Source organism: Chanodichthys erythropterus, chromosome 15 (assembly GCF_024489055.1).
Source record: "Chanodichthys erythropterus isolate Z2021 chromosome 15, ASM2448905v1, whole genome shotgun sequence".
Lineage (NCBI taxonomy): Eukaryota > Metazoa > Chordata > Actinopteri > Cypriniformes > Xenocyprididae > Chanodichthys > Chanodichthys erythropterus.
Window position 1 is genome coordinate 41,931,045 of NC_090235.1, and position 72,089 is coordinate 42,003,133.

At 41.8% G+C, this 72,089-nt stretch overlaps 2 protein-coding genes across 2 annotated transcripts in view; one reads left to right on the forward strand and one right to left on the reverse strand.

Moving 5' to 3' along the window:
- Nucleotides 1-7,424, reverse strand: part of si:dkey-185m8.2 (trichohyalin) — a 12,595-nt gene extending 5,171 nt beyond the window's left edge. The window contains exons 1-3 of the mRNA XM_067412106.1: nt 7,039-7,424; nt 5,932-6,696; nt 1-3,047 (exon numbers count right to left, since the gene is read on the reverse strand). The exon at nt 1-3,047 is cut by the window's left edge and continues 5,171 nt beyond it. Coding sequence (XP_067268207.1) covers nt 1-3,047; nt 5,932-6,696; nt 7,039-7,069 — 3,843 coding nt within the window. The 5' untranslated portion in view covers nt 7,070-7,424. The remainder of the gene's footprint in view (nt 3,048-5,931; nt 6,697-7,038) is intronic.
- A 3,925-nt stretch (nt 7,425-11,349) lies between these two features.
- Nucleotides 11,350-46,355, forward strand: f13a1b (coagulation factor XIII, A1 polypeptide b). The gene is made up of 15 exons (XM_067411382.1): nt 11,350-11,682; nt 13,951-14,177; nt 16,681-16,869; nt 18,297-18,545; nt 18,682-18,800; nt 19,449-19,556; nt 26,462-26,639; nt 29,542-29,680; nt 30,421-30,524; nt 30,598-30,686; nt 30,768-30,921; nt 30,997-31,272; nt 37,021-37,181; nt 43,789-43,925; nt 44,044-46,355. The coding sequence occupies exons 2-15, from the start codon at nt 13,997-13,999 to the stop codon at nt 44,183-44,185; spliced, it is 2,226 nt and encodes a 741-aa protein (XP_067267483.1). The 5' UTR covers nt 11,350-11,682; nt 13,951-13,996; the 3' UTR covers nt 44,186-46,355.
- Nucleotides 46,356-72,089: the final 25,734 nt, after the last annotated feature.

The window sequence follows — 72,089 nt, forward strand, 5'->3', positions numbered from 1 at the left end:
CTCAACTGAAGTCTTTAACTGAGTCTGAAGTCCCTCACATTTGCATTTCAGGTCTTTGAATTCTTTCTCCAGTTCTGTGTTCAAGTTTTGTAGGATTTCGTTTTGTTCTTGCTGTTCCCTGTGCTCTTCTGAGCGTCTTTCATTGTCTGCGTGTTGCTGTTGTAATTGACTGATGATATTATCTTTCATCTCCATTATTAGTCTTGTTTCCTCATACTGTTTCTTTATATTTTCCATCTCCTTTTCCATAACTGTATTCTTTCTTTTGTAGACCTCCATCTTTACGTCAAACTCCTCCTCTAGAAGTTTTAGTTGAGCAGCACCTTGTTCAGTATTTGCTTGAATGCAGTTTTTCAACTTTTCTATGTCTCTTATATGCTTTTCATGGACTGTTTGCAGCAGTGTCTCCATTTCTTTGTCTTTCTCCATGTCTCTCTCATTTAATTTGGTTATTTCATTTTCTTTTGTTTGTAGCTCCTCCTCTAAATGTTTTAGTTGAGCTGCACTTACCTCAATATGTGCTTGAATATTCTTTCTTAACTTTTCAATGTCTTTTTGTTTTTCAAAAATGTTTTCGTGCAGTGTGTTCATTTCTCTGTCTTTCTTCAGGTCTCTTGTTCTTAATTGGATTATTTCCTCATCTTTTTTTTTTAATTCTTCCTCTAAACGCTTCAATTGAGCAGCACTTTCTTCAATATTTGACTGAAGACTGACTTTAAATTTTTCAGCGTCTTGCTGTTGGCCAATAATATTTTTCTTAAGTGTGTGAATTTCATTGTCTTTCTCCAGGTCTCTTTGTCTTAATTTGGTTATTTCCTCTTCTTTTATTTTCAGCTCTTCCTCTAAATGCTTCAGTTGAGCCACACTTTCTTCAATATAGTCTCTTAACTTTTCATTGTCTTTCTGTTTTTTGCTAATGTTTTGCCCAAGTATGTCAATTTCTCGTTCTTTCTCCTGGTCTTTCCGTCTTAATTTTTCATTTTCCTTTTCTTTTACTTTAAATTCCTCCTGTAGATGTTTAAGTTGTGCAGCATTTTCTTCAATATGTGCCTGAACACTGTCTTTTAACTTTTCAATATCATTTTGTTTTTCGGAAATGTTTTGCTTTAGTTTGTCAATGTCTTTGTCTTTCTCTAGGGTTCTTTGTTTTAATTTGTCTATTTCATCTTTTTTTGCTTTCAACTCTTCCACCAAAACTTTAAGTTCAGCTGTGTGTTTTTCAGTATTTGTCTGAACAGTGTCTTTTAACTTTTCTATATCCCTCTGTTTTTCGGTAATGTTTTGCTTCACTGTCTTCAGTTCTCTGTCCTTTTCTTGATCTCTTTGTCTTAATTTGACTATTTCGTCTTCTTTTTGCTGAAGCTGCTCTTGTGTTTTAGCATTTCGATTCAGCTCTTTTTCCTTGTCTTTTATCGTTTGCTGTATTTCTTTGTCTTTCCCTACAAGTTTATCTATGAGTGTGTTGTATTTCTCCACAATGTCTCCACGCATTTCTCTCTCGACTTCTGTTGTTTTCACTTGCTCTTGATAAGACATTCGTAGCTGCTCCATCTCTTTTGTCATCATCTCCATCATCTCTCTCAGCTTGTCCATCCCTTTCTCTCTCTTCTCCACCTTTTCCCTGAATTTCTCGCTTTGTTCTCTTTCTCTGCTCTCAGCCTTAAGTTTCACCTCCTCAATTTCTCTTAAAATGTTTTCAGTGTCATTGTCCTTCTCTTTCAATTTGCTCTCCATGTCTTGCTTTTGCTGCCTGGCCTCTTCTTCATACCTGCGTTGTGAGGAATCCATCTCTTTTTGAGTTTCATCAGCCTTTCCTCTCATACTGTCAATCTCTTTTTCAGCGTCCAGCAATTTGTTTTTAAGTTCATTCATCTCGTCCAAGTGAGCTCGCTGAATTTTGGTCTCTCTCTCTTTTCGTTCTTGCTCTTTCATGGTACCCAAACGCTCCAGTTCCAGCAATTTTATTTGAAGCTCGTCCACTTTCTCTTTAAGTTCTTCCCCCTCGCGTTCTCTTTCCTCTAATCTCATTAGCAGTTGCTCTTTCTCTTTCACTCCCTGATGGTGAGTCACCATGACTTTGCTTATTTCAGCGCTCAGCTCTTGTATCTCTCGCTCCTTGTCTTCTGTTAACCACGCCATCCTTTCCTCCAGCTCGCCCATCACACTTCTCCTGTCATCTTCGCCCTTGTACGGTGACTCTTCCCTTTCGGCCTTCTCAGGAGATTGTACTTTGTCTTTTTTGCGTCTATCGAAAAACCACCGAATGCTCTTGACCTCTCGTTCCTTCATCTTCTTCAGTTCTTCCTCCTGCCGTTGAAACTTTTCGCTAAACTCCTTGATCTTCAGTTGAAATTTTTCATTTTTTTGTCTCCCTAACTCTTGAATCTCATGCACTAGTGGCGAGAAGGCCTCACACCGATTTCCCGCCACCATCTTCTCAATCTTCTCCAGAAGTTCTGTTATTTGTGTTTTGGAATTCTGTGATTCCAAATAAGAATTGCTGCTGATGACGTGGAACCTATTTGAACATCGTTCCATCAACCAGCGAAGTTCCTTTCCTCCTCCTTGGATGTGCTGCTCAATTGTGACTCCCTCTCGTAGCTGGTCGCCCCTTGTGAACAGAAGAAGTGTATGTCTCCAAATCGTCTCTCCCAGAAGCTCCAAGTGCTCCCGCACCGACTGTGCTTGGACGAGTGCGTCCACTCTCAATGTCAAAAGAAACGCATGAGGTCCAGGAGGACATAGCGTTACGCTCATTCCAATCTCTCGCTTCACTCTCTCTGGAGTTGTTCCCTCTGGTCCGTCCTCCCATCCAGGCACATCCACCACCGTCACCAGTCTATTAGATACCTCTGTCTGCTGTCTCGAACACTCCTCTGTCGCCGCTCCACTTTGAAAGTATCCTGGTCCTCCAAGGATAGCGTTTCCAGCCGAGCTTTTCCCCGTTTCTCTCTCTCCCAGCAGAACCAGTCTCAGCTCCGGGAGCCGCCGTGAACCTCTGGAGAAGAGATTCCTCTCATCCTGGTCTTCAATTTGAGGATTGTCATCTAGAGGGGACAGGAGACACAATACACAAAAACAAATAAATTAAGCTGTTACTTGTTTCTTTTGTTGACATATCATTTAGATGGATTTTTATGTTATTCAAATCTTTTTGCCAAACAAAGGTTATATACATCACTGTGCTAATGTATTATGTAGGCCTGCATTAAAATCTTACAAAATTGTAGTGTCTGCATACATTCAGATCACACATAGAATTTATGAAATTCCATCATTCAGATTTACATAATGATTGACCTTAAAGGGTTAGTTCACCCAAAAATTAATTACACACCCGTAAGACCTTCGTTCATCTTCAGAACACAAATTAAGATATTTTTGATAAAATCCAATGGCTCAGTGAGGCCTCCATTGACAACAAGATAATTAACACTTTCAAATGCCCAGAAAGGTACTAAAGATGTATTTAAAACAGTTCATGTGACTACAGTGGTTCAACCTTAATGTTATGAAGCGACAAGAATACTTTTGTGCACCAAACCCCCAACCCCCCCCAAAATAACGACTTTATTCAACAAACAAAATTACGAATCTTTTGTTTCGAATAAGTGGTTCAGAGCGTGTTTCAAACTGCCAAAGTCACATGATTTCAGTAAACAAGGCTTCGTTATGTCATAAGTGTTTCAAAATGTTTTGAAATTTCAATGGTTCACATGACTGACAGTTTGATACACGCTCTGAAACTCTGATTCGAAACAAAAGATTTGCAAAGCTTTGAAGCTTCATGAAGCAATGTTTTAAAATCACCCATCACTAGATATTTTAGAATAAGTTCGCTATTTTTGTTTTTTTGGTGCATAAAAAGTATTCAGTTGCTTCATAACATTAAGGTTGAACCATGTCTTTAGTACTTTTCTGGGCATTTTTAAAGTGTCAGTTAACTAACCCTTTAAATGTTCAGTATTTTTATTATTTTTTAAGGAGCAAAAAATAAATTGTTTGATGTAACAGCAGTAATATACAGCACTAATATACAGAGCATCTGGTCTTTAGCAGGTCTTAAAATTAGGTAAATACAACCCTGCTGGTGTTTGATTAGCAGTGCCTGACTGCTACTTTACACTTTTAATTCCTATGGAAGCAGAAAGGGTGTACTTAGTTTGTCACACATTTTTGTTAAACACACACACGCTTTTGTTAAATAAACTATGATACGGTGTAATATGTCATGTGCTGTTGTCATCTGAGGTTGTATTTACTTAATTTTAAAAATGATTTTTATTATTTTAAACCATAGAATTCAAAATTGCATACTTTCCTTTTCACATGACTGTACATGTGGCTGTTTTTTCTACATATGGTAACACTTTAGAATACTGATCCTTCATTAATAAATAACTGAACAGGGACAAATGAGTAATGCATAATTAACACTCTAACTACTATTAAAGGATGTTTTGTTTTATACATTTTTGCAATATTACTTGAAACTGTCTTTACTAACTGATAAAAGACTATTTATTAGGTGCACTGAAAGGAATAATATTAATATACATCCTCTGTGCACGAGGTAGGGCCTTAAAAACATCAGCCAATCATCGCGTAAACAATTGGCCCTCTGGCTTTTCAATCACTGCCATTACGTTCCTTGTGAAAGACGTGTGCGTATTGGCCCTCTGGCTTGTCAGTCACTGCCATGACGTTCCTTGTGCGAGATGTGCGTGGATGTGCGCTCCGGTAACTTTCCACACTCTACAGGCGCCGCATGCAATGTTTTTGTCAGGAGAAAGGAGTAACAACTGCAGATTACCTGCGGTGAGTCCGACATTATGAATCCACTAACACGACACAGCGAATGCCGGTGGTAAACACTCGTGTTCCAATACTCGTGCATGAGTTTTGGGAGGCGTTCCCTCGAAATGAGCTGTGAAGCTGTGAAACTCAGTAACAGTCTTTGGTTTCTCAGTCGACGAAAAGATCATCTTTAGCACCTTTAACTAAAGTAACTACTGTTTTTTTCATACCTCCCAGAGAGCTACTAAGAACTACTATATACAGGTTCATAATTAACATGAATGATGCATAATGTATAATTAATTCTAAAGTGAAGATCGTGGTAACCCACTAGTAATGACTGAAGTATCACCAAATCTTTCAATAGGAATTATTATTTGGATCAGTATTCTAAAGTGAGAAACATAACTCTCTAGTAACTACTGAAGTCACTGTAAACCTTTGAGGATTTTGTACATTGTACATTAAGAAAAAAAAAACTAAAAAAAAAAACTAAAGTCAGTCTGTTGAATTTGATGCACTGCAAAAAGCACTTTTATCTTGTTTTCCAGTATGATTGTCTAAACATTCTTTAATTAAGATACATGACATAATGTTTTCTAAGGAAAAAAAGATCAAAATAAGTTTAGGATTAAAACAAGAAAAAAAAAAAATGATTAAATAATTCAAAGGCAAAATGTTTTCTATAAGTATATACTCTTTTCATGTAGATACACTTTAGGTTTAAAATATTGTCATTTTGCTTCTTGATTTAACCCTTAATCGTCTGTTAGTGTCATTTTGACCCAAAAGTATGTAATTTAAATAATAATAATAATAATAATAATAATAATAAAAATAATAAATGTGTTCATCTTAGTGGTACCAGACTTTGCTTAAAGGGTTAGTTCACCTAAAAATATAAATATGCGCAAAAATAAATAATTTAGAACAGATTTCATTAAATATATCTTAATTTGTGTTTCAAAGATGAACAAATGTCTTATAGGATTGGAAAAACATAAGGGTGAGTAAGTAATGACAGACTTTTTATTTTTGATTGAACTGACCCTTCAAGCATGTTTATATATTTGTACTGGAACTCAAGACAAAAAAAAATTGAGGAAGAACACATTTCGCAGGCTGTTCACTCACTCATCAGCACAGCTCTGATGGTTCCTCTGAGTGTCTGCGCCTCCATCAGCCTCTGTTTCTTCCTCCTTTCTCGTGCCCTCCGTTTACTCTCCACCTCCAGTTCTAGAAGCAGCACATCTGTCTCATAATATCTCCCTCCTCTCTCTCCGATCAGCTCATCCAACTTCTTCATCAGTTCCTTCATCTGCGATCCATCATCGACACGCCGTTTGTTCTCCAGAACGTGAAACCTGTTCCCACACCGTTCCAGGAGCCTCTGGAAAGCCTTGCCGCCATTTTGAATCCTCTGTTCGATGGGAACAGAGCCCAGTTCATCCCCTCGTGTGAACAGCACCAGTGTGTGATCCCACACTGCTTTGCCCAGCAGCTCCAGGTGCTCCTCGATCTGCCGATGATACTCGGCTGTCACTGATGTACAAGATCGCACCACTAGAAGAACGGCATGAGGGCCTGGTGGACACAAGGACATGCTTCGCTTAGTTTCTCTCCTCACCCAACCGGGAGTCCCATTCACTGGATAGTACCATTCCCAGCCCGGGGTGTCCACAACCGTGACGCGCCTTCCTGCCACATCTGCGCGCCTCTTCACACACTCCTCAGTCGGTTTATTCACCTCAAACCCTCCTGCCAGGCCTAGAATAGTATTTCCAGCTGAGCTCTTCCCAGCACCTTTGCGGCCTAGTAAAACCACACGAAGTTCAGGAAGAGGAGATGGCTGGTGACTGAGACTTCCTCCATTGGCCTCAACTGTCTGCGGTGTCCTGTCTGTGAGAGATAAGTAGTTTAATTTTAATGCATGGTCACAGTACAATTCAAAAGTAATTCATACTTGTATTCAGCAAGGATGTAATAAATTGGTCAAAAGTGATATTAAAGACATAAGATTAGACATAAAGCCATGTGGGTGTAGAAAATGAGGACAGTCTGTACACTCTCAGAAAAAAAGCTGTGACATTTTGTGTTGGTTAGTGAAGGTGGTCGTTAGTGAAGGAAAAAAGGTTCTGAAGAAACACTTGCTTTGATGTATTGTTTGTCTAATGCAAAGAAATTCAGACATGTTTTCACATGTGTGCATGTCGTCTTCAATCATGATCATATTTATCTCACCCAAGAATGAGGGATCCTGCTTTTTTTCCATCTTTGTCTGTCTGCATTCGTCCTCCTTTGCTCTTCGTTTTGAGCGATATTTTTTTACATTGGCATTGTTTTACACTCCAGTATCTTTCAAGCGTAATTGATTCACTTCCTATCAATGCATGGAACAACAGTAGAGCGGAACAGAGCGCTGAACGTGAAAGCTTGGTCATGTGACAAACCTGTGGTTTTCTGTAACTTGCACAGGAAACACAATGTACTGCTTGCATGGGTATGGCGGAAATCAAAAAAGAGCCTTGTGGTCAGTGCTGCTCATTTCATATGTGCATTAACTTGCTCTATATCATGACGCTTTGTTTTGAATCATTATTCAGTCATCGGGAAGATTTATTTGTAACTTTTTCTTCAGGGGAAGTGTCTTGATAGGTATATATATATATATATATATATATATATATATATATATATATATATATATATATATATATATATATATATATATATATATATATATATATATATATATATATATATATATATATATATATATATACATATATATATATATATATATATGACCTGCTAGTTCTGGCCCACCGAAAAGTTTCATAAAAAGCCCATTTATAAGCCGTAGACCACGTCCACCCTCTGTTATGCAACTACATGTAATTTGCTAAGGTCAGACTGTTTTGACAAGCACTCGTATTGTACCAATGCATTACATCTTCTGCATTAAAGTTCATGGTGAAAGAAATTTGCCTGTTCTCCAATCTAAAGGTGAGCTCATGCCTATGACTCACAGTCTCCGAAAGCATCCCAAGGGGTCTGAACAGCATGATTTCTCTCAGAAAATACGATTTTTCCATACTGAATGCCTGAAGCAATGACTCAAACTGGCCATAAGATCCATAATGCAGTGCAAAAATGGACATTAGAAAATGGAACAAGATAAACTTCAACATATATTCTCTGAAAACAAGTCTTAATATACCATCTTTTGCTTCTCAAGTGAATATATCTTAATTTAAGGATGTTTTTCCTTTTTACTGGAAAGCTGATCTGATTAAGAGTAATGTTTTACTGTAGAAATACAGGGGACTTTTTAGTATAATAGCCCATAGCTGCACTTATACAGCCTTACAAAGGCAATATGCAGTAACTCTGAAGCACTCGAATTTAGAATGGCTATGATGTTATTTGAGTGAATTATGATTACATTTTTTATATATATTTTCCAACTTTTTTTGTTAATTATTACACAAAAACTAAATACAAAACCCAGCAAAGTATGTGATTATTTTGAGTTAAAGGCAGTAGGTTTATTTAGTGACATTATTACATTTGCTAGTCGTCTTCCCTCACCTTCTCAACCAAGGTGGAAATGTATTAGCCTACCGTCCTTTTTTTCTACGAACGATATGGTGAGTTCCTATTACAATTCCCGATTCAGCATAAATTACCTACAATTAAAATCAAAATACTGCTCTAACTTCACTAGTAGAAAGGCAGTGCGATATAAACAAACACAGACTAGAACTGAACACGGCGTGAGGGCAGCTTTACATTCTTTATCTGTCTCCTCGATGGCAGGAAAGTCGGTAACACTTTAGATTACAGCCCGGAAAGTACTGCGTAATTACAACAAATTTACAGCGTAACTTTCAATAATTATAGTGTAACTATAGGAGTAAGTATGTGTAAAACACTCTTGTTTCATGTAGTTACAGGGTAAGTATGACATTACGGGCCGTAAATTAAAGTGGAGCTTGTTACACTCTTGTTTCATGTAGTTACAGGGTAAGTAATTAATAAAAATAAATAAATAAATAAATAAAAACGCAAACAGTCATATCACTTGGAAAACTTTATTTGAAAAACAACTTATTTCAAAACCTATTTAAAGTTACAACACTTCTTATTTGTTTCTCTTGCTTGGCTTCCTCCTCCTCTTGTTCCTCTTTTTCTTTCTTTCCACTGATGAAACTTAAGAGGGAATCCCATTTGCTATTCTGTATTTAAAAAATATAGAACACCCAGAAATTTGCTCACTGTTTACTCATCTTTTACCCTCATGCCATCTGAGATGTATACGACTTTCCTTCTTAAGATGAACACAAAAAGGATTTTAGGAAAAAAAATAAATCATCTGGGAATGCTTTATAATGCAAACTCACGTGTTCCTAAAAGGCGAAGCATCAAACAGCACAAACAGCAATAACTACAGTAATCCATACGACCCTAAAGGATAAATCGATGTCTTCTGAAGTGAAACGATACATATTTGTAAGAAAAATACCAAATATTTGAATATTTTTAAAACTTTCGACCAGCTGTCTTCTGCGCGTGCATGCGAAGGTTGAGAGTTCATGCTTGCCGTAACTTGAAGCGTGACGTAGGCGTGCCGAGAAACTCACGCAGATGTTGGATGCCATCAGTTTTTTTTTTATAGGTGCCTATACGTCGCCACAACGTAACTTTGTGACGTTGCCAGTTAGTAACTGCGACGTCGTGGCAACGTTGTGTATCAATAGTTGTGTGTTGGTCATCAGTTGGTAATTCTTATATTTATTTATTTTTCTATGGGCGGACATTCAGTAGTTTAACCTAATTTTTGTCCTCATTTGCCCAAACTAATGTAAAGACTATTCCAACAGCTGTGAACGATGAATGCAGACTTGAAATGAATTCAATTCATTTATTTTGAAAAACACACAGAACATGAACAAAACTCCAAATAAAAAATAATAAAATACACTCAAACTATAAATAAAAACATATAGCCTACAGCGAAACATAAAATAAAAGCATTCAAGACGTTTTGCTCTCAGTATCATTAAAAACATATGCTATGCTAACGTAACATTTTGCTAACATATATTCCAGACGATCAAGGAAATCAGAGGTAAAAATATTAACAAAAGTACTTAAAGTAGACTGTGGGTAATGTTACTTAACCAATCTGACGCAGTTGTTGAACTTTATTGCTATAAAACTGACGAGAAACACGTTACGTTACGTTACTAGTAAGTCATGGAATTACCAATATATTACGAATTGAGGACGTATCTGGAACGTTCTTGGTAATCTTATAACGTTAGGAGAACGTACTGACGACGTTGTGAGATGGTAATCTTAAGGTAATGAAATTACTGGCATGCTGTAATGAAGGGTCAGAGGAGTGCGGATCCATTTGCAGCTTTTATTAACGATACAACAATACAGTAGGGCAAAGACAGTACCGTGGTCAGGGACAGGCAAAGGATCAGGGCTGGCAGCAATAATCAGAGTCAGGTCACAGGCAATGGTCGTGGCAGGCGGCAAGCAAACAAAGTACAAAGTCCAGGCAGAAATCAGGGCAGGCGGCAACGGATCAAACAGTGTACAACAGTCCAGGTAACAACAAAGAATCAGTCCACAGGAAAAACGCTCGGAATTGATCACCTTAGCAAATCAAGACTTCGCGAGGTATGTGTGCAAGTGAGCTTCTTAAATAGTGTGTGTGATATGGCGCAGGTGCAGGGTTCATCAGTCCCAGGAATGAGGGCCTATGGGTATTGCAGTCCGAATGGTAACCAGTCAATACTCGGGTGATGGTTCCCTCCGGTGGTCCGGAGGATGAGCCGAGGGAGCCACATTCATGACACATGCGACGTCGTAGTTACGTTGTCAGTTAGTAAGTCATGACATTACCAAAAAGTACGAATACATTACGTAACTGTTACGTCGTGTGTTAGCTGGGTGGTGACAGTTGGTCTGAAGCGAAAAGATGAATAGCCTAAACCATGAGAAAATTTCGTGGTGTACTGTATTTTCTTATAATACCGAAAAGCAACGGGATTCCTTCTTAAGATTCATCAGCTGAGAAACAAGAGCAGGTGGAAGCCAAGCGAGAAACAACAACAACCAAAAAAACGGACAAAACTTGTTACTTTCTGTCAGGACTTTAGAGTTTGAAATGAAAAGTTGATTTAAAAAAATGAATAATAAGTGTTGTAGACCTGTTTTTAATAAAGTTGTTTTTCAAATAAAGGACTTTTCCCCATCTCTTCCATTCTAATTTTCACTGCTTGCCCTCCACCGGAATTTCGCGCGTCACCAGAACCATGTGATTGCAAACAACCTATTTCAGCATGATTAGCCAAAATCCAAGCCAAAATTCCTGTCACAGGAATCGATCACAATCTAAGAGACCTGATTTGAGTTATATTTCAGAAAAAATTAAATTTGTATTGAAAGTTGTTGTCTTTGCACAGCAATATAGAGCTTGCAAGTTTTGCAAAAAATAAAACTTTTATTAAATATTTTGGGCATCACATTTGAATATAAGAATCTCGAGTCAGTGCCAAAAGACATTTCACATTTCACACTTGTATCTTTATTTGGTTGCAATTCTGGTCGCTACAAGTCACACAAATTCACACACACAGTAGTTTGCACTTCAACTCTAATCTCACACATACACTACACACACCCTCTGCTTTTATAATGTCATGCTAATCTGCATACATAGATACGCCCACCATGAGTTTTCAGACACACACACTATTATTCCAGCCCCATATAAAAGTGAAGGCAGAAGTCATCCTGATGTGATCCCAGACTCCAGCTTGCATTGTCTGCAGACCAGTGCCACCTTTCTAACTAAACATAAACCAGGTTAGTATGCTTTGCATGTTTAATAATAAAAAGTTCAGTCTGGAAGATGGAAATTGACAACTACTGTTCAAAATTTTGAGTGCTCATTAAGACTGCATTTATTTGATGAAAAATGCAATAATATTGTGAAATATTTTTACAATTTAAAATAACTGTTTTATATGTGAATATCTTTTAAAATGTAATTTATTCCTGTGATCAAATCTAAATTTTAAGCATCAATTCTCCAGTCTTCAGTGTCATATGATCCTTCAGAAATTCTAATAAAGAAACATTTATGATTATTATCAATGTTGGAAAGTTGTGCTGCTCAGTGTTTTTGTGGAAACTTTTTTTTATTCTTGAATACATAGAAAGTTAAAAAGTAATACATTTGAAATAAAAATCTTTTGTAGCATTATAAAGGTATTAACTGTCACTTTTGTTCAGTTTCATGCATATTATTTAAAAAAAAAAGTAGAGTATATTATCCAATTACCTCCTTTTTTTTGTGAATAACATGCACGTATAATTGCAATAATTGGATACTTGCAAAGGACAAGTTATTGTCTGTAAAGCTAATGTTTTAATTTTGAAGATATTTTAAGTGATTCATGTATTTTGGATTTTAGTGCAGGTTTGTGTTTGCATTTTGTGTATGTGTTTGTGAAAGTAATTCTGTGAGTGTTTACATGCAGAACCAATTTTCTGTGTAGTTTGCAAAATGTAACTATTTTAATGTTTTCCACCATCTGTTTTATATCTTCGTGGTAACCTCAGAAAAAAAATCTTGACAAATATTTAAAAAAAAACAAACAGCTGTTCCAGTTTAATTTACCTTGCCAAGATGCCTCGCCCTGTGTTCAGCAGTGACTTTTAGTAGTTTAGAAGTGAACAGAGACTTCACTGTTCACGGCTCTGGTGGGGTTCAGCGGGCCAAACATCTCCTCAAACTTCACACCTCATTCAAGGAGACACCCAGTTTATGTAATCCATCATCACACAGGTGTTTGTGTGTTTGTGGCATATTTTGACAGTGTAAAAGCAGCCATTGTGCAGCCTATCATAAAAATAAGTTTTCCACATTTAAATGCCAGGAAATGCAGGAATAGGCTATTAGATGGGAAAATTCTGCCTGCCAGTTATTGTTTTTTTCTTCTCTCCCTTCATTCTCCCTTCAGAAGCATTAACAGCTTTACTTAGTCCCATATATTTGTTAAAGTTTGTTAATGTTCTTAAAGTCACCATGAAATCAAAATTGACAATTCTTTTTTTTTTCTTTTTTTTTTTTGTGGAATATTGCAGTATTTATTATAAATGACTTGTCTATGCATATATTAAAAAATAAATAAATAAATAAATAAAAAATATATTGTGCCTCGTAATCTTTATAAAAAAAACTTCCCCCTCCCTCTTACAGCAACATCTCTGATGAAGTGTTTACTGGCATGAAGAAACCTGTCAATCACATGAGATCCACCAATAGCAAACCTCAACCTTCCAATCAATTAATTATGGACAAAATCAAGCCCCACCCTACATTTATTCTTGTTCGAGAAGCAGTTTCACTCAGATAAACATCACAATAGGGAAGAAAAGACTAGTGCAACTTCCTTTTCATGACGACTTAAATGTACAATAAATAAAAATATATATATATATATTTAGATTTTTTATTTTTAGATTTTTTTTAACAAGTCAATTTGTTATTTCCACAAGTTTAATAGTTTTTTTAGAAGTTTCTAAATTTGAAAGGACAAAACTGGATGCAAAAGCAGATGCTTTTTCAATAACATTTTAAAATAAGGTCTCATTTATTAAGGTTAGTTAATGCATTAGCTAACATCAACAAACAATGAGCAATATATTTTTCAAACCATTTATTAATATTTGTTTTTCACAGTGCATTAACTATTGTTAACAAAAATAATGATTTTAGAAATGTATTAGTAAATATAAAGTTATCATTGACTAAGATTAATAAATACTGTAGAAGTACTGTTCAATGTTAGTTCAACTTTTTAAGTTTAACTAATGTTAATGAACAAAACCTTATTGTAATGTATTGTCACTTGTTCTAAGAATGACAGAAAGAGAGAAAAACCAAACTGCATCTTACTCATTAGTCTAGCTTATGTTTCTACAATGGACTTTTCATATGCTGCAATAAATGAAAGGAATAAAGGCCAAATCCTGCAATAAAACTGTGCTGCAGCACATGCTTTGAGTTTATCTTTGTATGTATGCAATGTGTGCAGCTGACTTGTATATGTTTTTTTCTGAGTTTAGTATCTCAACCGCAGCAGTTTAAGTGGCAACAACACCAGTACCTGCCATGGCTGATCAAGAGGCTCGAGAGAACCCGGCCCCCGCTGCCACACCTGCTGTTCGCCCCAAACGCGTGTCCCACCGTGGTCGTAGTGCAGGAGCCAAAATCAGCTCTAATCAACAAGAGGGGAAAGTGGAGGAGTTTGAGCCCTTCATGTTACTGCCCAGAGGACCACCACCACTCAAGGGTGAGAATCAGAAAATCTGTACTTTTCATCGGCTTCTCGAACAGGAAAAAAATTGGGCGGAACTTGATTTTGTCTATTAGGAATTGATTGGGTGGTTGTGGTGGTTTGCTATTGGTGGATCTCGTGTGAGTAACAGGTTGCCCCGCCCTCAAACACATCATCAGAGAAGAGATGTTGCTGAAAGAGGGAGGGCAAGATATTTAGATTAAAGATTAAGAGGCACATGAATTTTAAAAACAATGATGTGTGCAGATAAATCATTCATAATAAACTGCAGTAAATAAACTGCATACTAAACTGCAATATTAAAAAATAATAATAATAATTTCCATTTTGATTTCATGGTAACTTTAAAGTGCTAGAATATTTTTAGATTATCTTGTCATAGTAAGAAATGTATTTAGAGTAAATTCTGGTAGTATCTCTTATATATGGTGGCTTTTAAAAAAAATCACATATTCATAATGTTTTAAGGTTGAATGGGCAGGCAAGCAATTGTTATTGGAATACAATGTCATATACAGTGGCATGAAAAAGTTTGTGAACCACTTGCAGAATCTGAAAATGTGAATAATTTTAATAAAATAAGGGAGATCATACAAAATGCATATTATTTTTTTATTTAGTACTGTCCTGAGTAAGATATTTTACATAAAAGATGTTTGCGTTTAGTTCACGAGACAAAACAATAGCTAAATTTATTAAAATGGACCCATTCAAAAGTTTGTGAACCATTGTATCTTTTCACACTGAGGACAATTGAGGGACTCAAACACAACTTTTAAAAAAGGTTCAAACATTCACTGATGCTCCAGAAGGCAACAAGATGCATTAAGAGCCGGGGGTGAACATTTTTGAATTTAAATATCAAGGTAAATTGTACTTAATGTTTCTTCCGGGAAACATGCAAGTATCTTCTGTTGCTTCTGTAGGGCAGTACTAAATGAAAAACAACGATATTTAAATATAATAAGAAAAATTGTGACATCTTCATCCTGTTTAAAAGTTTTCACCCCCAGCTCTTACTGCATCGGAGCATCAGTGAATGTTTGAACCTTTTTTAAAAGTTGTGTTTGAGTCCTCAGTGTGAAAAGACGGATCTCAAAATCATTCAGTCACTGCTGGAAAGGGTTAAAATATGCAAAAATGCAAGACCTGGAGGATTTTTCTAAAGAACAGAGCTCAGTTTAACCGCTCAGAACAAACAAGAGACTCATGAACAACCATCACAAAACATAAAAACAGTCATAGATCATCCAGATAACCACACACAGTATTGAGAATCAATGGTTCACAAACTTTTGAATGGGGTTATTTTAATAAATTCAGCTATTGTTTTGTCTTGTGAACTAAATGTAAACATCTTTTATGTAAAATATCTTACTCAGTACAGTACTAAATAAAAAATAACATGCATTTTGTATGGTCTCACTTATTTTGTTAAAATTATTCACATTTTCACAGATTCTGCAAGTGGTTCACATACTTTTTCATGCCACTGTATCAATATCGATATTCTTGCCATTTTTGTCTGTGTACAATTTTTCTCTATTTTGTCCCAAATCAGAGAACTATTGAGTTAGACAAGGTCAATACTGTAATAGAAACTTTATTTTAAAAAAGTGATCACTCACAGGTGGTCACTCACTTAAATATGATGTCTTTTTATCAATATGATCTTGCCATTATCAATGTGTGTTATTGTTAACTAAGACCTGGAATAAAGCTGAAATAAACAATTTAGAATAAAACAAAAGAAAAATGATAAATAAATCAATAAAAAACATAACAAAATTAGTAAAAATTAAACTAAAATAAATATAAGAATATAATAAAATATTAATATATAGTATATAAATAATATTAAAATAACACTGGACAAATGGAAAATGTCCCATCATCACATAAATTCTGCATTTCCTCTGAAAATGAATAAAACATTTAAAATTAGCATATAAAGTGAAAGCATGATAAAATAATTTCAGTTAAAGCTAATTTGTGATACATAACCCACTAAATTGACTAAAATGTAATGGTGATGGATAGAGACATGAAAATTGGCTAATATAAACAAACATTTAAAAGACTGGTTTGCATTACTTGCACAAAAATGTAAAAACTGTGTCTGAGTTTGGCATCTAATTCATTTTATCAGTAATAATTATGCAGACACACTTGGTACCATTTCTTCAGAGTGACCCATATTTTATCTAATCAAAAGCCCTCAACTGAAAAGACCATTTCCTCCATATTTACCAGTTGAGCTCTTGTCCCAGTGATAACATTTATTGCAGGAAACGCAACACTTTTATCTTGTAACATCTTGACTTTTTTTTTTTTTTTTTGTCATCCTCTTCCTTTAAAACCCTCAGAGATAAGGAGATGGAAGACATCCTCTGTGAGAGTGTCATGCCACTGTTTTTGCAGAGGGTTTTTTATTGTAAAAAAGGCTCATTTATGGCTGAGCCTGTAATGTGTTGACAGTCCTGTTTCTGTTCTTCAGAGTTTCTTGATATCTGTGATGTTGATGTTCTCAAACGACCTCAAGAGGTCAATAAACAAGAGCACCACACGCACCTGTACTCCAGCGACTTCCTCATTGTGCGTCGGGCTCAAGAGTTCCAGATCAAGATCACCTTCGATCGGCCCTACAAACCAGCTGAAGACAAGTTTGCAGTTGAGTTTGCCATAGGTGAGTCTTCAAAGAATTCAGGTGTATTTGAGGCTGAAAAGTCTGAAATTAACATTTTTTTACAAGTCTTATGCCATTTCATAAAAACATGTCGTTCCTTGCTATTTCGAAGTAAAGAAATCGCCACCTGATACCCAAGAAGATGAACGAGCTGAATCTTTTCATTGAACCCATTGAATTGGTTTATTAATGAATAATAATTTCTAATTAATGAATCGGACTCGTCTAATCATTGCTAGATCATCAATTTTACTTTTAATACTTAAATACATTAAAAAACTTGTACTTTTTCTCAAGTAATATGGAAAATATTGAAAATGCTTACATATATTTTATTGGAGAAATATTTTATGACATTCTAAAAATCCTGGGTTGTTTCAACCCATGTTTGGGTCAAATATTGACAAACCCAACCACTGGTTTAAATACTTTTATTGGAGTAATTAAAATATTGTAAAATAATGTTCTTCATACTAAGAAAAAAAAAGTTTCTTCTATAGCATCGCTGTGAAAAAAACCCTTTTGGAACCTTTATTTTTAAAGGATTAGTTCACTTTGAAATGAAAATTACCTTAAGCTTTACTCACCCCTTAAGCCATCCTAGGTGTATATGACTATCTTCTCTCTGATGAACATAATCTGAGTTGTATTAATAAATATCCTGACGCATCTTTATAATGGCAGTGAACGATACCAACGAGTATGAGCTGAAGAAAGTGCTTCCATCATCTTTCTTCAGCTCATACTCATTGATCCCGCTCACTGCCATTATAAAGCTCAGATGCATCAGGATATTTATTAATATATCTCTGATTGGGTTCATCAGAACGAAGAAAGTCATATACACCTAGGATGGTTTGAGTGTGAGTAAAGCTTGGGGTAATTTTCATTTCAAAGTGAACTAATCCTTTAAGACCATAAATGTTTTTTTAAGCTTCCTTCTACTTAAATTATCAGTTTCCCCCTTTTGCAATACCTAAGAATTATTTAAAGAGGCAAATTGTCCAGCACAGCAATAAATATAATTCACTGTGCATTTTCTGCATATATTTGACATTGAAATTTCACAAGAAATGCGTTCTGCATCTTCTGAGCACCATCATCACTTTCCCTTCTCGTTGGCGCACTTCCCTTTGGTGGCAAAACCTTGTGCACTTCTCTTTTTTTCTTGATAATATTTTACACATCCAGATATTTGCACACTGGCACTGATATTTAAGGAAACTGAGCACACGAAGTCAAATAGATGACTAGTTACGCAATGTGCTATTTACTGGAAAATGCCCCCCTCCCTCCTTTTCCTTAGACAGGCAAACATTTTGAGCAAACCTAGTTGGGTCAGGACAGACTGTGCTATTTATTTTTCCACAATAATGAAGCTCTTAATATTAAATATCTTACTGTGATCTGTTGTCATTGTGCACTAGGACCAAGTCCTCAATACAGCAAGGGCACCTACATTCCCGTCTTCCCCACTGTGGAGCGACAGAGTATTTGGAAGGGTCGGGTCATAGAGACTAGCGACAAGGTTGTCACGATGGGCATCACACCCTCACCAGAGTGCATTGTGGGAAAGTACATGATATATATCGGTGTGGTGACGCCCTACGGCATCCGCAGGACCAGGAGAGACCCAAGCACGGATGTATACATCCTTTTTAACCCGTGGTCATCAGGTTTTAAATTTCTTTCTTTCTGGAGGAGAACCCATATTAAATAGGCTCTCTTATTGGTGTTTCAGTACACATTTAAATTTGGTGCATGTGAAAAAAAAGAAGATGTGAGCGATGATAACTGATGTTTCTTTCGAAGCTGATCCTGTGTTCTTGGATGATGAGGAGGAGCGTGAAGAGTGTGTTATGAACGAGCTGGGGATCATCTATCATGGAGCATATGACGATGTGTCCGAACGTGCCTGGAACTATGGACAGGTGTGCATCACATTTGCTGCAGCTTCTTTATGTTCTTTAAATGTTTTTAATTGCACACTTTTGTCTAATGTTCAAGAATAACTGACTGCCTGCTTTAATGTGTCTTACATAATTTATTAAACTTGACTTGGGACCAATTTAATCTTTTTGAAAAATAAACATTTTTCAGTTATTTATTATTATGCATGCACTTTTATTAAAATATAAACCACTATTGATAAACCAATAATTAGTTTAATGTTATGGACAATAATTGATTAAATTAAATTTTGATAACACAATAAGGTTGTGTTTGTTACCATTAGTTAACATGAACTAAGAATAAACAATATTTCTACAGCATTTATTAATCACAGTTAATGTTAATCTTAACATTTACTAATATTTTTTTTTTTTTTAGAAAAGTGAATTTATGCATCAAAACTTTATAATGTTCAGCATGATGAATATTTATTGTAAAATTGTCAAAAATTGATTACAATTTATGTTGTTAATAATTATTAGTATTTTTAATTTTTAACAAAGCTACAAAGGAATATTTTGACAGAGGGATATTGTGCATCCTTGTTAATTATAAATAAAGGCTGTAATAATATTATGTTTATAAACAGAAAAATTGCAATATTATGTATTTTGTTTGTTTTGTAGTTTGAGTTTGGTGTCCTGGATGCCTGTCTGTACATTATGGATAAAGCAGATATGCCGCTGTCCAACCGTGGTGACGTCATTAAAGTGACCCGCGTCGCCTCAGCCATGGTGAGAAACTGAGACACTTGAACCAGAGAACTGCTGCTAGAGTTTACAAAACACTCATTGATCCTCTTCCCTTATTGTTTATGATCTTATGAGGAACGTCTCGGTTACAAAGGTAACCCTCGTTCCCTGAAGGAGGGAACGGAGACGTACGTCGGACAGACCGACGAATAGGAATCTCGCTAGAGAGGCCAATCTACTTCGAGTGTAACTAAACGAGCCAATGCACATTGGCATGCAATCATATGCATCAGCTGCTCGCCTCGCAGCGCGGGTATATAATGAGCAGCAGGTGCGTTGCATCTTCAGGTTTTCGCTGAGGAGCCGAACCAGATAGGCGGCAGCATCAGCGGGGTACAGCGACTGTGGCGATGGGACGTACGTCTCCGTTCCCTCCTTCAGGGAACGAGGGTTACCTTTGTAACCGAGACGTTCCCATTCAGTCGGTCACGTTCGACGTACGTCGGACAGACCGACGAATAGGAATCCCTACCAAAGCGCCACAGGAGCTGCCCCCTTCCAGCGCTCTGTTGTAAGCCACCTGAACTCCCTTGCCTGAGGATGGTGGGACAGGGCTAACACAGAGAGAGTCGATCACTGCTGTTCCCCAAAACCCATTCAGTGAGACTATTGGATAACGCTGGGAAAGCGTACCCTTCGCTGGGAAAGGAACGCTGCGGAAGCCACATCCTTCCCCGAAGGAGTTATGTGGAGAAGTACATATGGACTAACCCTGTAGGGCTGTGCTACATATGGAAGAGCTGGGGTGACTCCAACCCGATGAAGGGTAGGTTCTCCCAGAGGGAAAGACACGGGCTTCGTTTAGGAGCAACCGTGGAACCAACCATATGGGATCCCCGTAGGGTCACACATATGGAACCCAGCCTAAACCCGGTTCTCAAGGATACAACGGAGTATAGGCCTGGCGCCAGACGCTCCGCCACGTCGGCTGCCGAAGGGATATCGGAGGACTCGACAGGGTCTGCCTTGTAGGGACTCTCTGGAGAAAAGAAGCGCATGTAGCGCAGCAAGCCGACACTAAGCCGGGGCCTCTCCGTGCCTCTGACCTGTGGCGAGAACATGGGAGGAGACCGGCTCGACACGAAGGCTATAGTATCTAGCGAACGTTTTAGGTGTCGCCCAGCCCGCAGCTCTACAAATGTCTGTCAGCGAGGCGCCACGAGCCAGCGCCCAGGAGGATGCGACACCTCTCGTGGAGTGAGCATGCAACCTGAGCGGGCAGGGCACACCCTGAGCTTGGTAAGCCAGGGCGATGGCATCCACTATCCAGTGGGCCATCCCCTGCTTGGAGACAGCCTTTCCCTTCTGCTGGCCTCCATAACAGACAAGAGCTGGTCTGAGGTCCTGAGGCTTTAGGTTCTGTCTATGTACAGTCGCAAAGCGCGGACTGGACAGAGTAAAGCCAGGGCTGGGTCTGCCTCCTCCGAGGGCAGCGCTTGCAGGCTCACCACCTGGTCCCTGAAGGGAGTGGTAGGAACCTTGGGCACATAGCCAGGCCGGGGTCTTAGTACCACGTGGCTATCACCCGGCCCGAACTCCAGGCACAATTCGTCGACCGAAAATGACTGCAGGTCCCCTACCCTCTTGATGGAGGCCAATGCCACCAGCAGCAAAGTCTTCATAGACAGAATCTTTAAGTCTGCTGACAGCAAAGGCTCAAAGGGAGCAATCTGAAGTGCTCTCAGCACCAGAGTGAGGTCCCAAGAGGGTATGGAGAGGGGACGAGAAGGATTTAACCGTCTCGCCCCCCTAAGGAACCTGATGACCAGGTCGTGCTGACCAACAGATTTGCCATCTAAGTGGTCGTGGTAAGCAGATATAGCAGCAGTATGGACTTTGAGGGTGGAGGGGGGACAGCCTACGCTCCAACCCTACTGCAAGAAGGAAAGCACGACTCTGATCGAGCATCTTCGGGGGTCTTCCCGGCGAGAAGAGCACCACTCGACGAACAGGTTCCACTTTGGAGGCGTAAGCACGTCTCGTAGACAGTGCACGTGCCGAAGTGATGGTGTTAAGTACCTCAGGGGGTAAGTCACCTAGAACCTCCGCATCCCGTCCAAGGGACCAGACATGGAGTTTCCAGAGGTCTGGACGCGGGTGCCAAAGAGTGCCCCGTCTCTGAGAAAGAAGGTCTTTCCTCAGAGGGATGGGCCAGGGAGGGGCTGTCGCGAGGAGTGAGAGTTCTGGGAACCAGGTCCGGTTGGGCCAGTAAGGCGCAACTAAAAAGACCTGCTCCTCGTCCTCCCTGACTTTGCACAGGGTCTGTGCAAGTAGGCTCACTGGGGGAAACGCATATTTGCGCAGGCCCCGGGGCCAGCTGTGAGCCAGTGCATCTGTCCCGAGTGTCCCCTCGGTCAGAGAGTAAAACAACTGGCAGTGGGAGGTTTCTGGTGAGGCAAACAGGTCTACCTGAGCCTCTCCGAATTCTCTCCAGATCAGTTGAACCACCTGGGGGTGGAGTCACCACTCTCCTGGCAGCGCAGCTCATGATAGCTCGTCAGCCACACGGTTGAGCACACCGGAGACATGAATGGCGCGAAGCGACCTCAGATGCTTCCGACTCCACAGGAGGAGATGGCGGGCGAGTTGTGACATGCGACGGGAGCGTAGACCACCTTGACAGTTGATGTACGCAACGGTCGCAGTGTTGTCCATACGGACCAGTACATGCTTGCCCTGAAGCAGGCCTTTGAGGCGGCTCAGAGCAAGGCGTACTGCCAGCAACTCGAGGCAATTGATGTGCCAATGCAGATGGGGTCCCGTCCAAACCCCTGAGACTGCATGCCCGTATTACGTGGCACCCCAGCCGGTGGCAGAAGCATCTGTGAACACCACAGCATGCCGGGACACCTGTTCTAGGGGCACTCCTGCCCGAAGAAACAAGGGGTCCGACCACGGACTGAAGGTTCGGCGGCACTACTGAGTGATTGGCACCCGGAATGTGCCGCGCTGCCACGCCCATCTCGGGACTCGGCCGTGAAGCCAGTGCTGAAGCGGTCTCATATGAAGCAGACCGAGCGGTGTTACAGCCGCAGCAGCCGCCATATGCCCCAGGAGCCTCTGAAAGAACTTCAGTGGGACCGCTGTCCTGCCATTGAATGTATTCAGGCAGTTCAACACTGACCGAGCACGTTCCTCTGTGAGGCGTGCTATCTGCTCGACCGAATCCAACTCCATACCGAGAAAAGAGATCCTCTGCACCGGGGCGAGTTTGCTCTTTTCCCAGTTGACCTGAAGCCCCAACTGGCTGAGGTGTCTGAGCACCAAATCCCTGTGTTTGCACAACTGATCCCGGGACTGTGCTAGAATGAGCCAGTCGTCGAGATAGTTGAGAATGCGAACACCCTGTTCTCTCATGGGAACAAGGGCTCCCTCCACGACTTTCGTGAAGACGCGGGGAGACAGGGCCAGCCCGAAGGGTAGGACTCTGTACTGATATGCTCGACCTTCGAAAGCGAATCTCAGGAATGGCCTGTGTCGCGGAAGAATTGAAACATGGAAGTACGCGTCCTTCAGGTCAATCGCTGCAAACCAATCTCGGAGACGGATGCACTCGAAAATGCGTTTCTGCGTGAGCATTTTGAATGGTAGCTTGTGGAGGCTCCGATTCAAAACTCGCAGGTCCAAGATCGGTCGTAACCCGCCGCTTTTCTTGGGTACAATGAAGTAGGGGCTGTAGAACCCCGACCTCAAATCGGCTGGAGGGACCGGCTCTATCGCGTCCTTCGCCAGTAGGACTGCGATCTCCGCACGCAGGACAGGGGCATCGGCATCTTTCACTGTAGTGAAGAGGACGTCCCTGAACTTGGGGGGGGGAGCCGGGTGAACTGAATCGCAAAGCCGACCCTGATGGTCCGAAGGAGCCAGCGAGACGGACTGGGGAGCGCTAACCCGGCTCGCAGAGACCGTACAAGCAGGACCAAAGAGACCACCGGTGTACCCGCAGCAGGGCAGCGAGGTGGAACACAGGGACGCGGCTCGGGGGGCTCTCTTTGTGAGGCGGCCCGAAGCGGCGTCACAGTGTGCTAGGCAACACTTACCTGGCTCCACGGATGGACAGAGGGAGCAGTCGAGGCTTTGGCTGCCCGCTGCTCGCTGCTGTCCGCTGGCGACAGAAGAGGGGGATGAGAGTGGTGAGGTTTTTCTCCTCCCACTGCTCTCCAAACCCTCTTCAGACCTGGAAATGGAGGAACTGCTCTTTAAAATTTGGGTACCGCTGCCTCTTGGGTCAGTGGCGGAACAGAAACAAACCCAATAAAGGATTTACCACCTGGCCCTCCTCCAGGGGTGGAAGAGCAGCCCCACCCATCTCTGGGTCACCCGTCTCAGGGGTGATTCTCACCAACCAGTTAAACAGCTGCAGAGACGGGAGGCGTCATCTCCCCGCAATGGATACAGCAGAGCCTGCTGGGCCGGAGTTTCTTGCAGGGGACGACACCCTTGGCGACGAGCAGACTGAGGGGCGGCCCAAGAGGAACTCAATGGTTTGTCATGGGAAGCTCCCCTATCCGCTACTAACTGAGGAGAACCGCTGGGCTCAGTCCTCGACAGTGTCACCGAAAGGCCACCTCGTAATATGGGAGCATTGAGAAAGCATTTAGCTTGACAACCTCTCACACCTCACAAGGTAAGCCAGGGGGCACTTCTGGACCACGGAGGTGGACATCGTCTGGCTGAGGGCCTGCGCCGTGACTTTGATCACGGTTAGTCAACAAGCGCAGCTCAACCCCAGCACAGAACTACCCTCATGCAAAAAGAGTGCCTTGGCCTCACATGCAGGGTGGGTGTGGTCTGTGTACAGCCACCCCATCCAAGAGGGTAGTGAGAGAGGAAAAACTTATGCAGATTGGCACCTTTGGCATTCCATATTTATGGCACCAAAATACCCCCATACTGCCAAGTTTTCCATGCACATCTGGAAGACCCAGGAAAGCATGGCTGTAAACTCTGAATCTGAGTCAGCATAAGCACACACCATTACAGTGGGCAGCGTCACCCTCATTTCCAGAGCATAACAGCACTCTCTCCGATGCTGCAATCGACGTCTGTCCCTCAGCTGGAGCTCTGAATGAAATGCTAGGTTCCCCTATGAAAAGGACCAGCAATCCAATCCAGAAACTGCACAGCTTGCAATGCGCTAGAGAGGGAGGGGCCCTAGGGGGTTGGTTCCCCGAAGGAACCCCTCAACCTCATGTCACCCAAGCCATATCAGCAAAGTAGACCTCTTCTGGTGCACCAGAGAGGGCGCTACAATGGAGATTACGCAAGGGAACCGCGCATCTAGAGCGCCGAGCGAGCGCTGGGTTGCCGTGACAACCCGCGCTGCAACCCGGCAGCTCGACGGCACACGACACGCAGAGGAGCGAGAGGTTTGCTCTCGCTGATCTCCGCGGTCTCCCAGAGTGTCGGGCAGAGCCGCGGCTGTGCTTTTACACACAAGCGGCAGCTGGCCAACAACAGAGGGGACTCAAGCTTCCCGGAGAAAGAGGAGTCACGACCGGCGTGTCGACGTGATCATGTTCTCATATGAAAACATGAACACCCACGAACATCATTTCAGCACGCGCCCAGACATGCGAAACGGTGATCGTGGCCGTCAGTGAGGACAGGAACGATCGCATCCAGAAACACAAGTAGGATGTCGTCTTTAAAAAGACGCGAATCTACTTGTGTAAGCTCTTTCAGGGACTTTACTCTTTTAGAAGTGCTGAAGCACGCAGGGGAACGGCCACCGCAACACAGACAGGGATTGTGTGCAGCCTGTCATGTGCTTTCTCTCTCTTTGAAGGCGCTCACTCTTACCAGCCGTAAAAACGGCTTTTCAGCGCACCGTACCGGCCGTGAGAACAGCCTTCTGACGCTGTCAAACAGCTATTTGCTCAAAAACGGCAAACGAAACAGAAAAAGAGAGGACGTCGACCCCGCTGCTGTGCTGTTCGCCCGCACTCGGAAAAAAAGAGAAGTTCAACCAAAAAGCTTGACTCGTCTTCTAGCAGACACTCGCTTGCAGAGAACAGGAACAAACACTGTTCGGCTCCGAAGCGAAAAGCTGAAGATGCAACGCACCTGCTGCTCATTATATACCCGCGCTGCGAGGCGAGCAGCTGATGCATATGATTGCATGCCAATGTGCATTGGCTCGTTTAGTTACACTCGAAGTAGATTGGCCTCTCTAGCGAGATTCCTATTCGTCGGTCTGTCCGACGTACGTCGAACGTGACCGACTGAATGGGAACTGAGCTTTGCTGTGCCAAATTTGGTCTATATTATAAATGCTCATAGCTAATAGTAAAGCATTGAACTGTCATTATTTGACAGAAAAATAATACTTTTATTCAGCAGTGATACATTACATTGATCAAAAGTGACAGTAAAAACATTTATAATGTTTCTGTTTCAAATAAATGATGTTCTTTTTAACCTTCTATTCATCAAAAACACTATATATCTATCACAATTTCCACAATGTTTTCAACATCGATAATAATCAGAAATGTTTCTTGAGCAACAATTCATCATATTGTTATGATTTCTGAAAGGTCATGTGACACTGAAGACTGGAGTAATGATGCTGATGAAATTCAGCTTTACCATCACAGGAATAAATTACATAATTTTAAGATATATTACAATAGAAAATAATTATTTTCATTTGAAATAATACTTCACAACATTACTGTTTTTGCTGCATTTTTGATCAAATAAATGCAGCCTTGGTGAACAGAAGAGACTTCTTTCGAAAAAACAAAAATACAAGTAACTTTTGAACATTGAAGCTCTTAATACTAAAAATGTTTATTATTATGTGTGCTATTGGTAAAACAACAAATCTTTTTCAACTTTCATGAACTTATTGTTGACCTTGCCTCTTCCGTGGCTCAAACCAGCTGAACTCCCGTGATGATGACGGTGTGTTGGTGGGAAACTGGAGTGGAGATTACACATACGGCGTCCCCCCGACGTCCTGGACCGGCAGTGTGGAGATCCTCCTGGACTACTTAAACACCAAGGGAACACCGGTCTGCTATGCCCAGTGCTGGGTCTATGCTGCCGTCTTCAACTCCTGTGAGAGCTCACTTCACCAGGACAAGTCATTAATTCATAGGTCACATGATCGTTGGTCTATATGTACAGCATAATGTACGTCTAGCTGGTTGTTATTGCAAAATAAACCCTGACAGGGTGATCAGGTCTTGTTTGACTTTTGAAGGGGTTGATTTTGCAGTAACAACCAGCTGGATGTACATTATCCTATTTTCCCAGCTAACAAATTTTTTAGTCCAAAATCCAGTCCAGTCTTCTTAATGTTAGCAGAATTTTTTAAAGGTTAGGATGGTGTTCCTGAAGCTTAATTTTTATTGAACACTTCAACAATATTTCCTACTATTAATACTAAAGTTCTCCAGTTTCATATTACAGTAAATACAGTCAATAACTGAGGCTGTGTTTAAATGAAAGGAGAGAGAATGTGTCCCTCCTCCGTGGTGTAATACAAGAGACGTGAAAGAAGCGCTGCCCTCAAATACCCGGATGAATGATCTGTTATAAGATGTTGCTTTTGACAATGGTCATTATTGGTAATAAATAATCAGTGTTGGGATAGTTACTTTTAAAAGTAATGCATTACAATATTGAGTTACTCCCTAAAAAAGCAACTAATTGCGTTACTTAGTTACTTTTAATGAAAAGTAATGCGTTACATTACTTTTGTGTTACTTTTCCTCATCTGGGCTAGGCTTGCTTGTTTGTTTGTTTTTTAACCCTCTGGCGCTGATGATTTCTGAAATTTAAAAAAAAAGTTCTCTTTGTCCAAATGGCATGAGACTTTGTACAGTTGTCAACACTTTCTAGGTCTACAAATAAAAAAATTAATCGGAATGATATCTGTTTTTATGTTAGTGTGAAAAAAAAGTAACAATCCTGCTGTTCAGGATCTCTGAAGGAAGAGGGAAAAAAAATGTTATTTGTAACAAAATAATTGTTTTTATTTTAAACAAATTTAGTTTTACTTTGTTTTTTTTCTCAACATTTATGCAGTTTTTGGAGGATTTATATATTTAAAATTTATATTAGGAAATTAAAAAATTTTTTTTTTAAATATGTTTTAATGCAAAAACAGCTTTTTATGTAAAATTCACTTTATAAAAGACCCACATTTTTAACTTTCATTCGTGGGGATAACATGGATAATTTGACTTGGTTTAGTGTAAGATTTTTGCCTGTCTTTTGGAAAATGCAGTTTTAAAAGTAAACAAATTATCACTTTATCCAGTAGATGGCTGCAGAGCTCCACTATTTGCTATGTGTTATTTGACTGACTGAAAGACATCATTGTATTCATATCTAAATATTATGAAATCAGAATTATAACAATATATTTTTTTTTTGTCAAAGTTTAACATTTTTTCTTGTACTGAAGGAAATCAGTTTTTCAATAATATTATATTACATGTCACCACAGCTTAGAAAATGGACAAAATTCAACCTCAAAAATCAGAAACAATGCAGACAGAAATGAAGTGGCGCACTTTACAACATCCACAATGCAAAATGATCCATGTGCTTTATTTGCTCATTTTTTATTGCTGTTCAGTTGATCGCATTTTGATGTTTATGTCATGTATTTGTACGCAATATGTAATATAACTGATTTAGTTTTTTTCAGTACAAAAAAATGCTAAACTTTGACAAAAAGTACATTTTAATATGTAGCTATAAATCCAACTGCAAAAAAAAAAAAAAAAATGTGAAAGATTTCTTTCATTTAGTCAAATAGCACAAAGCAAATAGTGGAGCTCTGCAGCCATTTACTGGATAAAGTTTTAACTTTTAAAACTGCATTTTCCAAAAGATGGGCAAAAATCTTAGACTAAACCATGTCAAATTATCCATGTTATCCCCATGAATGAAAGTTAAAAATGTGGGTCTTTTATAAAGTGAATTTTACATAAAAAGCTGCTTTTGTATAAAAATTTAATTTATTTATATAAATATAAAAAATATCATAAATACTCCAAAAACTCCACAAATGTTGAGTAAAAACAATGACAAACTGTCAAATTGCATTTGTTAAAAAAATATTTAAAATTAAAAATTAAATAATTATTTTGTTACAAAATTACATTTTGTTCCCTGGGGTCTCCAGAGACCCCGAACAGCACGAGTGTCGACCCCAAACGAACAGCACCAAAGGGTTAATAACAACAAAAAAAGTTATGTTTTGGTTAATGTAAAGGCCCTTTCACACCAAAAGTGAAATAAATAAGCCTCAGGCTGAAGGAAATGCATATTTACACCTGTACAGTAGAGGGCACAGCTCAAACTTTTCAGCTGTGCTGCTATTCTGGATTAAATAAGTATAAGTTCAACACTCTTATTTCTAAGTACTTTTTGCTTATTATTATGGTTGAATTGAGTCACTGAAGGTCAGCCACAAAGACATTGGTTAATAAAGTGAGATTAAATACATAAAGTATATTTGTGTAATTTAATATGATTAATTATTACCATATTTTGTGTAAAATTCTGAGATTGCATTTCACTGTTTTTAATTAATTTTGAGGAATACTTAATGTTTTCATGCAAGTGAGATGAGTAAATGCATATTCACATTTAGTGTAGAACTAAAATAACCATCACATACACATGCGCACACAACACCTCTGCACTTTATTTCTCTCAACATGGGGACAGGAGAGCTGTCAGTCAATAAATGTGAAAACAAAGTAACTTGTGTTACTTAGCCTATTTGAAAAAGTAACTTAGATATTTTGTTGTAAATTGAAAAAAGTAATGCATTACTTTACTAGTTACTTGAAAAAAGTAATCTGATTATGTAACTCAGGTTATTTGTAATGCGTTACCTCCAACACTGCGAATAACTGACTTCGGATTGTTGCAACCTGCCAATCAGAACTGAGCATTACAGAGAGTTGTGTAATAATATTTATCTCCTTCCTCCCCACAGTCTTGCGTTGTCTCGGGATCCCCAGCAGGGTCGTGACGAACTTCTTCTCTGCCCACGACAATGACGGAAACTTGAAGATGGACATCATTCTGGATGAAAACGGAAAACTGGACCGGAATCGCACCAAGGATTCTATCTGGTTTGTGCTCTTTAATGTTTTTTAAATTTTTTTTTTAAATTCTGCTGCTGGATCTAGGCATGATGGTGTTTTCTGTCACATATGGCACAGAAACGAGAAGGTAGATCCATGTGCAGCTTTAATGGGGTAATCCAGAAATGTAATCCAAAACAGGCAAGGGTCAAAATCTACAGAAACAGTCCATGCAAAAACAAGAAAAACACAAAGAAAACTAAAACGGAGAAACCAGAAACCATACATGAAAACACCATAACAAAAGCAGAAACAAACCGGGTATAAATAGACAGACACTAATGATGAAACACAAAACAGCTGGGTGCAATGAAACAGGATTGTGAGTCTGGGAAGTGTGTTATGGGAAATTAAGTCCAAGAGTGAAAACAAGAGTCCGGGTTGGAGTGCCCTCTAGTGGCTGATTAGGGCACTCCCACTAGTGATCATGACAGTTTTATATATGGCACACATGTATTTACACAATTGCATAATATTGATATTGTAATAATGATTACGCCCTGCATTGTGATGCAATGTGAGTAGATCTGAATGTAATGCTGCAATTGACACTTTTCACTAATTTAATTTCACTTTAATTTGTACACTGGCTTTTTTTACCTGAATTTGAGGAGCATTTTTTTGTTCATTTTGATGGTATTTTGACCCCAAGGCCACGTAAATCTCTGACCCTGCTGCTCAAAGACACTTGTTATGCAGTGGATGATTTGCTTTATCTTCATCTGCAGGAATTATCATTGCTGGAACGAGTGCTACATGGCGAGACCCGATCTGCCTTCTGGCTTTGGAGGGTGGCAGGTTGTGGATGCTACGCCACAGGAGACAAGCGATGGTAGGACATACACACAAAAAACACTGTATCAGTTTGCTGTTCTGTGATGTTATTGAGGTTGTTCTTCTGTCAGGTATGTTCAGGTGTGGACCTGCATCAGTAGCTGCCATTAAAAATGGCCAGATCTGCTACCCATTTGATGCCCCTTTTGTGTTCGCTGAGGTAATGCAAACAATGTGAAAGAGTCTTTATGCTTTTAACCCTTGGGGAACCACTGCAATCACTGTATTACTGTTCCTGCAGGTGAACAGTGATGTGGTCTTTTATCGTAGACATAAAGATGGCACTTTGGACGTAGTGAAGGTGAATCAAACTCACGTGGGCCGCATGGTGCTGACCAAAGCCGTGCTGCACGATGGACGTCGAGACATCACCAATCAATACAAGTTTCCTGAAGGTGAGAGATGTTGCTCTTGGTTATAAATGCCAGATAACCAGGATCAACTTCAATTTTAGAGCTTTATTTCCTCAGGGACCCCAGAGGAGCGCACTGTGCTGGAGAAGGCAGAGGAGTTCGGCTGTCAGAGGGAGAAATCCTCTCTTTCTAAGGGTGATGTAGATATGGAGATGCTTAGTCTGGACGTTCGTGTAGGGGACAACTTTAACGTGACACTGCAGTTTAACAACCACAGCGACCAGCGGCGCACTGCAGACGTGTACGTCACCGGGACTGTGGTGTATTATACCGGAGTCCCGAGTGCTGAGGTTGTGTTTAATACACCCAAAGTCAAACTGGAGCCACAGCAGAGTGAGTAAACGGAGGAGAGAGTAGGGCTGGGTGCACAAATTTCTTGATTCAATTTTGACTCACAAGTTTGCAATTCAGATCTCATTTTGATTCATGATATTGATTCATTTGGATATTCATCAGTTTTACAGTACATATCAAAGAAAAAAAAAAGCAACTAATGCTGTAAACTATACCGGGAATCCTGTCAGTTGGTACATTAACAATTTTTAAATTTTTCTTAAACAGGTTTAAAGAGTGGCTTGAAGTCCGTGGGTCGGCCAAAATAACAAACAAAAGATAAAGAGCTACCTATTTTTAAATATCTTCCCTAGAACAAAGATAACAAAAGAAAAACATAGACTTACCTTCCTACTAACAGAATAAACAGGAGTAAAAGAATAACCAAACAAAAAGGGCCTTCCACTAACAAATGGTTTGTCAAGGAAAAGGCAGTTGAACAGTTACCAGCCTATACCGCTAACAATTCATTTATTCACACCAGAATGTAGTTTAAAGGCTAGTCCAGCAGCGCGTCACGCACACTCGCTGGTTCTACAACAGGAAGCAGGAGAGGGAACCCGTCAAACAGTCTTCCCTCAAGATTTTTATCCAGCAACCGATTCGTGACTCCACCCACACACACAGCTGCACCTGTTCACATACAATTAACAGAGCACAGAGGGAGGGCGAGAAAGAGAGAGAGAACACTTACACAAAACAATGTTACACTTCAGATACGTAACACTCTTCCCCACCCCAAAAGATTAAGACCTTAATCTTAAAAACTCTTACTCCATATTTTCAGTACTATGAGCTCTGGACAACGCATCAGCGATTAGGTTCTCAGTGCCACGCTTATGAGCAATCTCGATGTTAAATTCTTGAAGCGCAAGGGACCAACGCATTAAGCGCTGATTCGTATTGTACATACGGTTAAGAAAAATCATAGGATTATGGTCTGTGTAAACTTTAATTGGGGTCGTAGAACCACCCAAGTAAACTTCAAAATGTTTCAACGCCATCAACAAGGCTAAGGCCTCTTTTTCAATTGTGCTATACTTGCATTGGGTGCGACTGAACTTTTTCGAAAAGTAACACACTGGCTTGTTCACTCCCATTTCTGAAGTTTGTAAAAGAACAGCTCCAGCGCCAATAGAACTTGCGTCAACTTCAAGTTGGAAAGGGCGTGTGAAATTAGGTGCTGACAAAATTGGTGCGTTACATAGGAGATCTTTGGCTCCTGAAAAAGCTTGTTGACATGCAGAAGACCACACAAGACTTTGAGTAGGCCGGAGGAGATTAGTCAAGGGCGCAACAAGAGTAGCAAAGTTGCGACAAAACCCTCGATAATAACTGGTCATTCCTAAAAAGCGGCGTAACTCACGTTTATTTGTGGGGACTGGAAACTCAGATACAGCGATCACTTTGGCATCCAGTGGGCAGACTTCACCTTGCCCAACACGCTTGCCAAGGTAGGTGACGTACGCTTGAGCAAATTCACATTTCGTTAAGTTTACTGTTAAGGATGCAACAGATAAACGAGAGAATACATCATGTAGTGTTTCAACATGTTCTTTCCACGTAGAGGAATACACAACAATATCGTCAAGATATGCATCACATTTTCATATCCCATTAAGTACCAGCTGCATCAGCCGTTGGAAAGTAGAGGGTGCGTTTCTCATCCCGAACGCCATCACGGAATATTGACAAAAGTAATCTGGAGTAACAAATGCTGAAATATCAACAGCACGAGCGGTAAGGGGCACTTGCCAATAACCTTTGAGTAGGTCAAGTTTTGTAACAAATTTGGCAGGTCCGACTCTATCAATGAGGTCATCTATTCTTGGTAGAGGGAAACGTTCAGGCTTAGTCACAGCATTAACTTTCCGAAAATCTGTACAGAATCGGAACGTTAAGTTAGCTTTTGGTACTAAAAGACAGGGAGAGCTCCAAGCGCTCTGGCTGGGTTCTGCTAATCCATTACGTAACATGTATTCCACCTCTGTTTTCATAAGATCACGTTTATGAGGATTAACTCTGTAAGGATGTTGTTTAATTGGAGTAACATCTCCAACATCGATATCATGGAATAACACATTCGTGCGAGACGGAACATCTGAGAAAATACTAGGGAAACTGTCAATCAATTTGATAATATCCTCTCTTTGACAGTCTGGCAGATGACCCAGGAAAACATGTATGTTTTTAAGAACGTTAGAATTTTCTAAGCTTTCTCCCACAACAGAAAACTTCTCCCCAATCTCATCTGCGACTTCGATGTGCGAAGCAGAAGAAACCACCGTAACCACGGGTTTAACTGACGTTTCACTTTGACCTCTTGGTAAGGCTTCAACATGTTCACGTGACAAAGCCTCGTTTTATTTCTACGATCTGGCGTTTTCAGTATGTAATTTGTGTCATTCACTTTTCTTTCCACAATATAAGGACCAGTAAATCGGGTCTGGAGAGATGAACCAGGCATTGTTAACAAGGCCAACACCGATTCTCCAGGTTCGAACGAACGAGCAACACTTTTGCGATCGTAACACTTTTTCATCACTGCTTGCGAGCTTTCCAAATTCAGTTTCGCCAGTTCACAAACACGTGTTAACCGTTTACGGAGTGTGTCAACATACTCAGTAACTGGTACAAACGTAGATTCGCTCATAAGTAACTGTTCATTCAGAAGTTTAAGTGGTCCACGAACTAAATGTCCGAATACCAATTGTGCTGGACTAAAGCCAAGAGAATCTTGTACGGTCTCTCGTACAGCGAAAAGTAATAAAGGCAAACTATCAGCCCAATCTTTTCCTTCCTCCACACAGTAAATACGCAACAATGTTTTAAGAGTTTGGTGAAACCGTTCTAAAGCGCCCTGAGTCTGAGGTCGATAAGCGCTAGACGTCTGATGTGATACCGAATCTCTAGACAACACCTGTTTAAACAGTTTTGACGTAAAATTAGTTCCGCAGTCTGTTTGAATTGTTCGTGGCAGACCGAAAAGAGAGCAGAATTTGATGAGTTCCTTAACAATTGTTTTTGCTTTTAAGTTACGCAGAGGAACAGCCTCAGGAAATCGTGTGGCTGCGCACATCAGCGTAAGAATATACTGGTGTCCACCTTTAGACTTCGGAAGTGGTCCTACACAATCTAGAATTAAACGTTCGAAAGGTTCCCCTACCACGGGAATTGGATGCAAAGGCACTGGTCGTATGACTTGATTAGGCTTCCCCGCAATCTGGCATGCATGACAAGAACGGCAATATTTCGCTACACTCGATCTCAAGCCAGGCCAATAGAAGTACTTTACAACACGCTGAAAAGTTTTGTTCACTCCGAAATGTCCTGCCATGACGTGATCATGAGCCAGTTCAAGCACTACTGAACGATAACATGTAGGCAAAACAATTTGACAAACAGGGCCCAACTCGGTCCCGTCTGCAGACATCGGAAGCCATTTACGCATCAAAACATCTTCGTCCCAATAATAACCTATTCTTACACGAGCAAGGTCATTTTTCGTTTTCACAGCAGTTTCAATACAGCGAGACAGGGTCGAATCAGACTTTTGCGCAATACTGAGCTGTTTTCGCCCAATATTAACTATTTGGTTACCTTTAGTGGGTACGTCAGAACTCAGAACCCATCTCTAATACATGGTCATCCACTGACAGAGACAGTTCTGTGGGGTCCAAACGTAACAAAAAAGAATCAGACAAATCAATTGTGTCAGCAAATTTGTGTCAGCCACATCAGGATTAAACTTGTGCATAGGAGTAATTACAGACTCCTCTGGCAAAAGAGCAAGGGAAAGCAGCTCGGAAAAAATTCCTGCTTTAATATCCGCCTTTACTGCGGTGGGCGAAACAGATATTTTTAAATGCCTGGCAATTTGCAGTAATTCTTTTTTTTTAAAGCGATGTAATTGCTCAACAGTCGGAGCCTCAACAAAAGCTTTTACCTCCGCTTCCATAATAGCCTACTAATACTCCCCTCTCACCTAAAATGTCTTATATAAAAATTCGAACACAAGAATGAAAATTTTACTCACCAAGTCTTTGAATCTTTGTAACGGAAGTTACAGACTTTGATGACGAGCCCCCATTATGTTACGTACTCCATAAACACAAACGAAGCCGTAACACAAAGAGCGACACATTTAGACATGTGCCGCCCGGAGTCCCGTCTCCTGCTCCCACAAACACCACAAAGTCATCAGTTAAGTCAGAGAGGAAGATTGTTTATTTCTTAAACAGGTTTAAAGAGTGGCTTGAAGTCCGTGGGTCGGCCAAAATAACAAACAAAAGATAAAGAGCTACCTATTTTTAAATATCTTCCCTAGAACAAAGATAACTAAAGAAAAACATAGACTTACCTCCCTACTAACAGAATAAACAGGAGAAAAAGAATAACCAAACAAAAAGGGCCTTCCACTAACAAATGGTTTGTCAAGGAAAAGGCAGTTGAACAGTTACCAGCCTATACCGCTAACAATACTTTCATTCACACCAGAATGTAGTTTAAAGGCTAGTCCAGCAGCGCGTCACGCACACTCGCTGGTTCTACAACAGGAAGCAGGAGAGGGAACCCGTCAAACAGTCTTCCCTCAAGATTTTTATCCAGCAACCGATTCGCGACTCCACCCACACACACAGCTGCACCTGTTCACATACAATTAACAGAGCACAGAGGGAGAGCGAGAAAGAGAGAGAGAACACTTACACAAAACAATGTTACACTTCAGATACGTAACAGTAATATAGTGCATATATTTAGCAAAATGCTTCTCTCTTTAGTGCTTTTTTCTAGCTAACACTCAACCCAAGTTGACAAACCCAATGGTTGGGTTAATTGTTTGCCCAACATCCTGGGCAGTTTTATTTAACCCAACTATTGTTTGAAAATTGCTATATGCTGTCTTAAAATGAACCCAAAAGATTGGAAATGAAAAATCATAATTGCTAGAGGTGGCAATAATAATCAAATGGTGAACATTTATTAATAAGCAATTTAATAAATGTTTATTATTTAATTATTATTCATTAAACTTATTAATAAATGTTCATTTATTAAACATATTAATATTCATTTTGGGTTCATTTTAAGCAAACAATACAGTAAATTTAAAACAGTACTTGAGTTAAATAAAACTACCCACTAGGTTGGGCAAACAACCCATTAGCTGGGTTAAAACTACCCAGTTGCTGGGTTTGTCCATTTTCAACCCAGCTTGGGTTGTTTCTAACTCAGCATTTTTTAGAGTGAACTATCGAGTTTATGGACTTTGAACGGCTTTTCTGAGGTAAATCTAACGTTGGCCTACCTGGTAGCTATATTGTTCCCAAGTTGCATTTCCACGGTTGAACACTGAGAGAACTATCAAGTTTATGACATTTGGATGGTTTTTCTGAGGTAAATGTAACGTTACCTTATATATTGTTCCCATGTTGTTGAACACTTGACTGATTCGTTCATGTTTATTTCATGCTAGTACTAGTAAAGAGGAAAAGATCACTTTGTCCCAAAACTCTCTGTATTGTTTGAACTGAGGCGCTACAACACTAAATTTAGTAATACAAATTACACTTGACAGAATTTAAAAGCCGAGACTTTGAGGTCATTTCTTGGGATTTTAGAAAATATATTAGTATAATAATGAGATTTGATTAAAATCGAGAAATTTATATTGTCAACCCAGCCCCACGAGAGAGTATATTGTTGTATCAATACTCGTGCATTAAATGCTCCCCCTGCTGGCGATAGGTAAGGAGGAGAAAGTGTTGGTGCGCGGTGAGGACTACATGCACAAACTGGTGGAACAGGGAAACATCTACTTCATCGCTACAGGAAAGATTAAAGAGACGCGACAGATCATAACAGCGATGAAAGTCATCACAATGCACAACCCCAAACTCATTGTGAAGGTCAGACTTTGTACACCTCTATTACTGTACCTCTCCTTTACATTAGATCCAGGGTATCACAAACTGGCATTGATGAGGGAACTGAAAAAAAAGTATTTCGTTTTCATAAAAAGAAAACTAAATACTTTATTATTTTTTTAATTGTTTACATGCATGTCATGTGACCACTGATCTCCATTACAGAACTCTGAAAGTGAATGTGATGTTTATTATTAAAATATTAACTTAAAAAGGGGGTACTTCAAGTAAATATTTTAGGATAAAGAGTTTTAGTGGACAAAAAAAAAAAAAATGTTTAAACAAATAAATTGAACACCAGACTTAATACAGTTTAATAATGTTAAATGTATTATTAAACTTAAATATAAAATCTAAATATAAAAACAAAATAAATGTAATAAGTTTGATAATATTATAAGTTTAATCATTTTAAACTATATTAGGTCTGGTATTAATTTTAATTACATTTAAATTTAATTTGTTTTTTTGGGTGGAGACAAACCCCTTTGACCTAAAACCAAGCGGCAACCTCCCCCTTTCTCTCGTGAAGCCAATACGGAAGTAACTTAAACTGCGATTCATCGACTGGCCGCTAGGGACGGGCTCCAAAAGAGAGCAGAATCTCATAGAGTCCCATGTTAAATTGGCCAAGTTTATAGCAGTGTCAGGACTGAAAATTCGAGATTCAATTGCAAGTGACAAAACTCCTTTATTAAGGAAATGCACCAGAAAAAGTGAACAACGTGAGTGGTCGGAAGACTGTGGTACAGCTGGTTCTTTGGCGGCACAGGGACTACAATGGGCTGATCGTCAAACGCAATCCAGCGCTGATCACCAGACAGATAAACATCCACTCAGAACAGAGGCTGGAACACCAGACGAGATAAACATCCACTCTGAACAGCGGCGAAACTCCAGACGAGATAAACATCCACTCTGAACAGCGGCGAAACTCCAGACGAGATAAACATCCACTCAGAACAGCGGCAGGAACCCAGGAAACGAAAGGCAGAACTGAAAGGAACACAGCGTGAGCACACAGAACAATCCGACAATGAACGAACAAACACAGAGACATTAAATAGCAGTGCTGACAAGCAACAGCTGCCGCTGATCACCGATCAGCGCTCGTGAGTTGCCCAGCAACCACACGTGACAGTCAAGACACACACAACCACACACACACACACACACACACACACACACAATAACAACAGAATGGAATCCACAGACCTGCGAACTGTGACAGTACCCCTCTCCCTAGGAACGCCTCCTGGCGTTCCCGTGGACCGTTACCTGTCGATTGAATATCGATAAGAGAGTGATCCAATATGTCTCTCGCAGGCACCCAACTTCTCTCCTCCGGACCGTAACCTTCCCAGTCCACCAAGTATTGAAATCCGCGTCCCCTCCGCCTTGAGTCCAGAATACGTTTAACCGAATAGACAGGTTCCCCATTTACGAGACGTGGCGGGGGGGGGAACCGGGGCAGGCGGATTAAATGGTGAACGAAAAACAGGCTTAATTTTGGACACATGAAATACCGGATGAATTCTCCTGTACGCCGGAGGAAGTTTGAGGCGAACTGCCACTGGACTAAGGATCTTAGTGACAGCAAACGGGCCAATGAATTTAGGAGCAAGCTTATTACAAACGGTGCGAAGAGGAATGTTCTGGGTAGAAAGCCACACCTTTTGACCAACGACGTATTCGGGAGGCTTAGACCGGTGGCGATCGGCCTGAGCCTTAGTGCGCTCCCGCACCTGGAGGAGAGCCGTTCTAGCCTTCCTCCAAGTGCGAGAACACCTCTGGACAAAAGCGTGAGCGGAGGGGACCGCGACTTCGGATTCCAAACTCGGAAAAAGAGGTGGCTGGTATCCTAAACTACCTTCAAACGGAGTTAGGCCCGTGGACGATACAGGTAACGAGTTATGCGCGTACTCAACCCAGGAGAGCTGTTGGCTCCAGGAGGAAGGATTCTGAGAGACCAAACATCGCAACACTCGTTCCAAATCTTGGTTGGCCCTCTCAGTTTGACCGTTGCTCTGAGGATGGTAACCCGAGGAAAGACTAACAGCGCAAACTGAACAGGCCAAAACAAAACCACGAATATCTTGAGCCATCGAAGGCCACCAGAATCGTTGCTTAACCAAATAAGCGGTACGATTGACCCCTGGATGACAAGCGACCCTGGAACAATGACCCCAACGGATAACATCGGACCGCAAGTTCTCAGGCACAAATAAACGACTCGGTGGACAACCGGACGGAGGCGTTACCCCTTGTAAGGCACTGCGGACCTTCGATTCGATCTCCCAAATGACCGCAGAGATGACCAGTCTCTCCGGTACGATGGAATCGGGAGACGGACGTTCGGAACGATCAAAAATACGAGACAAGGCATCGGGCTTGGTGTTTTTGGAGCCCGGGCGGTACGAGATGGAAAAATCAAAACGACCGAAAAAAAGAGCCCACCGAGCCTGCCTAGAGTTCAAGCGTTTAGCAGATCTAATGTACTCTAGGTTCTTGTGATCGGTCCAGACGATAAAAGGTACCCCCGACCCCTCTAACCAATGACGCCACTGTTCCAAGGCCAACTTAACTGCCAACAGCTCTCTGTTACCAATATCGTAGTTGCGTTCGGTGGGAGTCAAACGATGGGAAAAAAAACCGCAAGGGTGCATCTTACCGTCCGCAGAAGAACGCTGGGAGAGAACCGCTCCAGCCCCAACCTCTGACGCGTCGACCTCCACCACAAACTGACGAGAGGGATCAGGGGTCACCAAAATGGGAGCCGAAACAAAGCGGCTTTTTAGGTTGGAAAATGCAGCCTCGGCTGCACTAGACCACCTGAACGTCAGCTTGGTGGAGGTCAAGGCAGTCAAAGGAGCGGCCAGCTGGCTGTAATTGCGAATAAAACGCCGGTAAAAATTGGCAAAACCCAGAAACCTCTGTAGGGCCTTACGGGAGTCTGGAGTTGGCCAATCCACCACAGCCTGAATCTTGTCGGGATCCATACGCACTCCCTCGGACGACACGATGAACCCCAAGAACGGAACTGACTGTGCATGAAAAACGCATTTCTCCGCCTTGACAAAAAGCCCATTCTCTAGCAGCCTCTGAAGCACTCGTCTGACATGCTGAATGTGTTCCTGGAGAGACGAAGAAAAAATCAATATGTCATCCAGGTAAACATAAATGAACTGATCAACCATGTCTCTCAGCACGTCATTGATGAGTGCTTGGAAGACCGCGGGAGCGTTGGAAAGCCCAAAAGGCATAACCAAGTATTCAAAGTGCCCCCTGGGGGTATTAAAAGCGGTCTTCCATTCATCCCCCTCCCTGATGCGAACCAAATGATAGGCGTTGCGGAGGTCCAACTTAGTAAAAAAGGAAGCCCCCTGCAACCGCTCGAAAGCTGAAGACATCAGCGGCAAAAGATACGTATTCTTTGCCGTGATGTTATTCAACCCCCGATAGTCAATGCAAGGCCGCAGGGAACCATCCTTCTTACCCACGAAGAAAAACCCTGCGCCCGCCGGAGATGAGGAAGGGCGGATGATCTTGGCTGCTAAAGAATCAGAAATATATTTCTCCATGGCCTCCCTCTCCGGAACGGAAAGCGAGTATAACCTGCCCTTAGGCGGAGACGTACCTGGCAATAAGTCTATGGCACAGTCATAGGGACGATGTGGAGGAAGAGAGGCAGCTCGAGACTTACTGAACACTTCCTTCAGGTTCAGGTAGTCCTTGGGCACGTTAGACAGGTCCATGGATTCCTCCTGCAACACAGAACACAACACAGACGAAAAGGCAGACAACAAACAACACGCATGACAAAAACTGCTCCACGCACGAACAGTGTTCAGTTGCCAGTCAATGTGAGGGTTGTGACGTGACAGCCAGGGATGACCCAACACCACAGGAGCCAGAGGGGAACTGATTAAAAACAGTTTAATCTCCTCCGTATGATTACCCGAAGTGATGAGTCTTATGGAAACGGTGCTCTGGATGAGTGAGGGCATAACCTGTCCACTGAGTGCTTGCACGGTGATAGGCTGAGGTAACGGAACCACCGGAATACCCAGCTGACCCGCCAGCGAAACGTCAATAAAACTGCCCTCCGCTCCTGAGTCCACCAAGGCCTGGCAGTTATGGAAAACGTTGGCCCATTGTAGTCTGACCGGGAGGAGAGTCGCTGAAGAGGATTTCTCAAAAGAAACTCCACCCGTCAATAGCCTCAAGTCTACTGACGGGCTCTGGCTTTTACCGGACAGTTGGAAACGACATGTCCACTTGCTCCACAGTAGAGACACAATCCATTAGTCCGTCGACGCTCTCTCTCCTCCCTGGTCAGCCGGGTTCTGCCCACCTGCATGGGTTCGTGATCTAAAACGGGGCTGACCGTGTCGCCGGCGAACTCCCGCTCCGGGAGGGAACATGAACGCCTTTGTTGATTACGACGTTGCAGACGGCTATCCACTCTAATGGCTAATTCGATCAGTCCATCCAGAGTTGTGGGTAAATCCAACCCGACGATCTCCCGTTGGACACGGTCAGCCAACCCATGCAGGAAGTGGTCCCACTGTGCCTCCTCGTTCCATCCTGTCTCTGCCGCTAGGGTGCGAAAATCAATGGAATAGTCAGTAACTGAACGATCACCTTGTTGCAACTCCGTCAGTTTACGAGCCGCTTCACGTCCCGAAACGGATCGATCAAACACCCTTTTTAACTCCTCTGTGAAAGGCTGGAAGGAAATGCACCAGAAAAAGTGAACAACGTGAGTGGTCGGAAGACTGTGGTACAGCTGGTTCTTTGGCGGCACAGGGACTACAATGGGCTGATCGTCAAACGCAATCCAGCGCTGATCACCAGACAGATAAACATCCACTCAGAACAGAGGCTGGAACACCAGACGAGATAAACATCCACTCTGAACAGCGGCGAAACTCCAGACGAGATAAACATCCACTCTGAACAGCGGCGAAACTCCAGACGAGATAAACATCCACTCAGAACAGCGGCAGGAACCCAGGAAACGAAAGGCAGAACTGAAAGGAACACAGCATGAGCACACAGAACAATCCGACAATGAACGAACAAACACAGAGACATTAAATAGCAGTGCTGACAAGCAACAGCTGCCGCTGATCACCGATCAGCGCTCGTGAGTTGCCCAGCAACCACACGTGACAGTCAAGACACACACAACCACACACACACACACACACACACACACACACACACACACACAATAACAACAGAACGGAATCCACAGACCTGCGAACCGTGACAAGCAGAAAAAAAACATGTTTACAAGTTGGTACAAATTGTGGTTTTGGTCTATACTGCTATTTTTGCCCTTCATGACAACTCTGAGGGGGGTGAATTTTTTTATAACTTATCCGTTTAAATTATATTAAGCCTTAAAAGTTCTGCATAATTAAGGGCGTGGTCACTTGAGTGACAGGTAGAGTGCGCTGCTGTCTGTGAGCTGTCACTTTACCTCAGCTGCCGCTGAATTTGGCATCTCAGCCGTTTTTGTGCTTTTTTTCTCGATTATTTTATACAATTATAAAATATGGCTTGCTGCATAATATTCGAGACTGATGTGTGTCTGTGTGCATGCATGCGGAAGAGACAGAACACACGTTGTTGGATCGTGGCATTGGCTGAAAGTTTTGATTGCGAGATTTAATGTTACTACAATGACAAAACCAGGAGGATATACAACTCTGACAGCACTGCTTGGATATTATAACTAAAACTGCTGCACTATTTTGAAAAAAAATATACTTTGGACACAGGCTCATTTGTTTGTTAGATACGATCGCTGCTCAGATTGCATCCTTGAAGAACGATGACAGAGAGCAGATCATTCAGAAGAAATGTGAAATGTTTTTTTTTTTTTTTTTTTTTGCAATGGACATTTATATTTTACCCAAGTGCCACAGATTGGATTCATCTCGCGATCTCTATTATAAAGGTATGAAGTCCCATTAGATGTTCCATGTTGTTATTTGCACACCCAACACAAATTACTGGTATTGGAGCATCTATATCTTAAAAAAACACCGTAAATTGACAGTAAACCTTTATAACTTTCTGATGTTAAAACTTATCTTTATTAATAATTTAGATAGTATCTAGATAGATAGCTCCTTTGCTTGCTAACGTGGTCACGTCGAGCTAGGCGGGCGTGGTTTCAGCAACCAATCACATCAGCTCAAACCACCTCCCCGCCTCTTTACCCATTTTCAGTTATCCGGGAGTGACGTGCGGTGACGCGCAGCTAAGATGGCCGAGTCCTCATTTTCGCTTCAAAACTGCTGTTCAGAACTCTATGGGTGATGTCACGGACGCTATGTCCATATTTTTTTACAGTCTATGCCTAAAACACACTTGAGGTACTACTGAGATTTTAAGTTTCACATAGGGAACACATAAACTGAAAAAAAAAAAAAAAAAAAAATGTTTGAATGGACTTTGAAAGTTGCTTTTGATAACTGAATGTAAATTAATCTGCTGCCCTCTACTGGTAGATTAGAGACTCATTCATGTCTCTCTTCTTTTTTCTCTCTTGACTCTTTACAATGTTTCTCTGTAGGTGACCGGTTCTCCAAGAGTGAGCGAGGAAATGTATGTGTCTGTTGAGTTTACCAACTCGTTTAAGTTCAATCTGGAGAATGTGGATCTGCGTATGGAGGGTCCTGGAATCATGGCCTTAAAATACAAGCAGTACAGGTGAACACTGACACCATTACATCAAATAAAAAAAAAAAAGAAAGAAAGAAAAAGAAAAAAAAGATCTGTACTGCATGTTTTATGTCATTGTGATGTGTGTGTGGGATGTGTTTTTCAGTCTGATTGCTCCAGGCACCTCTATAACGTGGACGGAGACATTTAGTCCCCGCCGGGCCGGCTCTACTAAGCTGATGGCCAGTCTAGACTGCGCTGCTCTCAGACAGGTGTATGGAGAGACTGAGCTCACCATCCAACCATGAACACCACAAAGAATGAAGCTGAGAAAGCTGATCTGTAGTCTTTGACCAAAGAGAAATATCATGTAAACTCCAGCATAGCATTTAATCTATAAACATACTGAAGCATGTTATCAGTACATTATATTATGTTTAGTCAAAAATAGTTATTACACATAGATAATAAACAATCAACAAAATGTTGTTGTTTTTTTTTGGTCCCACTTTATATTAAGTGACCTTAACTACTATGTACTTACATTTAAATTAATAATTTGATACAATGCACTTATTGTGTACATACATGTTTTTACATTGTACTTATATTTTAAAAACACCTGCATGAAATTACATCTGTAATTAATTTCTGTAAGTACATTTATAATTACACTGTTGACCCATCCCTTACACCTTACCCCTACCCTTAAACCTACCCATACCACCAAAGCTTTCCCTAACCTTACCCGTATCCCACCTCAATAGCAGCAAAAGTGTTTTGAAATTCAATATGAACCCAACAAGTACACTGTACTTATTTTTTGATGTAAGTACATGGTAGTTAAGGCCACTTAATATAAAGTGGGACCTTTTTTTTTCTTGAATATAAAATGCATGGGTGGAAATAAGTACAAACAACTTAGAAGAAAAGTAGAGAAGACAAGCAAAAGTCACTCCATAACATTTCTTGTGGAAAAAAGACTAATTTGAAGAGAAGATGAGTTGTTTTATTTCTAATTCAATTGAAATCAAACACAGGTTTTGTGCACCCTAGCAACATTTTTTGTTTCAGTTTCAGTTCTATCAAAAGATGATGAAATGTTTTGTGATCCATTTCCTGAAAATTGATTTCATTTGGCCATGATTTGGACAGAAATAAACTGTGCTTGATTCAAATCTAGATTCGTAAAGGTTTTATGTAGCTCAAGCCCCGCCCACTACATCTAGCTATATTATTGGTGGCTGTAAGTATTTTAATCCAGCACTTGACCAGCTTAAACCAGCTAAGGACCAGCATAAAACTGCTCAAACCAGCTTCCATGCTGCAAAACATACCTAACCAGCATATGCTGTTTTTTTTCAACAGGGGTATGTTTTACTGGCTGGTCAAATGCTTTTTTTTAGATCAGAAAAAGCTTTACTTTAGGTTTGTGCATTTGACTTACCCCTGCTTACAGTGTGTTGTGATTTTGTACTGTGCATATCACTGCTCAAAAGTTTCCGTCAGAATGTCTTTATAAAGACTGTGCAGAATCCTACAAGAAGAATTTATGGGACAACACAAAAAAGTAAATAAATTCATGTAAAGACATGCACTCCCCAATATTAACATGCACTTTACTTGAACAGGTTTCACAAAGTAAGAATAAAGTTATAGTGGTAACACAATAAGGTTTCATTTGTTGACATTAATGTATTAACTAATATGAACTAACAATGAGCAATACATTTGTTAGTAATTGTTAATCTTTTTTAGTATTGGTTAATAAAAATCCAACTGTTCATTGTTTGTACATTTTAGTTCACAGTGCATTAACTAATGTTAAATACAACTTTTGATTTTAATAATGTATTAGTAAATGTTGAAATTAACATTAACAGTTTAATAAATGCTGTAAAAGTGCAGTTCATTGTTAGTTCATTTTAACTAATGTAGTTAACCAATGTTTAAAACTAACCTTATTGTAAAGCGTTATCGTTACAGTTAAAAAAAAAAAAATCGGAGAGACAAGCAAATATTTGCAAGAACTGCAGTGCAAACACAAATTAGATTGGTCATTTGTTTGATTAAACTGCCTGTGTGCAATCACATTTATACATGAACAAGTGAGTTGTTGCACTGTGCATAAGTAGGCTATATATTCCTGGATATTGAAATATAAATAAAACAATGAATGGGCAAAAATTATAATAAATAGGTGTCTCATGTTATTTGGCATAACAATACAGTATAGTTTGCAGTAAAAATCACTGCATTAGGTTTATGAATTGTGTTACATGACTGAAAAGAACAAAGGAAAAAAAGACGGAAATGCACTGGGGTTTATGTACAGTCAGACAACAAAAACACAAGTCATAATTATCTGTAATTCTGTGCTACATTGGTATTAATATATAAAACTAACTAATGACTTTTGGACTTTCTCATCTCAAATCATTATTCTGACAAAATTCTGACTACATTTTAACTGTAATAACTATAATAAAAAATTGAAATGAGGATGAAATTAATGAAATAATGAGGATCTGGTAATGACAAAGCAGATGTTGCCAGTCCACAGAAGGATGACCTTTTCAGCTCACTGTCTTGGGTTATGTGGGCTAATGGTGGCATCTTTGGCCAGCTGGTTGGTGTCTGCTTGAGGAAAGCTGGACCTTGGTACCATTGACTGTCTTTGGTGAGATTCAAAGACTTTCCTCTTGTAATGGCATCCACTAGGTTGTTGCTCGGCTTTCCATAGCGCCAAGTATCAGATTCAGTTAAGTCCTGGTTCTCTGTTACTCTGGTCCCCACACAAAAAAAAAATCTTAAAGCAGCAAAAATCTGATAAAAGCCAGGTCAGTGTTGTAGTGGAGTCAGACCACAGAGTGATGCTACTGATTGGTAAAGTTAGCTCAGCTTTCAGGGCTTTAGCCAGCTGTGCCCCTGTGAGTGCTGCACACAGCTCATGACGAGGAATGCTCTGTTGTTTTTTGGGGGCGACATGGGATCTAGCTGTTACAAAGGCCACCTCTACTTTACCTTGAGGGCTCTCTGTTCTTAAGTCACAGAGCCTTAGACCTTCTCTGTGGCATCACAAAAGATGTGAAGCTGCCTAATACTAGTAGAGCAGTCTAGATCATTGCTGCAAAAACACCTGGGCAAAGTGGTGTGTTCGCTCTCCCAGCGTTTCCAAGTGGCTAGTAGGTCCTCTGGTAGCTGTGGGTCATCCCACTCCCTCCTTTTGTCCCAAAACTTTTGTAATATTACCTTAGCTCGAGTGGTGAATGGTACAATATAGTCAAGGGGATCATATTGGCTAGCAAGGATCTGGTAGACGCTTCTCATTGTGGGCACTTGACAGTCAGGTTTGCGTTGTTTGTAGGAGAGGGTGTCTGACTGGCAGTTCCATTGAAGAGACAAGAGTGCATTCCTGGGCATCTTGGTGACCTTCACAGAGACAGAGGATACTGTTCTGAGTTTGAATATCGTCTGGCAGATGGCTGATAACTGAAAGGTCATTACTAGCCCACTGTTGTAGCGCAAAGCTGCCAGATGCTAGGACGCTGCAGAGTTTGTCGACTAGTTTCTTATCCGCTTTAGGGGAAGCAAAGCTCTGAATTTAATTGAATGACTTCTTCACAGAAACCTGTGTCTCCTCTCCTGTTTTTATCCTCCCCTCAATACCCCAACTACCCCCACTAAGGAATTAAGACTGTGTTTTGGACTTTGTGTGTTATTGAAGTGAAAATGTTTAAAAACGATCAAAAGGTATTCAAAAACAATGCTTTTTTATTAAAGAAAGTTTTGTTTTTCACATATTTGAATGTTTTTAAAAGACATTAATGAATTGTACAATTAAAACACAAAGACATATTAAATGTTATCAGAAAAATGTAAAACAAGTTGGATGATATCTTTCACATAGGATTTTCTGAAAAGTATAAAACAACTGCTTTAGTATTAAGTTATATCAAGCAATAGTTATTAAAAGACAAATGGGTTTTCAAGCAAAACATTTCTAACACTGCAATTTTCTGTTAAATTTTTGTTTTAGCAAAAAACATTTCTTACAGACATCCTCTCTCCTTGCTGTCAAATGCAGAATGAAGTCAGAACGGCCTGTGAAACCGCTCCCAAGTCTCCACCCCAACATGCCACCCACCCCCCACCCCCAACAGTGACGTCAGCCGCCCCCTAACATGCCCCTCAACACCGAAAGATAGACTCGTACAGATGTGTATATTTAAATGGAAGTTAAATAATTAAACACAAGATTTTAACAAAAAGTATCAAACAAGTGCATTAGCATTAAGTATATCAAACAATACAATGTTAAAAGACAGATGGGTTTTCAAGCAAAACATTTCTAACACTACAATTTACTAATATTAAAAATAGTTTTTTAACAAAAATAACTCTTCCATGAAAGACATCCTCTCTCCTCTGTTTGTCGAAATGTGTTTATAAAAAAACATGTAAAACATTACGCTTTAAAATTTTAAAATGTGAAACAATGTATTGGGTGACAGTGACAAACATTAGGGAGTCAAGGGGTGTTTTTATTAAAGAAAGTTTTGTTTCCACATTTGTATTTTTTTTTTTTTTTAAGACAAAAATAAAGTGTACCATTTAAAACACAAAGGCTTAAAAGATATTTTAAAGAGGTTACCAGAAAAAGTAAAAACAAGTTAGAGAAAGCATTTCAATTGCATTAAAAATGTTAAAAACCAAAAAGTAAATGTTCAAACATTTAAAACAAATTTAAAACATTTTTAAAAAGATGAATAGTTTCAAGCAAAACATTTTAACACTGCAATTTGCTGCTAAAGTTTTGTTTAGTTTTTTAGCAAAAATAACTCTTTAAAATTACACTGCTCCATGCAATACATCTTCACTCACCAGCGATAAAAGTAGAATGAGAATAGATCGGCGTGTGAAGCCACACCCAGTATCCACCCACCTAACATGCCCCCCAACACCAGAGGATAGACGTGTGCAGAGGTATATATTTAAATGGTAGTAAAATAATTAAACAAAATAATGTTTATACATAAAGTTTTAAAAAATTTTTTGTTCATTAACTTATTGATTTATTCACTCTTTGATAGCATCATCCACCTCCCCCACTGGGGGGAATTTATATATGTTTTGTTTAATTTTGTTTGATAATTTTGTTTAAAACTATGTGCTTAAAACTTTAAAAACATGAAACGTGGGAGGCAAACAGTTTTTCACACACATGTAACGGTGACACTTTACAATACGGTTCATTTGTTAAACATTAGTTAATGGATTAACTAACATGAACTAACAATGAGCAATAAATTTGTTACTGTATTTACTAATCTTCGTAAGTGTTAGTTAATGAGCATACAGTTGTTCATTCTTTGTTCATGTTAGTTCACAGTGCATTAACTAATGTTAACAAGCTTTTAATAATGTATTAGTAAATGTTGAAATTAACATTAACAAAGATTAATAAATGCTGTATAAGTGCAGTTCATTATTAGTTCATGTTAACTAATGTAGTTTACTAATGTTAACTAATGAACCGTATTGTAAAGTGTTACTCATGTAACACTTTCACATACAACTTTAAAGTGATGCAGAAAAATTAAATTAAAAAAAATAAAACGTAGTATTCAGACACAGTAAAATTTTATCAGAAAAGGTCTCTGAAAACCATGTAAAACATTATGCTTTAAATTTAAAAATGTGAAACAAGGTTTTGAGGTTAAACAATGCAGTCAAGGGTTGTTTTAGTAAAACTCTTTTCATATATACATTTGAAGAGTGTTTCCCCCCCCACAAACAACATTAAAAATGTTAAAAACAACAACAACAACAAAAGCAAAACAAAAAGTTTTTCACATGATGAATCTCAGAAGTGGTAAAATTTTGTATTTATAAAACAATGTTTCAAACATGCTGTTATGTGGCAGCTGAAGACCCAGAGGCAAAGGGGCGATTTAACCCTCTGGGGTCTGAGGATTTTCGGGGCCCTGGAGAAGTTTGGACAAGCCCTGACATTTGTGCTTTTTTCAGTTGTTCATAGACATATTAATGTAAAAATCGTCATTACACTGTATTCAGCACAAACTAGGCTACAATAATATGTGAGAAATGTGTACAGGTGCTGGTCATATAATTAGAATATCGTGAAAAAGTTCATTTTTTTATTGTAAATTCTTTTTAAAAATGAAACTTTCATATATTCTAGATTCCCTACATGTAAAGTAAAACATTTCAAAATTTTTTTTTTTTTTTTTTTTTTTTATTTATTTATTTATTTTTTACATTTTGATGATTAGAGCGTACCGCTCATGAAAGTCCAAAATCCAGTATCTCAAAATATTAGAATATTTCCTAAGATCAATCAAAAAATGGATTTTCAAAACAGAAAAGTTCAAGTTCTTTAAAGTATGTTCATTTGTACACTCAATACTTGGTCAGAAGCACATATTACAGCAAATGACTTGCTCCTAGCACAAATTACAGCATCAGTGAAGTGTGGCTTGGAAGTGATCAGCCTGTGGCACTGCTCAGGCACTATTGAGCTTTCAGATCATCTGTATATTGTTGGATCGACTGTTTCTCATCTTTCTCTTGAAAATATCCCATAGATTCAGGGATCAGGCATGTTGGAAATCAGCATCTCCATAAAGCTTGTCAGCAGATGGAAGCATAAAGTGCTCCACAATCTCCTGGAAGATGGCTGCATTGACTTTGCACTTGATAAAACACAATGGACCAACACCAGCAGATGTCACGGCCCCCCAAATCATTACTAACTTCAGAAACTTCCCACTAGACTTCAAGCAGCTTGGATTCTGTGCCTCTCCAGTCTTCCTTCAGACTCTGGGACCATGATTTCAACATGAAATGCAAAATTTACTTTTATCTGAAAAGAGGACTTTCGACCAATGTTCACTGTCCAGTTCTTTTTCTCCTTAGCCCAGGTAAGATGCTTCTGATGTTGTTTCTGTTTCAGAAGGGGCTTTTCCTGAAGATGTCTGAGTGTGGTGACTCTTGATGCGCTGACTCCGGCTTCATTTGACTCATTGTGAAGCTCTCCCAAGTGTCTGAATCAGCTTTACTTGACCGTATTCTCTAGGGATGTCCCGATCACGTTTTTTTGCCCTCGAGTCCGAGTCATTTGATTTTGAGTATCTACCGATACCGAGTCCCGATCCGATACTTCGATATACTACATGAAAAAGAATAAAAAAGGTTTTTCAGGTATCTAACAGTCGTTTTCACGTACAGAAAATGGATAAAGTAATCAAATATAAAATATCACTGCATATTATCTTTACTTTATAAAATAAATAAAGATTAATCATTATTGAAGTTACAAAAACTATTCAGTCAAGAGCAGTAAGTGGTTTCTTTGTTATTTGTTGTTTTATTTAACATTAAAAACAGGCAGCAGAAATAGTTTTTCTCCCTTTAAGACATGCACAATCCAGTACATACCTATACTGTTCCACATGCGCTGTCTTTCTCGACTAATATACGTTCACTTAAGACATAACCGACTATGTTTGCTAGGATACTCGCTAAGACGGGCATTTTTAAATAATTTTTGTATGAATTTGTCCGCTGAAGCGCAAGACGTGAAAGAGAACTCAGTATTTGCGCGCTGACTGGAATAAGCGTGTGCGCGCTTCGGATGAGCCATAGAGGGATGAGCGCACACAAATCTTCTCACAGCGCGTGCAAGTTCTCTTTCGCGTCTTGTTCTTGAAGGTTAGTTTAAACACAGACAGCAACATGTGCTGTTCAGGTCTCACCTGTATCAACACCCGGGTGATGACGGCGTAAATGACTGGACATGAGAGCAGACGGCACTCGCAGTTAACAGTTTACAAAGAGTGACTGTTTTGTCCACGCTTTTTGATTATCGTTGTTGTAACGTTTTGCGCATCCATCGACTGAAACGTACATTATTTGAACTCTGTCTGTCTGTTTTCTATGTTGCTATTTTAAACAAACCATACGGTATGGTTAGATTTTTTTTACCGAGAACCGTTGCACCCCTAATATATATATATATATATATATATATATATATATATATATATATATATATATATATATATCTATCCGAGTCCTGATCGGGAGGTAACGTCCGATTCCGATCGAGTCTGAAACCACGTGATCGGGCCCGATTTCCGATCACATGATCGGATCTGGACATCCCTAGTATTCTCAAGCTTGTGGTCATCCCTGTTGCTTGTGCACCTTTGCCTACCCAATTTCTTCCTTCTAGTCAACTTTGCATTTAATATGCTTTTATACATCACTCTGTAAACAGCCACCACATTCAGTAATGACCATCTGTGACTTACTCTCTTTGTGAAGGGTGTCAATGATTGTCTCCTGGACCATTGCCAAGTCAGCAGTCTTCCCCATTAGTGTGGTTTCAAAGAACAAGAGATACCCGGAATTTATACTGTAGGGATGGTCATTTAATAAAACTCAAATGTAAATATTCTAATATTTTGAGATACTGGATTTTGGACTTTCATTAGCTGTACGCTCTAATCAACAAATTGAAAAAAAAAAAAAAAAAAAACTTTTGAAATGTTTTACTTTACATGTAGGGAATCTAGTATAAATGAAAGTTTAATTTTTTTAAATAATTTACAAAAAAAAAAAAAAAAAAGTTCACGATATTCTAATTATATGACCAGCACCTGTATGTACATGTTTGTATTTTTGAAGGAATAATGTTTATGCGTGGTTATTGAAAAAACAAAAAACTTAAGTCACTGAAATAAGGACAAAAAATAATATTAATATGTGAATAATATGTGTTCACAAGACTTCTGGGTATTGTAGGTTGTAGACTAGAGTTTTTGCTTCAGAATGATGTAAAAATTATGCTGCCTACTCATTCATGTAAAACAATAGAGAGATTTAAATTTTGTAAGACAATTTTTGTCAAGAAGCACAGTATGCATGGAGGCGTGAATCATCATGAATAAGGGGTGATTCTCATCTGAGAAGACAAAAGAATCACATAATAATGACCTGAAATGACTAATGAATAATGATTAATGAGCTCTTTCAGTCAGGTAGGTTATGAAAAAGGGTTTTTTCATAGCCTACCTGACTGAAAGAGCTCATTATTCATTATTCATTAGTCAGTGATCATATCTCAAGCTCATCATATGGTGTATATCAAACATACAGAAAAACAGCAATACTGTGAAATATTATTACAATTTAAAATAATGGTATTCTGTTATATTCTTTAAAACATAATGTATTTCTGTGATGCCAAGTGTCTGAACAATTATGTTACCTCTATGGCATTTCATATAGGCTTTTATCTTAAAAGCATGCACATTTGGAGAAATATTGATGGATTCTCATATGTTTGTCAGTTTTCTATAGAGAGGAGTAATATTTATTCAATATTTATTGTCATTACTATGAACGCTGGATACTGTGTTTTCAATTCATACTTGCAGCTAGAGGGCGCTCTGTACACCATTAGTCCACAAATTTATCTTAAGAAGAACTATCAGATTGGACTTCGTTCAGAGGGAGATGACAGATCACGCTTCAGGTTAGTTTTCTTTATTTTACAAAAAGCACAACATTTTGTTATTAGTGTACATTTTGTTATTAGTGTACACAAATAATGGAAGAGGGACACTGGGACGCAGCAGCTGGTAAACAGGTAACACAAAGAGAAGTAGCTTGCTGTTAATAGCTTGCGGAGCACAGGCTCTCAGCAGCCGATCTGGGCGAGCCTTGGGCTGTAGATGGAGAGCACGAGCCTGGCAGATGGAAGGAACCAGGCTAGCAGACAGAGAGCTCAGATAGATGGACCAATAGACGGCTGCTGGAACTGGGACTTGGACTGAGGTAATAAACAATCAGCAGTTTAACGGTAGCAGAGAAATCACACAAATGAATGGCACTCACAGGTAGATAATTACCTGACACAGACACGAACAGACAGCAGGGAGAAATAACCAGAACAATCAACACAGACACAGAACAGTTGTGGACGCGAAAGCGCGAACGCCGGCAGAAATGACGAACAGTTGAAACACATCAGCAAGGGAGGACAGTGAAAAAAAGCAGAAAACAAAGAAACAATCAAACCTGGCTCATGACAGTACCCCTCTCCCGAGGAGCGCCCCCTGGCGCTCCTGGGGAAGAGGACTGGCGAGAGCGAAGGAAGTTATCGATGAGCGAGCGGTCCAGGACATCACCGGCTGGAAACCAGCTCCTCTCCTCGGGACCGTAGCCCTCCCAATCGACCAGATATTGGTAACTGCGCCCCCGGTGGCGCACGTCCAGCAGTTTCCTAATCTGTAGACAGGGGAACCCTCGACAAGAACAGGACAATGGGTGGGTCGGGTGGGAGCATGAACAGCGGGCTTTAAGCAAGATACGTGGAAGACAGGGTGGATGCGTCGCAAGTTGGAAGGCAATTTGAGTTTGAAAATGGAAAAGGGACCGATGAAGCGCGGAGCTAATTTGCAGGACTCGCATTGCAGGGGTAAATCCCGAGTGGACAGCCATATCTTTTGACCGCAAATGTATCTGGGTGCTTTGATGCGACGGAGATTGGCAGTACGACAAGTGCACTCTCTGTTGCGACACAGAGCGGATCTCACCATCCTCCAGGTGCGCTGGTAACGATGGAGAAACGCCTAGACCGAAGGAACAGAGGCTTCAGTCTCCTGGGAGGGAAACAGAGGAGGCTGATAACTGAGAGACGACTGAAATGGTGATAACCCTGTGGCTGAGGAGGGGAGAGTATTATGGGCATACTCGACCCATGGTAACTGTTCGCTCCAGGACGAGGGGTTGTGAAAGGCCAAAGTACGGAGCATACGACCCAAAATCTGATTTGTGCGTTCAGCTTGCCCATTTGTCTGAGGATGGAATCCTGACGACAAGCTGGCCAAAGCACCAATTTGTCGTCAGAATTCCCTCCAGAATTGAGATGCGAATTGAGAGCCTCTGTCCGAGGGGAGGCCATGCAGACAGAAGACGTGCTCGATGACTATCTGGGCCGTTTCTTTAGCAGAGGGGAGTTTACAGAGCGGAACGAAGTGGGCAGCTTTAGAAAAATGATCCACAGTGGTAAGAATGACCATATTATTGGCTGACGCCGGAAGACCAGTCACGAAATGCATGGTGATATGGGACCATGGACAAGACGGAATAGGGAGAGGTCTAAAAGGTCCAGTGGGAGGAGAGCTATTCGACTTAGTTTGTGCGCATATAGCACACAAAGCAACAAACCGGCGTACATCACGACCCCTTGTGGGCCACCAAAATCACTGACTGACAGCCGCGAGAGTTACCCCAGGATGTACGACTAATTTAGAAGAATGCCCCCAGCGGAGGACAGCAGGATGAATAGATTTAGGAATGAACAATTGATCTTATGGGAACCGAAACATTGTTTTAAGCCACCTTGACCTGTCTCTCGATTCCACAGGCGCTGTAGGACACGACGAACATGCTGGACAGGCACTTGGAGAGAGGGCGAGAAAATTAAGATATCGTCAAGATAGACAAAAACAAAAATATTAAGCATGTCTCTCAAGGCGTCATTTACCAGCTCCTGAAAAACAGCCGGTGTGTTGACTAGGCCGAACGGAAGAACCCGATATTCAAAGTGCCCAAGGGGTGTGTTGAACGCCATCTTCCATTCGTCGCACTCCTTAATATGTACCAAATGGTAAGCATTACGGAGATCAAGCTTTGTGAAAACCTTAGCTCCCTGCAAGATCTCAAAAGCTGATGACATATAAGGGGCAAGGGGTAACTGTTCTTGACTGTTATGTCATTGAGCCCTTGATAGTCTATACAAGGATGCAAGGACCCGTCCTTCTTTTTCACAAAGAAAATCCCCGCGCCGATGGGCGAGGTAGACGGGACAATAGTCCCCGTGGTGAGACTTTCTGTTAGATATTTCTCTAGAGCACCACGCTCCGGAGCGAACAACGAGTACAAGTGCCCACGAGGAGGAGTAGTACCAGGAAGTAACTCAATGCAACAGTCGTACGGGCGGTGAGGAGGAAGGGAAGCAGCCCCGGAATGACTGAACACAGCCCGCAGATCATGATATTCCTCCGGCACTCCAGACAAATCACCAGGCTCCTCCTAAAAAACAGAGACAGAAGAAACGGCAGGGACAGCAGACACAAGACATTGAACATGACATGATAAATTCCAGGACTGAATAGTCCCCTTGGCCCAGTTAATCAGAGGATTATGTTGAACGAGCCAGGGGTGACCCAAAACAATAGGGGCAACAGTTGAATAAAAAATAGAACAAGAAATAGTCTCTTGATGATTGCCAGAGATGGTGAGACTCATCGGTACGGTGACATGACAAATTCCAGGCAGCTCACTGCCATCTAGTGCAAACACAGGGGTAGGATCTTCTAACTTACGAACAGGAATGTTTCTCTCCCGGGCCCAATCCTCATCCATAAAGTTACCCTCCGATCCTGAATCAATGATCTCCTCCTTGAGATCGGGGTTCAATCCTTCCAGGAAACGAGCAGTCAGGGCTGGTTCATTCCACTCGCACATCGCAGAAAGAGTGTGGAATTCGATGCCGTAGTCAAGAACGGAACATTTCTCCTGGCGCAGCACAGCGAGCATATGAGAAGCCTCACATCCAAAAACGGATTGATCGAAAACCTTGATCATCCCCTCCTCAAAGGCGATGAAAGTCTGACAACAGGCAGCCTCCACCTCCCAGACAGCCGTAGCCCAGTCATGTGCCCTTCCAGTCAATAGAGAAATGACAAAAGCAATCCTGGCATGGTCAGCCGCGTACGTAGAGGGCTGAAGGGAAAAGACAACTTCACACTGGGTCAAAAAGGCTCTGCATTTGGTTGGCTCACCCGAATACCATGGCGGGTTGTTGACTCTTGGTTCGGAGGAGGCGCTGGAAGACAGAGGATCAGCTTGCTTGTGGCGGAGAAACTGGAAACGGTGAAAGTCTCTAAAGTCTCATCGACCTTCTCCCAGTCATCTGTTTCATCACAGTGCTTCACAAACACTCCCATGTCACCCCAGGCCTGTGTGTTTTTTTAATTGATATGTGCGGCACACACTCTCCTGCTATCAAATAGAGAGAAAGCTGTTTTTCTGATAAGCCTACTGAAATTTTCTCAGTCTAAAACATTTGATCAAGTTTCAAAGTGTCTTTCTCTTGTTCAAACCATTGTTTTTCATAAAATTGATCTAGTTCTGTTGCAACATGTGACGTGCAATGCAAATTGTCAGGCATCATAAAATCTGTACCATATGACAGCGTTCTATTTTTGTTCTATTTTTCCCCAATTCACAGATTGTTTTTGCCCACTCAGTTTTGGTTATGTGCCATTTGTAAACCCATTTTGGTTCTGTTTTCAAATACATTTGCTCACCCTCTCTATCACTACAATGCCCGAAGGATCTGCAACCATTACCAAATTTAATTTGCACATTAAATCTCGACCCAGAAGGGGTACTGGGCATGTTTTTGAAGTTAAAAAAAACATGCTTCAGCACGTGGCCCCCTTCCGTCTCACACTTTAGTGGCACAGTGAACCGTTCCGTTATATAATGTCCTGATACAGACAAAGAACCATGTGTTTTGTTTGTTAACGCTGGTTCACATGGCAAGTCACATGATCACAAAACAGATCGGGTCACCGCTGAGTCTACCAAAAATGAAATCATTGTCCCTTCAACTAGCAGAGGACATTCAGGCATGTTTAAAAATCCCTTATTGCTATACATAATCAAACATTTGTCAAAAGAAACACACAAAAAGGTGCAAGCTTTTTTTTTTCATTGTTATTAGTGCATGTTTTCAGGTGTGGGTGTGTGTGTGTGTGTGATATTAATAAATGTGTACTTCCCTTTGCGGCGGTTTTTGCATCCTTGGCCATGGTCCACCTGATTTCCTCCTGCTCTCCGAATCCTTTTTCTCAGTCAGCCTTCAGTTCAGGGCAGTTTATTGCTCAATGTCCGTCCATTTTGCACTTCCTGCATCTCGTGCACTCACGAACAATGTGGTTGCCAGCTCCACACAGATAACAGCCATCTTTGCCTGAATTGTTCCCGCTGAATCGTCCTTTTCCCCTTCCCCCTTCGTTCGAACTGAATCTTTGCGGTCTTTGCACGGCTGCCAACTGCAATTCTTTCATTATTGGCCTTTCCTTCTTTGCCCTCAGCTCATCTTCCACGTGCAAGGCATGTTTCATGATGGTGCTCACTCGTCCTTCAGTCCATTTAATATAGCTGTGTTTCACGGCTTGGGAAATCTCAGGCTAGTCCATTCAAAAGGCTATTCGCCAAATAACTTTCCCACGTGGTTGGTCTGTCGCCATGATCTGCCGGTTCCTTTAACCCGCTGTGCTTGCAAAACACACCGTAGAGTCGCTAATAGTAAACTTGAACGCTCTCACCTGGTTCTTGACAGCAGTGGCTCACTCTGGACATGTCGATGCGCACTGGAAATGCTCTTCTCACAGTCTCAGTCAGTCCCGTCACAGCTGCTTGATATCCGTCGTTCGAAGCATGTTGCCAGTTAACGTGACTTTGTCTGTGATCTGCTGCTGGTAATTCTGCGCTGATCTTGTGCCAGTTCATTCCTCCCAGCTTTGCCATCATGAGTCTTTTCAGTTCATTTAGCGTCGGGCTGAACTCTTGGCAGAATGTCATCAGTTCGGTGGCGAAACGTTGTCGGGATTCGGCAGGTGGGCCATTGCCTCTTTCATGTCGGTTAAATTCCAAGGGCAGTATACTAATTCTATTGAATTTATTCCCATAACCTCCACCATAGGTGCTGTGATGCTCACCCGCTCTTCTTTCGCAGTTCTGTCCCAGTTCTTTCTTTTCTCCGGACACGGGATCTCGAATTCTTCCTCTTCCTCTTCCTAGTCGCTTTCTGAGAAGGTATCAGGATTCAGGTCGAAGTCCCCATCTGATTCCAGCGCTCTGGCTCGTACATGTGTGTTGGAACGTAAAACATATGATTGCACACCTTTCTTTCTTTGCTTCGTCTTCCGGATCGCTAGTCTCTTTCTCTTTCTGGACGGCAGTGTTTCTTTGCCCCGGAAGCTTTCAGCTGCGCGCTCCCCCTCTGCTGTTGACTCAGCTGTGCATGCTCCTCCTTCTTTTGACTGTTCAGCTGTGCGTGCTCCCTCTTCTCTCAGCTTAGCGGCGCATGCTCCCCCGTCTCTCTGCTTGGGAGCTGGAGTTGGTTTGGCTGGAAGAATTGGTTGGTTCGGTGGGAACGGAGAGCAGTTGAGAACGGAGTCCACTTTCAGGCCTTGGAGCTCCGCATTGGGATAAATTGTGTAGCTCGGCGGTGTTTCATGTGGAAAAGCACAAGCATAAGATGTGTTAGTAATAGTAATATCATTCTGTGGAGGCGCAGTCGCATTTTCTTCACTTTTCCTTTCTTTCTTCAACATTCTTCTTTCCCTATTATCTGCCTCTTCCATACAGCAATGAATTGTTTTTTCACATTTCCCACATACATGTTTTTTAGCACAACCCTTTGTTGTGTCACTCCCTTCTTCGATCGACAATTTTACCGTTTTCAACCTTGTACTACTAAGTGTTCCTTCTTTTGGGAAATCACGATATTTGATCAATTTTTCTATATTTTGCATGCATCTTTGGCCATATAATTTTCTCATTTGACAAAATACCGGTGTCTCATATTCAGCTAGCTTGCTTTGGGATTTCCCCATATTGGCAGTCTGATTCTGTGGCTTTTCGCGCACGCGCTATTAATCTGTTGGACATCTCCGTACAGATCTGAACTCTTCACCCAAGATCAGCCGGGCGGACACTCTCAATAGCGCCCTATTTGGGACCGCACACAACTCAGTCCCCGGACCACACACAACTCAGTCCCCCTTATTCGCCCACGTGATTTCGGTCTTTTTTTTTTTTACCTCGTAAAAAACATCAATTCACGCTGCATTTGCCACAGATTCAGACTCCCCTTATGGTTTATCCCTATCAATTAAATTTTCAATTGAACCAAATTCTATTTAAAAATTCTCCCCCTGAATTTTCCAAGTTTTTCTTTTACCAGAAGTGCCCGTTGCCATCTCGGATTTGTTTTCTCTTGATTCCAGTGGTCATCCTCCTGGACCTACACAGCGTCGGTCCCTCGTCCCTGAATCTAAACGGGGTTAGGGCTGTCTTGGGTCAGGATTGCAGGTCACCGGTGCTCTCCAGGTCCAGAAGGTCCGTCCAAGGAATCCCACTTCTGACACCAAAATTGATGCGGCAAAAATTAATTAGTTGACATCACTAATAAGAGACAAACCTTATGAAAATTCTCTTTATAAAGATTTAATTTCTTGCAATAAAGAGTCCTCAGTCGACACAACCATACAATGTCTACCCACAAACATTTATACCACCACTGTTTGAGCAACTATTCTCAGTACTTTTCCATACAGGGTAAAAGTAACAAACACACACACACACACACACACAAATTTTATATGTTTGATAAGGAGGATCAGTGAACATAATGACAAACTAATCCTGTGCCTTTCAGTAATGTTTATAATGAAGCTGCTGATGTCAGTAGTTCAAATTCTGACAATAATACTTTTTTTTTTTTACATTTATTTCAAAGTCCAAATATGTATTAATCCTTCTTATAGAGGCTGTTTGATTTAGTTTACCCTAAATGTTAATTAATGCATTAATTATCAAACATATATTAACATGTAGTTAAGGCTTCTGTTTTCATGCATGAATCCTTATGACTCCTGTCGTAGTTAAGTCACTCTTCATTAGTTCATGATTAGTTCATGTCTTAACTAATCTTGAGTTCATTTTGAAGTAACTATTAATTCAGGTATTAGTTCATGATTATTCATGTACTGTTATTGTAAAGTGTTACCCGTGTTTTATTCATATCAGACGCACATAGTAACTGTCACAGACACGTCAGGTTCCACCTCACTGCAGTACCCACGCACTCAATCACCAGCCTTCTAATCACCGCCACCTGCACGTCATTACTCTGCAATCACCAGCACCATAAAGCCACCACACTCACACACACTCACTGTCCGGTCTCGTTCGCACTACATGATACGTATGCTTACCTTAAGGACTCCCAAACTACTTACCTACCTGCTCCAGCGATCTCCTTCATCTCCTTCGTCTCCTGGTCTCCCCGTGTGCAAACCAACCTGTGTGTGTGAGTGTCTCCATCGTCTCCCTCAACTGCATCTCTCATCCATCATCTGCAAGTTGAAAAGGACAGTATTATACCCTATTCATCTCTCATCACGCCATATCTGCCTGTTATCATTCTGTGCTCTACTGTTTGTAAATAAATACTTAACTGGATTGCTTCTACTTCAGTCTCCGTGTCTCTGTTGTAACAGAAGACCGGACCATAACAACTTCACAGTATGAGCACCACCGACCCGTTTCAAGAGCTCGTGGACACGCTGCGCCGAGCACTCACACCACAGCTATCGTCATCTTCCTCTAGCAACGCTTCCACTCCAGCACCAGCCAGCACCGCTTCCTCACCTGCATTCACCGCCAGTCCCATGGCCAAACCGGCGCCCTACTCTGGATCGGCGGAGGAATGCAGCGGATTCCTTCTCCAATGCGAACTGGTCCTGGAGATGCAGCCGCAATTCTACACCACCGACACGGCTAAAATAGCGTTCATCATCTCGCAATTGCAAGGTAAGGCCCTGCAATGGGCAGACTCTCTGTGGACTCAAAAGGGCCCTGTGGTCAGATCTTACTCGGCGTTCGTCTCTGACGGATTCATCGACTGGTGAGAAACTCTATAATCTAAAACAACGTAATCTCTCTGTTAACGAATATGCCTTGCAGTTCCGAACGCTAGCCGCCACCAGCGGATGGAATGAACAAGCTCTCATCACATCATTCCGTCAGGGGTTGGAACCCAATATGCGGCTGCATCTCGCTGCATACGAGGACTCCATTGGACTGGAACGCTTCATCCAACTCGCCATTCGCGTGGGGTCCCGTATGCAGTCGTGTCTCCTAGAGCACCAGGGCCAGTCAACCATCACCAACCTCCTCCGTCGGTCCGAACCCGTCAGCTCTCCAGAACCAGCCACCGAACCCATGCAGATTGATCATTCTCGTCTCACCACTAATGAGAGACAAAGAAGGCTGACCCTGAACTTATGTTTATATTGTGGATTACCGGGGCATGTCATCTCCACATGCCCAACCCGTCCTCCTCGGCCCGTGGTGAGTGCAATTTTTCCCTCTATCCAAAAAATGAAACCACTCACTACTGTTGTAATCCTTACTGCTGCAAACGCCTCTGTTCCAGTGGTGGCGCTCCTCGACTCAGGGTCAGCAGGAAATTTCATCTCTGGTGCCCTATGCCGACAACTCAACCTCAAAGTCTCCCCGTCTCCGACTAGCTATCAAATCCACTCCATCACGGGCAAACCCCTGAGCCGTAAGAACATCCATCATTATGTGGGACCTCTTCAACTCTGTGCCGGCATCCTGCACTCGGAGAAGGTACATCTGCTGGTTCTGGAGGAATCCACTGCTGACGTGGTTCTAGGGCGCCCGTGGCTGGAACAACACAATCCCACCATCTCTTGGCGCACGGGCGAAATCCTGAAGTGGGGCGATCACTGCTTTCCCGACTGTTTCCCAGCGCTTCCTGTTCCAACGTCTCCACTCTCCAAGTCTCTCTCCATGAACGCCACCTCTATCGAAAGCCCTGTCGAGAAACGCTCCGTGGATGTTCCCCCGGACTACGCCCCCTTCAGTGACGTTTTCTGCCCGCAGCGCGCCTCCAAACTTCCTCCACACCGGCCATGGGACTGTGCCATCGATCTGCTACCGGGTGAACCAGTGCCTAGGGGACGCATTTACCCCCTATCACTACCGGAGGAGAAGGCCATGGAGGAATACATCAAAGAGGCACTCGAACAGGGATACATCCGCCCGTCTACTTCCCCTGCTGCTTCAAGCTTCTTTTTTGTGGCAAAGAAGGACGGAGGCTTGAGGCCCTGCATCGACTACCGTGCCCTCAACAAAATCACTGTCAAATTCCGCTACCCACTTCCCCTCGTCCCAGCGGCCCTGGAACATCTCCACGGTGCCACTGTGTTCACCAAGTTGGACCTCCGCAGCGCGTACAACCTCATCCGGATACGTGAGGGGGACGAGTGGAAGACCGCCTTTGTCACGCCCACCGGACACTATGAATATCTCGTCATGCCGTATGGCCTAGTCAACGCCCCTCCGTATTCCAGGATTTCATTCACGAGGTGCTCCGGGAGTATCTCCACAAGTTCGTTCTGGTATATATTGATGACATCCTCATCTACTCCCGGAGCTTGGCCGAACATCGCCACCACGTTGCGGAGGTCCTTCAACGCTTACGACAGTTTCACCTCTTCCTAAAAGCTGAGAAGTGCTCTTTCCACCAACCCTCCGTACAGTTTCTAGGATACATCATTGACCACAGTGGCATCCGGATGGACGAGGGGAAGGTCACCGCTATCCAGTCCTGGCCCACTCCATCAACTATCAAAGAGCTCCAACGATTCCTAGGATTCTCCAACTTCTACCGCAGATTTATCAAGAATTACAGTACCATCGTCAGTCCCCTCACTAACTTACTCCGTAACCAGCCCAAGTCTCTGTCCTGGTCCCAACTTGCCACCAACGCCTTCGAGACCCTGAAAAGAGCCTTCACCACCGCTCCCCTCCTCGTCCACCCTAACCCGGACCTACCATTCATCGTGGAAGTGGACGCCTCCACCACCGGAGTGGGAGCGGTCCTTTCACAGCAGCAGGGGACGCCAAGTAGACTCCATCCATGCGCCTTCTTCTCCCGCAAGCTCAACCCGGCGGAGGTCAACTATAACATCGGTGACCGCGAACTCCTGGCCGTCAAGCTTGCCCTCGAGGAGTGGAGGCATTGGTTGGAGGGGGCTACTCATCCGTTTCAAGTTCTCACTGACCATAAAAATCTCGAATATCTGAAGGCTGCCAAAAGACTCAACCCTCGCCAAGCTCGCTGGGCCATGTTTTTCTCTCGATTCAATTTCTCCATCTCTTACCGCCCTGATTCTAAGAACACTAAAGCTGACGCTCTGTCTCGCATCCATTCCCCTGAGGACAAGCCCGAAGAGCCTGAAAAGATCCTGCCGGAGTCTATCTTCGTGAACCCTATCCAGTGGTCCGAAGAAACCATTCCCTCCTCCAATGCCTCCACACGCACTCCGCCGGGTTGCCCCCAAGGCTTGCAATACGTCACACGGGCATGTCGCACTCCACTTCTGCACAATACCCACTCATCACTTGGCACTGGTCACCCGGGGGTCAATGAGACCCTCTCGTTGCTCAAACAACGCTTCTGGTGGCCCAACATGGCCAACGACGTCAGAAGGTACGTGCAGGGCTGCAGGGAGTGCGCCATCTCCAAAAGTCCACGCCATCTTCCCACCGGCAAGCTACTTCCTCTGCCCGTTCCTGAGCGACCCTGGTCACACCTGGGAGTGGACTTCGTCACCGACCTCCCTGAGTCTGACGGTCACACGTGCATCCTGGTGGTGGTAGACCGCTTCTCTAAGTCCTGCCGTTTGATACCCCTGGAGGGTCTACCTACCGCTATGGCCACGGCAGAGATGCTATTCAACCATGTTTTTCGCTATTATGGAATACCTGAAGATATAGTCTCCGACCGAGGACCTCAATTCATTTCCCACGTCTGGAAGGCCTTCTTCTCCCTCCTGGGTGTGACCGTCAGCCTGTCATCTGGATACCATCCTCAGTCGAACGGGCAGACGGAAAGGAAGATCCAGGAGATTGGCCGCTTCCTGCGTACCTTCTGTCACGGCCACCAGAACTCCTGGAACCAGTACCTGGGTTGGGCCGAGTACGCACAGAACTCCCTCCGTCAAGCCACAACTGGACTAACACCCTTCCAGTGCGTACTCGGCTACCAACCCCCGCTGTTCCCCTGGGATGGGGAACCCTCCAACGTCCCTGCAGTCGACTACTGGTTCCGGGAGAGCGAGAGGGTATGGGACTCAGCTCACCACCAACTGCAGAGAGCCCTGCGCAGACGCAAGAGGACAGCCGACCTTCGACGCTCCGACGCTCCAGTCTATCAACCGGGGCAGAAGGTCTGGCTGTCCACCAGGGACATCAGGATGCGTCTGCCCTGCAAGAAGCTGAGTCCCCGCTTCATTGGCCCGTTCACCATCCTTCGGCAGATCAACCCCGTCACTTACCGTCTCCAACTCCCTGCACAGTATAGTAGAATTCATCCTACTTTCCACGTTTCACTACTAAAACCTCACCACCCTTCTGTTGTTCCCTCCACAGAACCTGACGTGGCAGCCGCCGAGCCCCCCCTTCCACTCATCCTGGAGGACGGCACAGCTTACGTGGTTCATGAGATCCTGGATTCCCGGCGCCGTGGTGGTCAGCTCGAGTACCTCGTTGACTGGGAAGGTTATGGCCCCGAGGAACGCTCATGGGTACCCAAGAATGATATCCTTGATCCTATCCTATTACAGAACTTCCACGCCAATCACCCGGACAGACCTGCCCCACGACCTAGAGGACGACCACCACGGCATCGAGGTCCGCGGCCCTCAGGAGCGGGCCGTGGGAGGGGGGGTACTGTCACAGACACGTCAGGTTCCACCTCACTGCAGTACCCACGCACTCAATCACCAGCCTTCTAATCACCGCCACCTGCACGTCATTACTCTGCAATCACCAGCACCATAAAGCCACCACACTCACACACACTCACTGTCCGGTCTCGTTCGCACTACATGATACGTATGCTTACCTTAAGGACTCCCAAACTACTTACCTACCTGCTCCAGCGATCTCCTTCATCTCCTTCGTCTCCTGGTCTCCCCGTGTGCAAACCAACCTGTGTGTGTGAGTGTCTCCATCGTCTCCCTCAACTGCATCTCTCATCCATCATCTGCAAGTTGAAAAGGACAGTATTATACCCTATTCATCTCTCATCACGCCATATCTGCCTGTTATCATTCTGTGCTCTACTGTTTGTAAATAAATACTTAACTGGATTGCTTCTACTTCAGTCTCCGTGTCTCTGTTGTAACAGTATAAGTAACTATAAAGTTTACTCTATTTTTCTCCCAGATCACCGGCCACTTACTTACATGGATTTGGGGAGAAATTGATGAATTCACGTGCTATAAATCCGACTGACAGGGCTCGCTGAACAGCTGCGCAAACAAACATGGTGGCACCCATCTTGCATTATAGATCAAGATAATTTATTAACGTTTTTAAACGACAAAACACACTCACTTCTACATATTTGTGAATCGGAATATCAGATAGTTGATGACATGGTAAGCAAGTTTGTGAATATTTTGATAAAAAGGAGAAACAAAATAAAAGCGTTACATCTGGCATACAGTGTTTATTGTGGCTGCGGTGTGTGACGTGACAAGCATGACGTGTTGCCATGGAAACAATAAAACCTTCAAATAATATTTAATTTATAATTTATATATAATAAATAAAGTTTTTAATGCTGTTATTTGATGTAATGTTTTAAAATGTAGTGTTAATAAAATAAATTAATACATTTTAACAGTTAAACTTAAAGCCTAGTTTATTAACATTTTGTTGGGGCGATTGGGGACAGGTGAGGCTCGGAACCCTTCCCTACCTCCAAAGTGGGGTATGACATAACACGCAACAGTGATTAAAATATGTCCAACAAGAAGTTTTTCCATTTTTAACATTTAACAGTGGCTTAATCTATCCCGTTTGAGACGTCATCACTCGCAAACGACAAGCGTTTGAAAGAGGATAGTGTGTAAAGCAGCATGTACATCCAAAGGAAAGACATAGTCTACACACAACAAACAAAATAGCCTAATGAAATATACAAAATAACATTTAAAAATATGTGTTACGGTGCTGTATGCAATAGAGATGAGGCAGATACGGAAATCCACAATGATGGGTATTTTAATGATCCAACACGGAGCCGAAGCATAAACACACATTACAACATTAAGAACAGACAAGGAGTGAAGGGAGTGAGTGCCATATAAAGGGAGTGCAGATGATAGAGTCCAGGTGCAGGTGATCTGTGATGATGAGGAGCTGACGAGGGAAGTGAGTGCAGGTGTGGAGAACAGGAGGATTTTGGGATATGGAGTCCAGGGGAACAAGGGATCCGTAACAATATGATTTTTGTTCATTTTATTAAGTTTAGTTATATTTACTCTTAGATCTTTCCAAGCCTAATACTTTCAAGGCTCTCCCCTATCCACAACACACACACACACACACACACAGTTGAACATCTAAACTTTTACAACATCACGAGTGATAGTGTTAGATAATGAGAAAGGATGTCTGGTTGGGATGTAGAATCAGTAACGTGTGGATATTAGCTCTTCAAAGACTGCAAAACATCTAAGGATGTTTCGGGCAGTTTTATAGCAGCTCTGGTGAATCTGGAAGAGTCTGGCATTGTGAACTTTGTTTGGCATTGTAAACCTAGGGTGAATTCAGGTTGATTGGGACACTTTTTCCAAGTCATCTCAATGGCAAAATGTGTCCCAATCACCCTGAATTCACCCTATATATCACATAGGTTTTCTCTACAAGAAATTGATGAAAACAGTAGCATTACAACAAGTTTATCAAGTACTGTTATTTTACTGAAACAAGACAAAAAGAATGTTTCATTTACCCCCAACAGTTATTTTTCGCAGTTAGCCACATGCCTATTGTTACGGTGTGCTGTGCGGGAGAGATGAAGCGTAGACGGATATCCACAAACAAGGTAGTTTAATGACATGAAGGAAAATCAAACACAATACACACATAAACTAACATTCAGAACGGACCAGGAGTGAAGGTAGTGAGTCCAATATAAAGTGAGTGTTAACGAGGAAGTCCAGGTGATGATGTTCGGTGATGATGGGGAGATGACGAGGGAAGTGAGTGCAGGTGTGGAGAACAGGAGGATTGTGGGAAATAGAGTCCGGGAGACACGGGATATGTAACACCTATATAGTTATTTCTTTTATTTTGTTGTACTTTTCAGACCTAAAATGTTGATCACTACAGACATAGTTCAAACATGCAATGCTCAAGAAAGCTCATTTTGGTGTAATCTTTGTGAGCTCTCACCCAGAACACAAAACTTTGTGTTAGGTGCTCTAGACAAAGCTTCATACTAAGAGAAAATATTATGGAAGTCAAACTGTGAGTGTACTTCAACATGTTATACAATATTTTCAATATGAATATTATGGTTCCATGTTGCTTTAAAGATTTTTGTTTGTTATTTGCTAATACTTTTCAACAAACACTTCAACATCCAGCCCAAGATGTATGAGCCCCCAAATAAACATGGAACATTCAATGTGACACAATATACAGTTAGATATTCTCCTACTTTGATAGGAACAAATCATATTTGTAGCCTACACAGTGATATATTTTGTCAGAGCTATGTCACACCGCTGTGATGCCGTTTATAAGAAAGGTAACACTTTAGAATACTGATCCTTCATTAATGAATAAATACACAGGAACGTACTCGGTTACTAACGTAACCTCGGTTCCCTGAGATACAGAACAAGTACTGCGATTGGGGAAAGGTCTCCTTTTTCCCCGTTACTGAAGCCTTTTTCAATAACGCAGTGTAATTGCATTGTCATTGGTTCACTCATAGACAAGTTGTTGAACCAATGACGGCGAGCTGCGCGGCCTATGGCGACAAAGCCTGCGAATATTCCCACCGAAATGGGCGGGATAAGGCTATATAACAAGGCGCTTCGCCATAGGATTTCAGGTCATTTGACTGAAGCGATGACACTGAAACTGCAGCCTCGTGGCACGGCATGTAACGCAGTACTCGTTCCGTATCTCAGGGAACCGAGGTTACGTTAGTAACCGAGTACGTTCCCTTTCGATACTTCACTTGCCGTGCCACGGTAGGGAACGACTGGACTTGTCTTAGACACCGCGAGGGAAGTGAGAAAGCCGGAGCCGTCGAACCCTCGTTACATTACCAAAAGGGGAGTAAACTCCCAGAGTGGCATGAAGCGGAGCTCGATAGAGGCCGCTGGATCATACCGAGAGGACCGAGCTTGTAAGGTCGGGACGTCCAAATGATAAAATCTGACAAAAGTGGACGGCGAGGACAAGCCGGCCGCCTCACAGATGTCTTTAATCGAAACTCCACTAGACCAGGCCCAAGAGGAAGCCATTCCTCTAATGGAGTGGGCTCTAACTCCTATGGGGCAGTTGAGGCCCATAGAGGAGTAACAAAGAGTAATAGCGTTGACCATCCAACGTGCAAAACGTTGCTTTGAGACCGAAGACCCTTTGGTGCGCGGATTACCGGAAGCTCTCGCTCGTCCGACGGGGGAGGAAGTGCTGAGAGGGAAATGACCTGTGTTCTGAATGGAGTTGAGAGCACCTTAGGGACGTAGCCAAATTACCTTGGAGTCGTTGTGCCCGAACTCAAGGCATGCAGGGCTCATGGAGAGGGCCTGCAAGTCACCAACACGCTTAACCGATGCTAGTGCAAGTAGCAGAGCAGTTTTGAGCTTTAGGGACCTGAGGTCAGCTGAACACAATGGCTCAAAGGGAGGCCCTTTGAGAGCTCTGAGGACCAGAGAGAGGTCCCAGGTGGTAACGGTGAGAGGACGAGGTGGATTCAATCGCCTAGAACCTCTCAAGAAACGCACCACAAGGTTGTTTCGTCCCACTGACTGGCCAGCGATAGGAGCGTGAAACACTGCGATGGCTTCTACGTAAACTTTGAGCGTTGAAGGGGTGCGACCCAGTTCTAAACGCTCCTGGAGGAAAGACAGTATCAGAGATACATCACACTCCACTGGGTCTATGTTGCGTGCAGAACACCAGCCAACAAAGATCGACCATTTCTGGGTGTAGAAAAGTCTCGTGGATGGAGCTCTTGCCTGAGAGATGGTATTCAGCACATCCCTGGGGAGGTTAGCAGGCTCCCATCGAGGGACCAGAGGTGCAGAGCCCAGAGTTCTGGCTGGGGATGCCAAATCGTCCTGTTCGCCTAAGAGAAGAGGTCCCGTCTCAGGGGGATCGGCCATGGAGCTTTTGTGGAAAGCCTGAACAGCTCTGAGGACCAAACTTGGCTCCTCCAGAGCGGGACCACCAGGAGGACTCTGTGCTTGTCTTCCCTGATTCGTCTGATGATCTGTGAGATCAGAGCAATCAGGGGAAAAGCGTAAAGGAGGGTGCTGGGCCAGACGTGAGCCAGTGCATCGTCCTCCTTTGAGAAATAAATTGGGCAGTGAGAGTTGTCTTCTGAGGCGAAGAGGTCTACCTCTGCCTTCCCGAAGAACTCCCAGATCGTGAGAACCGTCTGGGGGTGGAGCATCCACTCGTCTGAGGGGACATTGCTCCGAAATAGCATATCTGCTCCCAAGTTTGTTCTCCCGGGTATGCGAGTCGCTCTGAGCGACTGAAACCTCGGTAATGCCCATTCCAGAACACGCTTCGCCAGAGCAAATAAGTGGCTGGACAAAAGACTACACTGGTGATTTATTATGACACCACTGTCATGCTGTCCGACTGGACTTAAGATGTGGCGTCCCCTCAGGTGTGCCTAAAACACATGAAGGGCTCGAATCACTGGCAACATCTCGAGGCAGTTGTTGTGCAGATGGCTTTCTTCCTGAGACCACGAGCCAAAGGCCGGTCTGCCCTTGCAAAGAGCACCCCAACCTGTGTTGGATGCATCTGTTGATATCACCGTCCTTCTGGACATCGCCTGTAGGGGTACACCTTGACTGAACCATACAGGGTTCATCCAGGATTTCAGAGCTGTCAAACAGCTGCAGAACTGGGAAGGTGGAAGCCATCAGCCCTAGCATCCTCTGGAAGTACTTCAGAGGGAGATAGGCTCTGTTCCTGACCGATGCCGCGAGCTGCTGAATGGCCAGAGCGCGCTCTGGCAATACTACAGCCATCATACGGGGTATGAGTCGAAGACTGCACCCAGGAACATTATACGTTGGCTGGGGAGCAGTGAGTTCTTGGCAAAAAGGGGGAATTAACCATATATAGTGAATTAATTATAACGAATTATAATCAATTATATATGTGATTAGTTCTGGTTTAATAATTATTTAGAGAAACTGTTCGTTTGTCCGGCAAACTATAAGCTCCTCATAGAATATTATCAAAGGAAGTTCTTCCTCTGGCCACGAGAAAGACCTCCTATTCTAGCATCCAAACATGAAGCAAGGATATAGGATCTAAACGTTAAAGTGACTGGGTTTTGTTGAACGAGTAAGAGAACAAAGAGCATGGATATAATGTATTTAACCCTTTGACGCGTACGATCACACCGGTGTCATCAGTCTTGGCTGGCCCCAGGAGCGTACGATCACACCGGTGTGATTAGAACATTCAGTGCATTTTGTGATCAACTGCTGAATTCAAATGTGCGTGCTCGCTTTAACTGGTGCTAAACCAGAGACGGACGCGCGTAGCGCTTTTCATATCACATATATGCAGTGTTTTCAACCAAATAATATTCAGTTCAGGTTTCAGACATTTAAATGCACATGAGTACTAACAAAACAATATATTTAGATTTTTGTAAAATACACAATGATGTCTATAGAAGCGGAAATAACAACCATTTCCATTATAACTTGACAACACATTTAATTCATATCAGATATACATTGTGAAAGTAACTTAAAAGCTTACTCTAATCTTCCCCAGTTCACCGGCACACTTACTTTCATGTATTTCGGGAGAAGTGGATAAATTCACGGGTTGTAAATCCAACAGATCCGATTCTCTGCGTGGTGCAAACTAACATGGCGGCGCCCATCGCAACACGATCGTTATAAAGGTGTTTAAACAGCAAAACACATCCACTTGCACATATTTGGCAATCAAAATATTTGATATTTCATGCTATAGTTAACAAATTTGTGAATATTTTGAATAAAAAAGGAAAAATTAAATGAAAGAAGATCACCATTCTGTTACAATAGAGACACCGGAGGCAGATGTAAAAACAACAATGGTTTGTTTATTGATGTCAACAGCAGAGCAACAGGTAAGGGAGTGATGATTAAGCAGTTCTTGGATGTGTCTTTCGTTGTATTTCAGATGCAGATGGAGACTGGCGCTGGAGACTGATGGCGGAGACACTCACAC

What these genes read in the sequence shown, in the direction of transcription:
- f13a1b (XM_067411382.1), top strand. Translation starts at nt 13,997, where the DNA reads ATGGCTGATCAAGAGGCTCGAGAGAACCCGGCCCCCGCTGCCACACCT. An exon ending in GTGCCTGGAACTATGGACAG is followed by an intron (nt 18,801 to 19,448) that starts GTGTGCATCACA and finishes TTTGTTTTGTAG; the next exon opens with TTTGAGTTTGGTGTCCTGGA. An exon ending in GCCACAGGAGACAAGCGATG is followed by an intron (nt 30,525 to 30,597) that starts GTAGGACATACA and finishes TTCTTCTGTCAG; the next exon opens with GTATGTTCAGGTGTGGACCT.